Source organism: Symphalangus syndactylus, chromosome 1, assembly GCF_028878055.3.
Source record: "Symphalangus syndactylus isolate Jambi chromosome 1, NHGRI_mSymSyn1-v2.1_pri, whole genome shotgun sequence".
In the NCBI taxonomy this organism is placed as follows: domain Eukaryota; kingdom Metazoa; phylum Chordata; class Mammalia; order Primates; family Hylobatidae; genus Symphalangus; species Symphalangus syndactylus.
Genome location: NC_072423.2, coordinates 151,251,465 through 151,323,553, shown reverse-complemented (window position 1 = coordinate 151,323,553; position 72,089 = coordinate 151,251,465). Strand labels below are relative to the sequence as shown.

At 45.1% G+C, this 72,089-nt stretch overlaps 1 protein-coding gene and 1 non-coding gene across 2 annotated transcripts; both read right to left on the bottom strand.

The window, feature by feature from the left end:
- Positions 1-11,213: 11,213 nt before the first annotated feature.
- LOC129461686 (small nucleolar RNA U13) lies at positions 11,214-11,317 on the bottom strand. The gene has a single exon (XR_008650658.1). It is a non-coding gene; the product is annotated as a small nucleolar RNA U13 (small nucleolar RNA).
- Positions 11,318-42,311: 30,994 nt separating this feature from the next.
- On the bottom strand, positions 42,312-48,937 carry LOC129487593 (proton channel OtopLc-like). The gene is made up of 4 exons (XM_063639183.1): positions 48,545-48,937; positions 48,311-48,439; positions 47,441-48,184; positions 42,312-46,893 (listed from the first exon to the last, which is right to left on the bottom strand). The coding sequence occupies exons 1-4, from the start codon at positions 48,935-48,937 to the stop codon at positions 46,819-46,821; spliced, it is 1,341 nt and encodes a 446-aa protein (XP_063495253.1). The 3' UTR covers positions 42,312-46,818.
- Positions 48,938-72,089: the final 23,152 nt, after the last annotated feature.

Below are 72,089 nucleotides of genomic sequence, written 5' to 3'. Positions count from 1 at the left end.
CCACCACGCCTGGCTAATTTTTTTATATTTTTAGTAGAGATAGGGTTTCACCGTGTTAGTCAGGATGGTCTCTATCTCCTGCCTTGTGATCCGCCCGCCTCAGCCTCCCAAAGTGCTGGGATTAGGGGTGTGAGCCACCATGGTCACCCAGGCTGGAGTGCAGTGGCGCGATCTTGGCTCACTGCAAACTCTGCCTCCCAGGTTCAAGTGATTCTCCTGCCTCAGCCTCCAGAGTATTTGGGATTACAATTGTATGCCACCACACCCAGCTAATTTTTTTTGTATTGTTAGTAGAGATGGGGTTTCACCATGTTGGCTAGTCTTGAACTCTGGACCTCAGATGTTCCACCTATCTCGGCCTCCCAAGGTGCTGGGATCACAGGCGTGAGCCACAGTGCCCAGCCTGTTATTGCCTGACTTTTGGATAAAAGCCATTTTAACTGGAATGAGATGATATCCCATTATGGTTTTGATTTACATTTCTCTGATGCTCAATGATGTCGAGCATCTTTTTATATACCTCTTTGCTATGTCTTCTCTTGAGAAATGTCTATTCAGGTCTTTTGCTCATTTTAAAATCAGATTGTTAGATTTTTTTTTTCTATAGAGTTGTTTCAGCTCCTTATATGGGCTGTCATTAATCCTTTGTCAGATGGGTAGTTTGCAAATATTTTCTCCCATTCTGTGGGTTGTCCCTTCACTTTGTTGATTGTTTCACTCATTGCTCTATTTTAAAATCTTTCTATATTCCTTTCAGGGATACTAGCAGTGTCACTTTGTTAGGATCTATGGTTGCATTGCCTTGAGGCCTATCAGCTTTTAAGGAGCCTACAAAAAATTTCTGAGGTCTAGAAAAAAGAACGTATGACTCTAAGATGGAAAAAATTGAAATAAACATATGTTTGAACTATATGAACATGTGAACTAAATGAACAAATACATATAAAGTGTAAATTTCTATCAATTTTATGATTGATTAAATTTAGTGTTCATAAAATGTCATTACATGTATAGTTGAAAGCTATCTATAGGTTTGCATTTCTCACTTCACAAGAATTCTGCTATATGCCTATCTGATTGCAGAGAAGTCATAGCGGAATTAAATGTGTTCCTCAGAGCTAAATAATTTCAAAAGCCAAGTTATAAAAATTCTTTTAATTTTATACAGCAAAAACGATTGTACTTAACGTGAGCCACATGTGCATTTGACAATGCTTGATATTAGGTGGGATGAAATTTCTCAAAGTGAGAACATGGAGGGACTATGGAATCTTAAAATGGCAATGCACACATTTATCTGCCTGCAAGGATGTTCATCACAGTTTGGTTTATAATAGCAAGTAACTTCAAGTCAGTGACAACTTGAAAAAAATAGCAAATATTTTGAAACCACCTACATTGACACCAGTCAGAGACTATTTTAACAAATCATGGTACCACACAATAGATACAAGGTGATTGCTGAAAATGAGGTCGTCGTAGGAAATTATTTAATTTGATCTAGAAAGACCTTCGAGATGTATTAAAATGTAAAACAGTTTGTGCAGTATGACTGCCCTTGTTTATACAAGGCAAAACTATTCCTAGAGAAAAAGACTGGTAAGAGATACAACAGTGTGGTCCCGATGAGTGGTTATCTCTGGGTAGTAGAATAACAAGTGAGTTACATTTTATTTTCTTTTATAATTCTCTGTGTCTTCTACCAGGAGTACTTACTATTTCTGGAAAGCAGATGTGTTTTATACAGAAAGGAAACACTTTATAATGGATGGCTTTTTTCCTGATAATTAATATGTTCGCGTCAAAGAAGCCTATATGTAGGGTTGCACTGAGTGGAGTCAGCAGACATCTGCCTTTCTCAAGTTTGAGGTTGAACACATTGAAATGTTTTAAAAACAGAACTACCATTTGATCCAGCAATCCCTGGATCTACCCAGAGGAAAATAAGTCGTGATAGGAAAAAGATACTCAGACACACGCGCTTATAGCAGTACGATTAACAATTGCAAAAATATGGAACCAGCCCAAATGATAATCAATGAATGGACAGAGAAATTGTGGTGTATACCACATCATTCATATACACACACACACACACACACACATCACATCATATATATACCACATCATATATATATACACACACCACATCATATATATACACCACATCGTATATATATACCACATCATTCATATATATATATATATACACACACACACACATATCACATCATATATATATACCACATCATATATATATACACACACATCATATATATACACCACATCGTATATATATACCACATCATTCATATATATATATACACACACACACACACACACATCACATCATATATATATACCACATCATATATATATATACACACACCACATCATATATATACACCACATCATATATATATACCACATCATTCATATATATATACACACACACATCACATCATATATATATATACCACATCATATATATATACCACATCATATATATATACACACCACATCATATATATACACCACATCATATATATATACCACATCATTCATATATACACACACACACACACACACATAACATCATATATATATATGCCACATCATATATATATATACCCACCACATCATATATATACACCACATCGTATATATATACCACATCATTCATATATATATACACACACATATCACATCATATATATATACCACATCATATATATATACACACCATATCATATATATATACACACACCACATCATATATATATACCATATCATATATATATATACACACACCACATCATATATATACACCACATTGTATATATATACCACATCATTCATATATATATACACATACACACACATCACATCATATATATATACATCATATATATATACACACACCACATCATATATATACACCACATCATATATATACCACATCATTCATATATACACACACACACACACACACACATCACATCATATATATATACCACATCATATATATATATACACACCACATCATATATATACACCACATCATATAGATATACCACATCATTCATATATATATACACACACACACATATCACATCATATATATATACCACATCATATATATATACACACACCACATCATATATATACACCACATCGTATATATATACCTCATCATTCATATACACACACACACACACATCACATCATATATATACCACATCATATGTATATATACACACCACATCATATATATACACCACATCGTATATATATATACCACATCATTCATATATATATATACACACACACATCACATCATATATATATATATACCACATCATATATATATATATACACACCACATCATATATACACCACATCGTATATATATACCACATCATTCATATACACACACATACATCACATCATATATATACCACATCATATATATATACACACACCACATCATATATATACACCACATCGTATATATATACTGCATCATTCATACACACACACACACACACATATCATATATATACCACATCATATATATATACACACACCACATCATATATATACACCACATCGTATATATATACCACATCATTCATATATATATATACACACACATCACATCATATATATATATATACCACATCATATATATATACACACACCACATCATATATATACACCACATCGTATATATATATACCACATCATTCATATATATATGTGATGGAAACCTAGTCAGTTATAAAAAGGAATGAATTAATGGCATTTACAACAATCAGGATGGAACTGGAGACCATTATTCTAAGTGAAGTAACTCAGGAATGGAAAACCAAACACAGTATGTTCTCACTCACAGGTGGAAGCTAAGCTATGAGGATGCAAAGGCATAAGAATGGTACAGTGGACTTTGGGGACCCAGGGGAAAGGGTGGGAGGGGGTTGAGGGATAAAAGACTACAAACTGGATGTAGTATATATTGCTCAGGCAATGGGTGCACAAAAATCTCACAAATCACCCCTAAAGAACTCGCTCGCGTGATGAATACCACCTGTTCCCCCAAAACCTATAGAATTTTTTTTAAAAAAGAAATCATTTAGACAGAGGTTTTGACTACATAATAGCAACAAACACTCTTGTCACCACCAGTAGTCAAAATAAGCCTTTTCTCTTTTTAAAATTTTTTGTAGAGATGGGGCTTTGCTATGTTGCCCAGGCTGGTTTCGAACTGCTGAGCTCAAGCAATCCTCCCACCTCAGCCTTTCAAAGTGCTGGGATTACAGGTGTGAGCCACGGCGCCCAGCTTCTTTTCTATTTTCTTTTGAGACAGGGTCTTGCTCTGTCTCCTAGGCTGGAGTGCAATGGTGAGATCATGGCTCACTGCAGCCTCTGCCTCCTGGGCTCAAGCCATCCTCCTGCCTCAGTCTCCTAAGTAGCTGGTGTGCAACACCATGCCCAGCTAGTTTTTTATTTTTATTTTTGTAGAGATGGAGTCTCAATATATTATCCAGGCTGGTCTTTAGCTCCTGAGCTCAAGTGATCTTTTTGCCTCAGCCTCTCAAAGTGCTGGGATTACAGGCATGAGCCACTGTGCCCGGCACAGAATAAGCCTTTAAAAAACTAAATTGTATTTTGCAGTCCTTCAATGTTGTCTCTTATAAAGACTTATAAAGATAAGGTTCCAAGACTTCACCTTAGCCTGCCCCTTCTCCTCAACTCTATCCATACCTCCAGGGTGATCTTCAGCTACTCTGACGCCCCCGCGTGACTGTCTGAAGGTACAGAAATGTGCCCCTATCACATTGGGAAGGGAAAAAGCAGATCACATGCAAAGCATGTCTGCCATATCCTCATTTATGTAAAATTGAAGACACCTATTTTATTTAATATTAATTTTTTTTTTAGAGATGGGGTCTTACTATGCTGCCCAGGCTGGAACACAGTGACTATTCAGAGAACCCATAGTTTAATCTGTATACATACATGGAAGTTTCAGGAAGGAAATGCTCAAAATATTCACTGTGGTTACCCATGGGTGGTATCATTGTGAGCAATTTTAAAAATACATGGTTTGAAATTTTTACAGGGATAAAATGTCATTTTTATAAAATTGATCTGTGACTCTTGGATTGTTTGACACATTCTTTGTTTAAGAGCTCTGATAGGAAAGAGCAAATGAAATGTGATCTCAGGCCAGGCGCAGTGGTTCATACCTATAATCCCAGCACTTTGAGAGGCCAAAGTGGGTAACCACCTGAGGTCAGGAGTTCGAGACCAGCCTGACCAATATGGTGAAACCCCATCTCTACTAGAAATACAAAAAAAAAAAAAAAAATTAACAGGGCACGGTAGCATGCGACTGTAGTCCCAGCAGCTCGAGTGGCTGAGACAGGACACTTGCTTGAACCCAGGAGGTAGAGGTAGCAGTGTGCCGAGATGATGCCACTGCATTGCATCCAGCATAGGTGACAAAGCGAGACTCCGTCTCAAAAAATAATAAAAAAATAAACAAATAAATAAATAAGACATCAAAATGCCGAGTGTTGTGACTCATGCCAGAAATCCCAGCACTGTGGGAGGCTGAGGTGGGAGGATCTCTTGAGACCAGGAGTTTGAGACCAGCCTGGGCAATATAGTGGGACTCCATCTCTATAAAATATTTAAAAACTAGCTGGGTGTCATGGTACATGCCTGTAGTCCCAGTGGCTTGGGAGGCTGAGGCATGAGGATCGCTGGAGCTCAGGAGTTTGAGGCTACAGGGAGCTATGATCATGCCACTGCACTCCAGCCTGGGCGACAGAGTGAGATCCCAACTCAAAAAAAAAAATTCTCAAAAATTAATTTTTAGAGAAAAAGTGGATGGAGAGTGTACATGGTTAGCAGGATGAAGTGGGGCTTCTGGAATGCTTGGCTTTGTTCCGGGGCATGTGTGCTTGGTCTTGGGGTGGTCGTGACAACTGAGCATGTTATGAGGGACACATAGATTTGATTTTGCCCCAGGCCGAGGACTCAGAATGTTTGCACTGCTGAGGCCACGGTTCTTCCACGGAGGGGCACAGGCCATCTGCTTTAGGCAAGAATCAGGAATGTAGCCAAGAGTCTCAGCTACCTGGGAGGAGGGGACCTATGTGTAGGCCAAGCAAATAGAAGAAAAGCAACTTTTGACAGGCGAACATTCAGCATTCAAATTAGAGGGTTGTGGGAGGCAGTATGAAAAGGTGGGTAATTAGGAGGATCTGGGATCAGAGAGGCTTCTGTCCCCATTCCACCCTTCCACTCAAAGTGGGACCTTCTTACCATTCCAGACTCGTTCAATTCTCATGCCAATGAGGGACTTGTTACCCCAACTGCTGGGAGTGTGGTCACAGACCACCTCCAGCTGCTAGCACCCCCAGGGTTTGCCTCAGCTGCAGAGCCACCTTGCCCAGGGCCACACCCTTCAGGGCTGTCCCATGTCCAGTGACTGATCGAGAGGGCGTAAAGGCCTGGCCACCCTGGCCCACTTCGAGACAACCCTGAAGTGCCATTCGGGCTCCAGAGCTTCCCATGTGCTGGCTGAGGCTGGCAGTGGTTGCCCCAGAGCTCCACTTCTTTATCTGCCCCCTCCTGCTCCCTCCCTTCCGTTCCAAGGGTGTCATCTCAAGGGTACCCCCTGAGGAACACACTGCATACTAACCCTGGACTCTCCTTGCTGAGGAGCCGAACCGGGGGCAGTTAAGTTACTTAATCATTCCGAGCCTCCATTTCTTTTCTTGTTTTAGAGATGGGGTCTTGCTGCGTTGCGCAGGCTGGAGTGCAGTGGTTATTCACAGGTGCAGTCATGGCTCATTACAGCACGAACTCCTCGTGCCTCAGCCTCCCAAGTAGCTGGGATTACAGGCACCTGCTACTATGCCCACCTTCCATTTCTTCATCTATAAAAATCAGGATGATAATAATTTGGTGTCCACTGCACAGGATTGAGAATTATATGAGGTCATATATGTAAAACACTTACCAACTTTGTACATAATAACTGCTTAATAAATGGTAACTATTGTTATTGCTAATAGGAAAGAAACAACCTATCCTTGACTCTTCCCATCATAATTCATTAACAGTTTATCCAGTAGTTTAGCCCCTAAGAGAAGGCTCCAGAAAATGTGGACACGGGGTGAATAAAGGCTGGTGGAAGACAGAAGTGAAGAAGATTTGGAGGAAAGGATGTTACCAGACAAGGGCAGCCTGCAAAAACGTGCATTCTTCTAATAAAAGATAAGTCCGGGCCAGCTGCAGTGGCTCACACCTGATAGCCCAGGACTTTGGGAGGCCGAGGTGGGAAGGCTGCTTAAGCCCAGGACTCTGAGACCAGCCTGGGCAACTTAGCGAGACCCTGTCTCTACAAAAATAGAAAAAAAGAAAAATTAGCTGGGTATGATGGTGCATACCTGAAGTCCCAGCTACTCGGGAGGCTGAGCCAGTAGGATGGCTTGGACCCAGGAGGTCATGGCTGCAGTGAGCTATGATGGCACCACTGCACTCCAGCCTGGGTGACAGAGTGAGACTGTCTCAAATAAAAACAAAAAAAAAGACGAGTCAACAGGCATCTGGGCCATCAACAAGCCTCCTAAAAGTCTAGTTAGCACAAGGCAGTTCCCATCGGGCTGGCCACTTTGGAGCAACCTAACCATCTGTGATCTTGGTCTGCCACGCTGGGAGAAGCTGGAGCCGCGGTGGCTTCCAGGAGAGTGAGCATCCTCCGTGGTCCATCTTCTCGACGGGGTGGGCCTAGCACAGGTAAGGTGGCCCAGGCTGCAGGACTGTGCACGCAGTGGGGCCTCAGGGATGTGCAAGGCTGGGCTCTCACACTTTAACGAGGACTAGAGAGGGGTATGTCTGCCCTCCCCACTGTCGCTTCTGTCTTCCGCATGCGTGCCCCCTGCCCATTTCCTGGGCCTTGGTGTCGGACCCTAGGTCCTCCCAGACGCCTGGCGCCTGTGCTCCTCACCTCCTGCATGTGCCGCTCCATTCGGAGCAGCAGAGGGAACCATGGCTTTACAGTGGCGGGGACTTTTTGTTCCCTGAGTTGTTTTCGTATCCGGCTTGGCTGCATTTTCCTCTAGAAATCTGCGTCCTGGGTATAGATTTGGCTTTGGGGAAGCCGTCCATCTGGATGTGTTTGATTGTAAGGTACTGTCGTGTATTTAAAGTTATGGCCGTCCATGATGAAGAGCAGACATGAGCATGTGGTTTTCTAGTCCAGAGATTACACGAAACCTCTGGGGCTTCAACGAATGCAGGAGGCGTGCGGTCTGTAGAGTCATCTGGTATTCTGAGACATCCTATTTGTCCCCAAGCTCTGGCAAGTGAAGCTCAGAGCAGCCCTGGCCTGCAAATCCCTTTTCACAGTGCCTATAAATTTCAGAAATCTTACTTTGAGGATATCATTTAGCTAACACATAATTTTTTTTCTGGCAGTTTATTGATACTTAAAAATAATGTTTGCCGTACTCCAAGTTGGGACTAGTGTACATTGATAGTCTACCATATGGCATCACTAGGAAATAAGGGAATTCTTTCTCTCTCTCTCTCAATAAAGATAAGCCCCTTAAATAGAAAAATCACTTTCCAGGTAAATCTTTCATATGTATATATGAATATATACTTCACCTTTTTAAATAATTCATGTCATTACTAAATACTAATGATCTGCCAGCCTTTTACACACATTGTTGCATTTAGCCCTTAAGAACCCCAAAAAGCCAGTATTATTCTCACCATTTAGATAGTGAGAAAAATAGAAGCCCAGAGAACTTGTGTAACATGGCCAGAATTACACGCTGAGTGAGCGAGTGCCCGAGTGGCGATTTGAATTCAATTTTGTCCAACCCTGCAGCCCATGGGATTGCCACCACGCTGTGATGCCTCACTTGTTTCTTTCAACTTAGAGGTGATCAGGCATATTTTTAACCTTTTCTTCATGAGTTATCAACAAAATTATGAACATCAGTGATAATGCATTGCCAAAGGACTGACTTACGCAGGATCCTCAGGTGAAGTGATGGAAATCAAGTCATGCTTAAGCAAAGAGAGAAGGAGCAGGGTGCAGCCGGGTCTCAGGAATGAACTGAGACTTGGACCCATACCCATCGGGACCTTCTCCATCCTTCCTCTCTGCTCTACTCCATGCACTTATTTCTATTTTTTTCTCTCTTTTCCTGCAGACTAATCTGAAGGTGGGCAGTCCAGAGCTGGTATCCATGTCTCTAGGGTATCATCAAAGACTAGAGTCCTCACAGCTTCCCGCTCTGCCTTTCTTTTGCTTTTGCTCTTGTTATCAGAAGATGGCTGCCATTTTTGCAGGCACCTGCCTCTCCTCCCAGGCTAGAATACAGGATAAAGGTGAAGGGCAATGGAGAATCTGTCTTTTTGCCTCCAGTGCACAGGGGCAGATCCTGCCTTACCATCATGGACCTTCTAAATCCTCAGGGAAGATAAACATGGAGCAGTTAATTGCACAACTGAAGAATGTCGTTAAGAAGATGTAAGAGTACCCAAGAGAAATGAGTGCCTACAAAAGGCAGCTATAAGATTGTTCATATAGCTTCATGCATAATAGCCCCAAATGGCAAATAACCCAAACGCCCATCAACAGAAGAATGAATAAATAAATTTCATACAATGGAAGACTACTCAGCAAAAACAACAACAACCCGCTGCTGAATGCAACAGCATGAATCACTCTCACAGGCGTAGGGCTGCATGCGAGAAAGCAGACACAAAAGAGCACACTCTGCATTCTGTTTATATGAAGTCTAAGAAGAGGCCAGAGAAGAGAGAAGAGCATTTACTTCCGAAAGGGGGTTAATATTAGTATTTTTTGAGTCAGGGTCTCTCTCTGTCACCCAGGCTAGAGGGCACTGGTGCAATCCCAGGTAATGCAACCTCTGCCTCCCAGGTACAAGTGATTCTCCTTCCTCAGCCTCCGGAGTAGTTGGGATTACAGGCGTGCACCGCCATGCCCAGCTAATTTTTGTATTTTTAGTAGAAACAAGGTTTCACCATTTGCCCGGGCTGGAAATGGTTTATATCTTGATCTGAATGTTGATTTTGCAGTTGTACACATATGCAAATTTGTCAAGGTGTGCACTTGTACACTTTTCTCTATTTACATTATCCCTCAATTTTTCTTTTCTTTTTTTTTTTTTTTCCGAGTGTTGCTCTGTTGCCCAGGCTGGAGTGCAACAGCGCAACCTCAGCTCACTGCAGCCTCTGCCTCCCAGATTCAAGCAATTCTCTTGTCTCAGCCTCCCAAGTAGCTGGGATTACAGGTGTGCATCACCACATCCAGCTACTTTTTTTTAAGTAGAGATGGGGTTTCACCATGTGGCCAGGCTCGTCTCAAACTTCTGGCCTCAAGGGACCTGCCTGCTGTGGTCTCCCAAAGTGCTAGGATTACAGGTGTGAGACACCGTACCTGGCCCATTATCCCTCAATTTTTTAAAGGTAAGTGGATGTGGACCTAAAAGGGAATTTTCAACTTTGTTTTTTTTGTTTTGTTTTGTTTTGTTTTTTGTTTTGAGACAGGGTCTCACTCTGTTGCCCAGGCTGGAGTGCAGTGGTGCAATCACAGCTCACTGCAGCCTCAAACATCCAGGCTCGAATGATCCTCCCACCTGAGCCTCCTGAGTATCTGGGACCACAGGCACCTTGTTCCAAAATAAATAAAGAGAGAGATGGATATGCAGATAGTCCCTGAAGCTTGTAATTGGCCTTGTATTTTTCACTGTTGGCTCACGGCTGTGTTGCACAGTAGTTCTCAATTCTGGCTGTGCATTAGAATCACTTTTGTTTTAATTTTGTTATTTAATTTGATTCCTTTTCTTTTTTTTTGAGACACAGTCACACTCTGTTGCCCAGGCTGGAGTGCAGTAGCACGATACTGGCTCACTGCAAACTCTGCCTCCCGGGTTCAAGTGATTCTCCTACCTCAGCCTCCCAAGTAGCTGGGATTACAGGCGCACGCCACCATGCCCAGCTAATTTTTGTATTTTTAGTACAGATAGGCTTTCATCATGTTGGCCAGGTTGGTATCAAATTCCTTACCTCATGTGATCTCCCGCCTTGGCCTCCCAAAGTACTGGGATTACAGGTGAAAGCCACCACGCCTGTCCCCCTTTTCTTTTTTTTTTTTTTCACGTCAGACATGTAATGCGCTAACGTTGTAACAAGGTTTGAGGGAGGCACATCTCACGCTTGAGCACAACATCCCAATCATGGCACTTATGACCTACAAAAGGATCTAATCTGATTTTTGACACAGGGAATCTATTTACCCGCTTTAACATTCAGCTAATTTTAAAAGGTCCATAGGAAAAGTTGCTCTCTGCCCTCGTTCTCCCAGTCTCCTATAACTCCCTCAGAGGCAACCCTCATCCCAAGGGTCTTGTGAATCCTTCTAGAGATTTTATGCTTCTATAACCAAAGACAAATACACATTATTATCCCCTATACAAATGGAAGCATACTGATTTACACCAGCTCCATTCATATAACATTTGATCTTGAGACTTTTTCTTACCAGTGTTATAAACAGCTGCCCCAGTCTTTTTGATGGTTGTGTAGTATTCCAGTGTCTCTATTTACCAGCATTTATTTGAGTCCCTGGGTTTTTCTAAAGATACTCATGCCCTGGGGCTTCCTCAGCTCTAATGTGCCTGGGTGTGAGGTGCAGGCAGGTGTGGGAACCACTGGCATGGCTCACTGGTCTCTTTCTTCTTCAGCCTATGGGAGGAACAGTCCTGGTTTCCCAGCACTTAGAGAGCTGGTTCAGGGTTTTGGAAAGTGAAATGCACTCCTTCTTTCTGATGAACAGAGAGCAGTCATAGATAAGACTCTGATTTGCAATGGACACAGGACCAAGAAATTGAGAAAAGCTGGCCCAAAGCCCTGGTCCTTTATGTAAGAGTAGGGAAGGAGATTGCATGGCACAGTCCCTAAGTTTGCCAGTAGCACAGGACTTGACAGGTAGTGGAGATACAAACAAAAAGTCATAAGATACATGAAACTCTTGCCAGACTCTCTGAGCTAGAGAAATGGTAGGTGGGTTGCAGCCCAGGTCAATGAAAGATGGAATTTTTATTTTTATTTTTTTAGAGACACAGTCTCGCTATGTCACCCAGGCTGGAGTGCAATGGCGTGATCATAGCTCACTGAGCCTTAAATGAACTGTTGGGCTCAAGTGATCCTGCTTCAGCCTCTCGAGTAGCTGGGAAGTATAGGTGCCTGGCCAAGATGGAATGTTGACAAAAATAGTCCAGACTATACTTGTAGCTCCTAGGGCTAAACATACGTCTGTGCGGAATATTAAACTGTTTTCTGAGTTCATCAACTTTAGGCAGCCAAAAAAGTTGGCTATATGTTGGGCCCAATCAAGAGAAGTAGCAGAAACATAAGATAAAACATTATTATACTATCATATAAAAGTATTGCATTTTAAGAAAAAACAGGGTCTTGTTCTGTCACCCAGGCTGGAGTGCAGTGGTGTGATCATAGCTCAATACAGCCTAGAAGTCCTTAGCTCAAGCAATCCTCCCACTTCAGCCTCCTAAGTAACTGGGACTACAGGTGCACACCACCACGCCTGGCTACTTTTTAAATTTTTTGTAGAGACAGGGTCTTGCTATGTTGCCCAGTCTGCTCTTTAACCCGTATCCTACCGCCTCAGCCTCCCTAAGGGCTGGGATTATGGCTGGGATTACAGGAGTGAGCCACTGCATCTGGCAAAAGTATTGTATTTTTGAGTCTGAATTTTATGGAATTTTGGTCAATAACCCTCAGAAAAATATGCTTAGGACCTGAGCAGGGCACTTTAAAAGTTAAAGGAAAAGGCAAGGACAGAGATTTGGAAGGAAACTGAAAGCATTTGGACTTTTTAATACGGTAAAACTGACAGATGATATGCCTAATGATTTTATTTTATAAAACTAAATAGACCTGTCCAGGCGCAGCGGCTTACGCCTGTAATGAGCAGTTTGGGAGGCCGAGGAGGGCGGATCACTCGAGATCAGGAGTTTGAAACCAGCCTGGCCAACTTGGTGGAACCCCATCTCTACTAAAAATACAAAACAATTAGCTGGACATGGTGGCAGGTGCCTGTAATCCCAGCTACTTGGGAGGCTGAGGCAGGAGAACTGCTTGAACCCGGGAGGTGGAGGTTACAGTGAACCGAGATCACATCACTGCACTCCAGCCTGGGTGACACAGCAAGACTCCATCTCAAATAATAATAACAAATTAAATTAAATTAAATTAAATTAAATTAAGTAGACCTAACCTCAAACTAGAAACAACCAAAATGTCCTTCAGTAGGGGAATAGTTATACAAACTGTGCTACAGCCATGCTGTGGAGTACTACTCAGCAAGAAAAACAAATGGCTATAGATGCATGCAGGTACCTGGGATGAATCTCAAGGGAATTATGTGGGGTGAAAAATGCAAATTTCAAAAGCTTATATGCTATGTAATTCCACTTATATAACATTCTATAAACGAAACTGCTAGGTGAAGTGGCTCATGTCTGTAATCCCAGCACTTTGGGAGGTCGAGGCATGTGGATCGCTTGAGTCCAGGAGTTTGAGACCAGTCTAGCCAACATGGTGAAAGGAAGGAAAGGAAAGGAAAGGAAGAAAAGAAAAAAGGAAAGAAAGAAAAGAAAGAAAAGAAAAAGAAAAGAAAAGAAAAGAAAGGGGCCAGGCACGGCGGCTCATGCCTGTAATCCCAGCATTTTGTGAGGCCAAGACGGGCAGATCACGAGGTCAGGAGATCGAGACCACAGTGAAACCCCATTTCTACTAAAAATACAGAAAATTAGCTGGGCGCAGTGGCAGGCGCCTGTAGTCCCAGCTACTCGGGAGGCTGAGGCAGGAGAACGGCGTCAACCCAGGAGGCGGAGCTTGCAGTGAGCCGAGATGGCGCCACTGCACTCCACCCTGGGTGACAGACCGAATCTCAAAAAAAAAAAAAAAAAAAAAAAAAAAAAAGAAAAGAAAAGAAAGGAAAGAAAGAAAACATAAAAGACACAACCCTGTCCCTCCTGGTAAATGTCCCGTTGTTCAAGAATTCAGTGCTGGTGACATTATTTGTGGAATGGAAATCAATGTCACCCTGACATATTATTTTTAATGATATCCTGATTAATAGTCATACTTGAGGCTATTTTAAAAATGGAAGCAGTCACCACGAAGTGTGATAGGAATTACCCCAAAATAGACTATGTTATCCTCTGTGAATAATTTAGACACCAGTACTCCGAAGACAGCGAGAGCATGAGGACGGTGAACAAGCTGACTGGGAGCTTTGGGAAAGTGGGGCTGGCATCTTATTATCTCCGTAGCCCAGGACTTAACAGTATGTGCTTGGTATGCAGCAGGAGCTCAATAAGGAAATGCTGACTTGACAATCGCGATCGTTTTATTCTTATTTTATGTAAGTTTAGGTCAGAAGGAGCTTATGGGACTGTACCACTGTTAACTGGAAACTGATTTTGACTAGGGTCAGGAGGTACTGGGATAGGACACGAAATAAAAGAGAAAATGCAGAGGACAGATGTAAAGATCTGTTGGCACAGGACCGACTTGGAGCTGTCCTGGGAAGGCCTTTGGCGATCAGGGGCTCTCTGGCCTGCAGTAGTTCATTCCCAGACAGTGGCTGCTCTGCTCTGGACTTGAGCTTCTCCCCTGGGTAAAGGAATGAAATCCCACCCACTCACGCCTTTCCTTTCAGAAGTAGTGTGGGGATGCACCTTTACTGGACATTTAACATTCATAGAGATGCATTTAGCATCGTGAACATTATAAAAGCGACAGTGGCAAATCATTACAACTGCTTTTTGGTGGTAAGCATTCTAGAAGAAAATTATGGAACTGACGTGGTACAAAACATGAAGACAGCATTTAGCATACTCAGCCTCATTTCCTGCCATCAGTGTCAGGTTGTTCCTGTTGTTGTTTTCAGATGGAGTCTTGCTCTGTCACCCAGGTTGGAGTGTAGTAGCATGATCTCGGCTCACTGCAGCCTCTGCCTCCTGGGTTCAAATGATTCTCCTGCCTCAGCCTCCCAAGTAGCTGGGATTACAGGCTCCCACCACCATGCCCAGCTACTTTGTGTAGTTTTAGTAGAGATGGGTTTCACCATGTTGGCCAGGCTGGTCTTGAACTCGTGGGCTCAATGATCTACCCCACCTTGGCCTCTCAGAGTGATGGAATTACAGGCGTGAGCCATGGTGCCTGGCATGCAGGTAGTTCTATCTTTAACCTCTAGGAGCAAATAATGAATACCTACCAGTATGGTGGGAACTGCGGGGATAAGGAAGTTGATCTCTGTCATTTATTGGCAGAAGTGGATATTTAGATCAACACCTAAGAATTAAAAAGTGTTATAGGCTAATTCTTTTTGAATGTCACATTTTTATCTCTCTGATAACTGGAGTCAGAGAAGACTGGAAGCACTGCAGAGTGAGTGGCCTCATGAGACTCTGTCTTTCTCTGTCTCTGCCATGTGAGGACACGGTAAGGAGGTAGCCATCTGAAAGCCAGGACAAGGGCCCTCACCAGAAACAGAATTGGCTGACACCTTGATCTTAGACTTTGCAGCGTCCATAACTGTGAGAAAATAAATGTCTACTGTGGAAGCTGTCATCTATGGTATTTTATTACAGCAGCTGGAGTAGAGTAAGACAGCCTGTGACCGTGAAGCATGGATGGGAGCATCTAGATGGATGTTGAGGACGTTGATTCCACAGATGCTGGTGGACCCCCGGCCTTGCAGAAGTTGTCTGCCCTGCCAGCTCATCCGTTGTGCCTGGAAAGTGCTGTCAACACTTCTCCTTATTGAGGCACCAGGTGATCCCCTAAGGAACACCCTCATCTCCGCTGCCAGGCTGATAACTGGGTTAAATTCCAACACACCCTTGCTGGAGATGAACCGGGCCAGATGAGGGAGAAAAAGAGAATCCACACCTAAGGAATTGTAGGAAACAGATAGCCAGAGCCAGGGGACGGCTTCTGGGATTGGATTTTAGGGTGTTTGATCAGGTGGGTTGGAGTGGGAGGTTGGATAAACAAGAACGGATTAACTTGGAGACTGTTTCTTAGAACATGAGATGCTAACACCCAATTGAGGACCCTGAGGGATGGAAAAAAACTCAGCTGCTAGGCTAGGGTGGTACTTAGATGCCTGGAGAAAAGCAATGGAAGGGTTAACACAGAGCAGAATGGGAAATGCTCGAGCTGCTCTGGAGGATGGTGGCAGAAGGTGTATGAGGCTGAGGGAACAGGTGTGCTGGGGTGGAGAAGCAACACAGTGTTAGAGGGAGACCCACCAGAGGAGAACGTTCCATGGAGGGCCCAGAGGACAAATCCACAAGAGCACCAGGAATGAATGATGTTCAGCAGTGGCTCATCAGGCTGGAAGCAACTGCAGGAGAGACAGTCACAGAGAGGGCCTCACTAACCTCCATGGGTATGAAGGGGCCCTGAGGAACAGAGGCCAGGGCAGCATGCAAGCCCCAAAAACCACGAAGCCATAATAACTGTAAAACCTGGCAAAGCTGGAGTGACAGTCATGGGGCTTGACCCTCAGAGAGTTATGGAAGTGGTTTGTGAAACATGGCATCTCTAAAAGATAGACAAGCAGCCAGAAAGTGTGCTGCATAACATCTTTAATGAAAAATAAGGCAATTAGCTGGGCTTGGTTGTGCACACCTGTTATCCAAGCTACTGGGCTGAGGTGGGAGGATTGCCTGAGCCCAGAAGTTCAAAGCTTCAGTGAGTTATGATTGTGCCACAGCACTCCAGCCTGGGCAACCAAGCAAGACCCTCTCGCTTAAAAAAAAAGTGAGAAGAAAGGAAGGAAGGAAGGAATAAACAAAGAAAGAGACAGAAAGAGGGAGAGAGAAAGAGAGAAAGAGAAAGAAACAGAGAAAGAAAGAAAATAAAGAAACAAAGAAAGGAGAGAGAAAAGAGGGAGGGAGAGAGAGAGAAAGAGAGAGAGAAAAAAAGAAAGAAAAGAAAAGAAAAGAAAAGGACAAGACAAATAAGGCAAGAATGGAGGTCCAGTGGGCTTGAATAAAAATTCAAGATCCCTGTTCAATTCCTAAGCCTGAGCCAATTTTAAGATAAGAAACCCACAGACTGAAGAGACAGTCCCTGAAAAGAAGGAATCTATAATACTAGGCAAGTATGCATTTGTGAGGATTCCCCCAAATCCTTCCCCAAAGGGACTTAATTCATTTGGATGAGATTGTACACTGGGCAAAAGGGAATAGCCAGATATTTTGAGGACCACTGGACCCAGGATTTGCAATGACATTGATAGCCAGAGATGCAAGGTGTCATTATATCCCCTTCTAAGAGTGGAGGTCTATGAGGGCCAGGTGATAAATGGAGTTCCAGTAAAGTCCAGCTCACAGTGGACCCACTGGGTCTGCAGATCCACCAGTGGTCATTTCCCCAGGCCTGAAGTGCACAACTGAAATGGGTGTACTGTAACCTCCACATCACGCCCTAGTCTGTGGATTATGAAGGTACCATAGTTGAGAAGACCAACTGGAATCTCTGAACTGACCTCCTCACACCCCACACCCATCCAAAATAATAAAAATCAATATCATAGCAGGGGTTGGGGAGGGGAAGATTAATACTATCATTAAAAACTTAAGGATATAACAGTGGTTGCCCAGGTTATTTGCCAGTCTGGACTCTGCAAAAGCTGGTTGGATATTGGAGAATGACCATAGATGACTATGGACTTTTGCCAAGTAGTAGCCTCGATTTCGGTGACTGTATTGAACATGGTATCATTGTTAGGATGGATTAGCAAAGCTTCATAGGTGGTCATTGATTTGATGAATGCATTCCTTTCCATTCTAATCAGAAAAGAAGATCAGAAACACTGTATTCTACTGAGATGGACAATAATAAGCATTCATGGTTTTGTCTTACATCTACAGGAACTCTTCTGTTCTTGGTCATCATTAGTCTGAAGACATCTAGATTATATCATTACATGGGTGCCAACCTGCTGATTGGCCAGAATGAGGAAGAGGTGTCTGGTATGCTGGAGGCTTGGGTAAGACACATGTGCTCCAGTGGGGGGTGAGTAAGGCCTGTGAAGAGCCAGGGATTGGCCACTTCAGTGAAGATTTTAGGAATCCGGCAGTCAGAGGCCTCCAAAGTAAAAAAATAAAAATAAAAATAAAAAAACCATTGTGTATCTTGCATCCTCTATCCCACTGAAGGAAGCCCAGCACCTTGCAGGCCTTTTTGGATTCCAGAGACAACACATTCTGCAACTGGGAATACTGCTTCGGCCCATATACTGAGGGACACTAAAGGGGACCATCTTTGAGTGGAGGCTCAGAGTAGAAAGGGGTGCTTCAGCAAATCCAGACTGAGGTGCAATTGCCCTGCTGCTTGGGCCATGAATTCTGGCAGATCCTATGGTGGTGGAGGTGTCAGTAGTGAGAAAAAGCACAATATAAAGCTTACAGCAGGTACATTGGAAGAATTGCAATGGAAGCCGCTGGAACTTTGGAGTGAGGCCATGCCATCATCCTCCGAAACTTACACAGCCTTTGAGAATCAGCTTTCAGTATATTACCGGGCTATAGTGGAGGTGGAACACTTGACCAATTTGCCCATGGGGTACTTGGTGATCACGCACTAGGAACTGCCCATGGTGAGTTGGCTCCTGTCTGACCTGCAAAACCATAAGTCTGACAGCTGCAGTCCAATCATACCATGGACGTGGTCCCTCCCAGGCTGGGGCTCACCTGGCCCAGAGGGTATGAGTAAGCTATACTAGCAAGTAGTGCAGACTCCCTTGTCATTCATCACATCATCTCTGACTGTATGTGAGATCCTGTATGATCAGCTGAAAGAGGAGGAAAATCCCAAGCTTGCTTTGCAAGTGGGTTGGCTGAATATGAGGAGCAAACTAGAAACAGATGACAGTCTTCCATCCAAGTACTAACCAGGCCTGACCTGCTTAGCTTCTGAGATCAGAAGAGAAAGGGGGCTGAAGCCAGGGAGCCAAGTGGTCTGGCTCGACTGGTCCCAACCCCATGGAGCCCAGCAAGCTAAAATCCACGGGCTTGAAGTTCTCACTGCCACCACAAAAGTCTGAGGTCAACCTGGGATGCTCGAGCTTGGTGTGGGGAGGGGCGTCGCCACTGCTGAGGCTTCAGTAGGCGATTTTGGCCTCACAGTGTAAACAAAGCTGCCAGGAAGTTCAAACTGGGCAGAGCCTACTACAGTTCAGCAAGGCCACTGTTGTCAGACCGACTCTCTAGATTCCTCCTCTCTGGGCAGCACATCTCTGAAAAAAAGGCAGCAGTCCCAGTCAAGGGCTTATACAGAAAACTCCCATCTCCCTGGGACAGACCACCTAGGGGAAGGCGCAACTGTGGGCACAGCTTCAGCAGACTTAAATGTCCCTGCCTGACGGCTCTGAATAGAGCAGTGGACCTCCCAGCACAGCATTCGAGCTCTGCTGACGTTCAGACTGCCTTCTCAAGTGGATCCCTGACTCCTTAATATCCTGACTGGGAGACACCTCCCAGTAGGGGCTGACAGACACCTCATGCAGGAGAGCTCTGGCTGGCATCTGGTGGGTGCCCCTCTGGGACGAAGCTTCCAGAGGAAGGATCAGGCAGCAATCTTTGCATTCCACAGCCTCCGCTGGTGATACCCAGGCAAAGAGGGTCTACAGTGGACTCCCAGCAAAATCCAGCACACCTGCAGCAGAGGGGCCTGATTGTTAGATGGAAAACTAACAAACAGAAAGGAAGAGCATCAACATCAACAAAAAGGACGTCCACTCAGAGACCCCATCCGAAGGTCACCAATGTCAAAGACCAAAGGTAATAAATCCATGAAGATGGGGAGAAACCAGCACAAAAAGCCTGAAAATTCCAAAAACCACAACGCCTCTTCTACAAAAGATCACAACTCCTCGCCAGCAAGGGAACAAAACTGGATGGAGAAGGAGTTTGACGAATTGACAGAAGTAGGCTTCAGAAGGTGGGTAATAACAAATTCCTCTGAGCTAAAGGAGCATGTTCTAACCCAATGCAAGGAAGCTAATAACCCTGAAAAAAGATTAGACGAATGTCTAACTAGAATAACCAGTTTAGAGAGAACATAAATGAGTGGATGGGGCTGAAAAACACAGCACGAGAACTTCGTGAAGCATACACAAGTATCAATAGCTGAACCGATCAGGTGGTAGAAAGGATATCAGACACTGAAGATCAACTTAATGAAATAAAGTGAGAAGATAAGATTAGAGAAAAAAGAATGAAAAGGAATGAACAAAGCTTCCAAGAAATGTCAGACTATGTGGAAAGGCCTAACCTACGTTTGATTGGTGTACCTGAAAGTGACAAGGAGAATAGAACCAAGTTGGAAAACACTCTTCAGGATATTATCCGGGAGAACTTCCCCAACATAGCAAGGCAGGTCAACATTCAAATTCAGGAAATACAGAGAACACCACAAAGATACTCCTCGAGAAGAACAACCCCAAGATGCACAATTGTTAGATTCACCAAGATTGAAATGAAGCAAAAAAGGTTAAGGCAACCAGAGAGAAAGGTTGGGTTACCCACAAAGGCCGAAGCCCATCAGACAAACTCTGGACCTCTCTGCAGAAACCCTACAGAGGGTTTCTCTTAGTACAATTGCTACTAAGAGAAAGCCAGAAGAGAGTGAAGGCCAATATTCAACATTCTTAAAGAAAAGAATTTTCAAACCAGAATTTCATATCCAGCCAAACTCAGCTTCATAAATGAAGGAGAAATAAAATCCTTTATAGACAAGCAAATTCTGAGAGATTTTGTCACCACCAGGCCTGCCTTACAAGAGCTCCTGAAGGAAGCACTAAACACGGAAAGGGACAACTGGTACCAGCCACTGTAAAAACACACCAAATTCTAAAGACCATCAACACTATGAAGAAACTGCATCAACTAATTGGCAAAATAACCAGCTAGTATCATAATGACAGGATCGAATTCACACATAAAAATATTAACCTTAAATATAAATGGGGTAAATGCCCCAATTAAAAGACACAGACTGGCAAATTGGATAAAGAGTCACAACCCATTGGTGTGCTGTATTCAGGAGACCCACCTCATGTGCAAAGACACACATAGGCTCAAAATAAAGGAATGGGAGAATATTTATCAAGAAAATGGAAAGCAAAAAAAAGCAGGGGCTGCAATCCTAATCTCTGATAAAACAGACTTTAAACCAACAAAGATCAAAACGGACAAAAAAGGGCATTACATAAAGGTAAAGAAATCAATGCAACAAGAAGAGCTAACTATCCTAAATATATACATACCCAATACAGGAGCGCCCAGATTCATAAAGCAAGTTCTTAAAGACCTATAAAGAGACTTAGACTCCCACATAATAATAATGGGAGACTTTAGCACCTCACTGTCAATATTAGACAGATCAATGAGACAGAAAATTTACAAGGATATTCAGGACATCAACTCACCTCTGGACCAAGTGGACCTAATAGGCCTCTACAGAACTCTCCACCCCAAATCAACAAAATATACATTCTTCTCAGCACCATATCACATTTATTCTAAAATTGACCACATAGTTGATAGTAAAACACTCTTCACCAAATGCAAAAGAATGAAAATCATAACAGTCTCTCAGACCACAGTGCAACCAAATTAAAACTCAGGATGAAGAAACTCACTCAAAACCATACAACTACATGGAAACTGAACAACCTGCTCCTCAATAACTACTGAGTAAATAACGAAATGAAGGCAGAAATAAAGACGCCTTTGAAACCAGTGAGAACAAAGACAACATACCAGAATCCCTGGGACACATTTAAATAAATTTCCCTCTACCCAGTGTGTAGAGGGAAATTTATAGCACTAAATTGACCACAAGAAAAAGCAGGAAAGATCTAAAATCGACACCCTAGCATCACAATTAAAAGAACTAGAGAAACAAGAGCAAATAAATTCAAAGGCTAGCAAAAGACAAGAAATAACTAAGATCAGAGCAGAACTGAAGGAGATAGAGACACAAAAAACCCTTCAAAAGATCAGTGAACCCAGGAGCTGGTTTTTTGAAAAGATCAACAAAATAGATAGACTGCTAGCCAGACTAATATATAAGAAAAGAGAAAAGAATCAAATAGATGCAATAAAAAACAATGAAGGAGATATCACCAGTGATCCCACATAAAAACAAACTATAATCAGATAATACTATCAACACCTCTACGCAAATATACTAGAAAATACAGAAATGTATAAACTCCTGGACACATACACCCTCCCAAGTCTAAACCAGGAAGAGGTTGAATCCCTGAATAGATCAGTAACAAGTTCTGAAACTGAGGCAGTAATTAATAACCTACTAACCAAAAAAAGTCCAGGACCAGATGGATTCACAGCCGAATTCTACCAGAGATACAAAGAGGAGCTGGTACCATTCCTTCTGAAACTATTCCAAACAATAGAAAAAGAGGGAATCCTCCCTAACTCATTTTATGAGGCCAGCATCATTACGACATTAAAACCTGGCAGAAACACAACAAAAAAAGAAAGTTTCAGGCCAATATACCTGATGAACATCAATGTGAAAATCCTCAGTAAAATACTGGCAAACGGTAACCAGCAGCACATCCAAAAGCTTATCCACCACGATCATGTGGGCTTCATCCCTGGGATGCAAGGCTAGTTCAACATACGCAAATCAATAAACATAATACATCACATAAACAGAACCAGTGATAAAAAAACACATGATTATCTCAATAGATGCAGAAAAGGCCTTCAACAAAATTCAACACCTCTTCATGCTAAAAACTCTCAATAAACTAGGTATCGGTGCAACGTATCTCAAAATAATAAGACCGATTTATGACAAACCCACAGCCAATAACATACTGAATGGGCAAAAATTGGAAGCATTACCTTTGAAAACTGACGCAAGACAAGGATGCCCTCTCTCCACTCCTATTCAACATAGTATTGGAAATTCTGGCCAGGGCAATAAGGCAAGAGAAAGAAATAAAAGGTGTTCAAATAGGAAGAGAAGAACTCAAATTGTCTCTGTTTGCAGATGACATGATTGTAAATTTAGAAAACCCCATTGTCTCAGCCCTGAATCTCCTTAAGGTGATAAGCAACTTCAGCAAAGTCTCAGGATACAAAATCAACGTCTAAAAATCACAAGCATTCCTATACACCAATAACAGACAAATAGCCAAATCATGAATGAACTCCCACTCACAATTGCTACTAAGAGAATAAAATACCTACGAATACAACTTACAAGGGATGTGAAGGACCTCTTCAAGGAAAACTACAAACCACTGCTCAAGGAAATAAGAGAGGATACAAGTAAATGGAACAACATTCCATTCTCATGGATAGGAAGAATCAGTATCGTGAAAACGGCCATACTGCCCAAAGTAATTTATAGATTCAATGCTATCCCCATCAAGCTACCAATGACTTTCTTCACAGAATTAGAAAAAAACTACTTTAAATTTCATATGGAACCAAAAAAGAGCCCGCATAGCCAAGACAATCCTAAGCAAAAAGAACAATGCTGGAGGCATCATGCTATTTGACTTCAAACTATACTACAAGGCTACAGTAACCAAAAGAACATGGTACTGTTTACAAAACAGACATACAGACCAAACAGAACAGAAGCCTCAGAAATAACACCACACATCTACAACCATCTGATCTTTGGCAAACCTGACGAAAACAAGCAATGGGGAAAGGATTCCCTATTTAATAAATGGTGTTGAGAAAACTGGCTAGCCACAGGCAGGAAACTGAAACTGGACACCTTCCTTAAACCTTATAAAAAATTAACTCAAAGTGGATTAAAGACTTAAACATAAGACCTAAAACCATAAAAACCCTAGAAGAAAACCTAGGCAATACCATTTAGGACCTAGGCCTGGGCAAAGACTTCATGACTAAAACATCAAAAGCAAGGGCAACAAAAGCCAAAATTGACAAATGGGATCTAATTAAACTAAAGAGCTTCTGCACAGCAAAATAAACTATTATCAGAGTGAACAGGCAACCTACAGAATGGGAGAAAATTTTTGCAACCTGTACGTCTGACAAAGGGCTAATATCCGGAATTTACAAAGAACTTAAACAAATTTACAAGAAAATAAACAACCCCATCAAAAAGTGGGTGAAAGATATGAACAGACACTTCTCAAAAGAAGACACCGATGCAGCCAAAAAACATATGAAAAAAAGCTATCATCACTCGTTGTTAGAGAAATGCAAATCAAAACCACAATGAGATACCATCTCATACCAGTTAGAATGGCAATAATTAAAAAGTCAGGAAACAACAGATGCTGCAGAGGATGTGGAGAAATAGGAACGCTTTTACACTGTTAATAGGAGTGTAAATTAGTTCAACCATTGTGGAAGACAGTGTGGCAATTCCTCAAGGATTTAGAACCAGAAATACCATTTGACCCAGCAATCCCATTACTGGGTATATACCCAAAATTTATAAATCATTCTGCTGTAAAAGACACATGCACACGTATGTTTATTGTGGCACTATTCACAATAAAAAAGACTTGCAACCAACCCAAATGCCCATCAATGATAGAATGGTTGAAGAAAATGTGGCACATATACACCATGGAATGGTATGCAGCCGTAAAAAATGAGTTTATGTCCTTTGCAGGGACATGGATGAAGCTGGAAACCATCATTCTCAGCAAACTAACACAAGAACAGAAAACCAAACACCGCATGTTCTCAGTCATAAGTGGGAATTGAACAATGAGAACACATGGACACAGGGAGGAGAACATCACACACTGGGGCCTATCGGCAGGTGGCGGGCTAGGGGAGGTATAGTATTAAGAGAAATACCTAATGTAGATGACAGGTTGATGGGTGCAGCAAACCACCATGGCACATATATACCTATGTAACAAACTTGCATTTTCTGCACATGTACCCCAGAACTTAAAGCATAACAATAAAAATAAATAAAAATGAAAAATAACAGATGACAGTCACATTTAGGGGTGGGCCTGAAACTCAGTGGAGAGATAAGCTCTTCCCAGCATACAGGGTTGTGAACAGTGCACCTGGTCATCGACCCTTTGCATAGGGAAGAAAAAGTGGCCCAAGATGAGAATTTCTGCAAATCCTGGATAGTGACTAAGGAGGTCTGGGGTTGAGGTGTATGAATGTACACTTGACAGTGGGCACACAGTATGAACGATTCTGTTGCACATTTTCATGTCCACTAGGACACATCCATCACGGAAGAGCCTCTGAACAATCAATTAGACAAGATGACTTGGCCCAGTGATGCTGGCTGTCAGTGTCCACCCCAGAACTGGCATGATAGGAACACGAACAGATAGGTGGCTGAGGTGTGGAGATGGAGGCTACGTATGAGGTCAACGGCATGGCTCTGGCTTACCAGTCTAATCACTGTGCCTCTGAATGTCAGCAGCAGAGCTGCTCCTGCTATGGCACTATTCCCCTAGGACACCGACCTAAAAAGGCCAGTTGTTTGTTTTCACAGGTGTAGATACTTTGGGAATGGATCTGCCTTTCCTGCCCATAGCATCTCAGCCAGCACTACCATCTGGGACCTTATAGAATGCCTGACCCATAGGCCTGAGTCCCACACAGCACAGCAGCCAACTAAGAGACACACCTCATAGCCCATGACCACGGGGTTCGCTCACTGCCTCACACACTGCAACCCCCTAGGGCAGCTGGCCTCAAAGAATGCTGGCATGGCCTTTTCAAGGAGCAACTGAAGTGCTAGCTCAGAGGAAACCCCTACAAGGAGGAGGTGGCATCCTTCAGTGTGCAAAGACTTGTGTATGTCATTGTGTCCCCAAAAGGAAAGACCCGTGAGTCTGGAAACCAAGGAGTAGAAGCAGAAGTGACTTACCACCAGTCTCTAAGACCCACTGGGGGATTTGGGGCTTCCTGCTCTGCGACTCTGGGCTCTGCAGGGTTGGAGGTCCGGATCCAAAAGAGGACGCACTGTGGCCAGGAAACACAGTAAGGGTCCCGTTGAACCGCAAGTTTAACCTGCTGCCAGGACACTTAAGATGCCTCATTCGCGAGGATCACCAGGTTGAAAGAGAAATCATCGTATTGGCAGGCGTTATTGACCTAATCAGCAGCAGGAGGCAGGCGCGCTTTTACCTAGTGGGGGCGAGGAGGAACACGGGCAGAACCCAGGGGCTGGGCTCAGGTGCCTCCTGCGGTTCCTCACCCGCATGTAACTGTGAATACGCAGGTGCAGTCACTCCAGACTGAGCAGGGTATGATTCTAATTTAGACCCTTCAGGAATGAGGGTCATCCCATCAGGTAATCTACCGACACCTGCTGACCTGACAGCTGAGGGTGAGGGGAATTTAAATACAGGGCGGAGGAGGGGTTAGGATGCTCCAAGACCCTCGGCCAGTCAGGGAGACTGTGGTTTATAGATCAGGAAGAAAGGCCCCTGGGAACCTTGGAGGAGCTGCTTTCTGAACTTTCCTGCTTGGAGAAATAGATCTGTGTGGGGCAAGGGGTGGGCAGTGGTAGTAAGGAGCATGCGTCTCACGGACCATCATCAACGAGAAGCATAAACAAACCAAGGACCCAGGCGGCTGCGCGCAGACATCCATTGCTATGTGTGCCCTGGGGTGCACTCCCCGCAGGCAGCTCCCTGTGAGTGGCTGATCGCTGCGGGGATCTAACGCCCGTTCCTGGAAGACATCCATGGATAGCTGACTTTGGCTGGAAGACTCGCTGACCCTTCCTTAGAGGGCATGCAGTCTGGGACACGTACACACCACCACCTTTCCGTCTCTCCTCTCTCTTCCCTTCCCTGGTTTGCTGTCGGACACGCCATCCCAGCCTGTCTTACCTCCCTTCCCATATTTTTTTCCTCACACAAGTACTTTCTCTAATACCACCTTTACACATTTAATCCCAACTTGGCACCTGGCCAGTGGTGTGCTAGTAAATGGACCCCTCTCCCCCAAATAAACGTTCTCATTTGTACCATTGGCTGATTTCTATGGTATAGGTGGCCTCACCATGGCAGGCATCTATTAATGGTTCTTGGAAAACTCCCAAGTAGCGGCTTCCATGAGCTGGCACCAGTCACTCCAACGCACCACTTCATGTGCCTCTGGGGGCTGAGAGACACGGAGGGGCGTGAACCCATGGTGGATCCTATATGCTTCAGGGTAGCGTGAGTCAAAATCTGAGGAAGGCGGAGGAGTCTGCTGATTGCCAGCATTTGATCTCATTAACAGCATGTCTTCTCGGTGCTTGAAATGTCTCTTCGGTGTTTGGGACGCTAGAAATCTGACATGCGCCCGTCCTTAATGACATATCCACAGTACTAGTCGTTTGTCTCTATCCCCCTCAATCCATGGAGCAATCCGCCATCTGATTAGCCTTCCTAAAGCAGCACTCTGACCATGTAAATGCCTCTGCTAAAAAGCTCCAGTAGCTCCCTTTCCTAGGGAGACATTTCTCTAAACACGTGGAATGCCTTTGGAGGATGTTAATAGGTGTCACGAGAATCCCAGGGCAGCATAATCCAACACGTTTGGGCAACACTGACTGTAGCAAAATGAGGCAGTTTTCTTTATGTCAGGATTTACCAGTGTAACCTAGTGTGCATGGCAAATTTGCCATGGGGCTATGCAGCCTTTCTCAAACCTGTTCGTCGATGGCTCCCTTCCCCTGCTTTTTTCAGAGCATCTCATAGAATTAGTATGCTGTGGAACACTATGGAAACGGTGGATGTGCTGACTTAGAGAATAAAATCCAAACTCCTTAGTCTAGCCTTCAAGGCTCGCCATTGTCTGGGTTTCAATGACTGGCTGACCTTGTTTTCCTTCTGGAACCCTTTGTTCCAGGAAACTTAAACCACTCACTGTGCGTACCCATGGATACTTCACTGCCTTTGATCCTTTCGTGTCCTTCCTCTGGTCTCTAATGTCCTTCTTCCTCTTCTTTATATACTGAAATTCATCTATTCTTTCAGGCAGCTCAATGCCACCATTTCTATAAAGTCTCATCTGAATCTACCTGACTTTGAAAAAAATGTGGTAAAATACACTTACATAAAATTTACCATCTTAATCATTTTTTAAGTATGTGGTTCAGGGGCATTAAGTACCTTCACAGTGTTGTGCAGTCATCACCCCATTCATTCCCAGAACGCTTTTGCAAAACTGAAACTCTGCTGCCATTGACAGTAACTTCCCACTCTTCCGTCCTCCCCAACCCTGTCAACCCCCATTTTTCTTTCTGTCTCTGAATTTCACTGGGTGCCTCATATAAGTGGAATCTTACAGGTTTTTTTTTGTGTGTGTGTGATTGGCTTAGTTCACTTCATATAGTTCATCCTACAAAGAAATTCATGAAGGGCATAAAACTGGAAGGTCTCCAGAAGGCTCCTGATCTGGGTCCCCAAGGTCAAGCTTCGCGGCTCCTCCATCCTTCCATTCTCATCCTGCAGCTCAGTGGCCCTGTTAAACGGAGATGTTGAAGGATGAATGGGGAATTGTTTCTCAGCATTCCTGATCCCAACTACTTTGGGAAGAAGACATCCACCCAGCGGACTGGTCTTTCTGTTTTCTTCTTCCGCTCAAGGTTCATCTATGTTGTAATACGTACCAGAATTTGTTTCATTTTAAGGTTGAATAATATTCTATTGTTGATACATGGCACATTTTACTCATTCATTCACTAGCCAATGGACACTTGAGTTGCTTCCACCTTTTGGCGACTGTGAATAATGCTGCTATGAACATGGGTATGCAATTATCTGTCTGAGTCTCTGCTTTCAATTGTTTTAAGAACACACCCGGAAGTGGAGTTGCCGAGTCATGTGGTAATTCTACATTTAATTTTTTGAGGGCCCGCCATATTGGCTTTCACAGCAGCTGCAACTTTTGACATTCCTGAACCCACACAACCTTTTACCAGCACACTCTGCATTAGTTATTAGTTATACTCCTCAATTTATTTTTAGCCATTTATACAAGTCTTCTCTTTCCTGTATTATAAGTCCCTAAAAGGTAAGAGGCATGTCACTTTTTTCTTTGCTTCTTCCCAGATGTCGAGAATAGTGCCTTAATGTGGTGCTTACTGATGTTCTGTCCCTTAATATTGGGCCTCACCACTTGTGGGAGGACTGAATTTCTCTCCACAATGACATACTACTAGCAGTTTTCACTAATAGTCACACGCATACACACACACATACCAAAACACACTCACATCATAATCTTTCTACTCTTCATTGTGTTAAATAGAGCCTCTACCAAAGGATAGCAAGGCATGTTCAGATGATTATTTGCACCAAAAATGTCCTCCCAATGCACCAACGTACCTAAAATGTTGGGTGGAGATGGTGCCTTTTCCAGTGGAAGGTACTCATGGCATCAGAATAAATGCACCCCACAGACAAATTCACAAAGGGTGTAGCACTGGAAGGCCTCCATCGGGCTCCTGACCAGGACCTCCAAAGTCAGGTTTGGCAGCTCCTCCATCTTTCCTTGCTCACCTGGAGCTCAGTGGCCTTGTTCAATGGAGATGATGAAGGATAAATGGAAAACTGTTCCTCAGTATCCCTGGTCTCAACTACTTTGAGAAGAAGACATCCACCCAGCAGGCTGGTCCTTCTGTTCTTCACATTCCTCTTCCCATAGTTACTGTTCCTCTTTTCACAGGTTAACATTTAACTTGGAAAAAAAAATCATCTCCTTAGAATTTCGAGCAAATGTTAATCACTACCAGCAGTCTCCGCTGTCCACCTTTCACCTTCTCCTGAGGTGGGCAAGGCTAATTTAGCTTGTCAGTGGAGGTTTTGTCTGCTGTTAACCTCCTCACCTCTTTGTGTTTCCCAAGTTTGTTTGCTTTAGCAGGGTTTAATTGGATTAAGGTTCTGGTCTCAGAGACTTTCAGATCTGGAATCTTTATCAGATGAGACGAGATCATAGAAAACAGAAGGTAGGGTGGGAGGGCCACTAATTCAACACCTGGCCCACAGGGGAGAATTAAATCCAGAATTAGTGAGACTTGGGAGCAGGGCCTCCCCATTGGGATTTTCTTCATGTTCCAAACTGCTCTTTGGAACCCATTGTCTCAAGGACCCCCTAGGAGATGAGAGTATAGGCATTACCTGCGTCTCTCTCTCTCTCTCTTTTTTTCATGTTTTAGGGAGGTGAGGGGAAATGTTGGTAGCTTGCTAGGGACGGAAACAGTACAGTAAGACAAGTAGTGTGATGTTGTGAAAAGCACCAAATGTTATATATACAATTGGTTAAAAAACAAATAGGTAACAACTTGTGGTTTTCACAACCAGCTTTTGTGGTAATCTGAACTTGGACACAGAGCATGCTGGGACCTTGGCTCCAGGGTTGGGACAAATGGTCAGTATTTCAAACCACAGGACTCCAGAGGATGGGGTGAATTTGGGTGTCAAAATCTTCTGAGGAGGGCAAATGGGGAGGTAGAGGCCAATCTGATGGTTTGGAGTTTAGAAATAGGATATTCTACCAGGACCAGCATCACACAGCTTGCTTATTGCACAACTTCAGAGGCACTGTTCACAGCAGATTGGTAGTAGTTGTGGATACCTGTGGTCTTACCTGGCCAGCAGTACCTTTTTCTAGGTGGCTGCCCTCCCTGCCATCCACAGTTACCATAGGTGCTGCCTGCATGCACTTAACTCCAGCTTGATCACTTGAGGTTTTCCATCCATTTGGTGAAGTTGACTGGCAAAGGTGTGGCCACCTGACCTAAGCTGGGCTATAAAATGCAAAGCTCGGGACATCCCAATAGCCATGTTTCTTGCTGGGTGAACCTAGGAAGCAGAGGCCAGTTAGCAGAAAAAAAGAAGATTTCAGCATCTGCAGAGAGGCCCTGAGATGACAAACTCAGAAAGAGATGTTCGTGTCAGTGTTTCCACCTGTCCCTGGGGCACTGGGTTCCATGAGGTACTAAATGCCTCTGAGTGTTTCAGCTGGTTCAGATTGGGTTTCTGTCGCTTGAAATCATAAAAGTTCTGAATAATATGCTACAGATCACGGTCAAGGATGTGAAAGTACTTTGTTTTCCATGCTTCATCAGATTTGGAATAGGAGCCTTGTGGAGGTTAAATTTAACTCTCAGGAATTGGAGGCAGGCAAGGTGTAGGAAGGGTTTCAGCAACCCAATCAAGGAGGGAGGTTTGAGGATTTAAGCAAATAAACCAGGTGGTGGGGAGGCACAGGACAATCACTGGGCATGCAGGTGAGCATGGCACCACCCAATGTAGGACTTAGGAAAGCTAGGCTTTATTCAGTGGGTAATGGGCTGCTGACTCCACCCCATTTGTCAAAACTGCCCTGGAATCTGGGCATGGTGTCTCTTAACCTGTAATCCCAGCACTTTGGAAGGCCAAGTAAGGAGGATTGCTTGAGCCCAGGAATTCCAGAGCAGCCTGGGGAACACAGCAAGACTCTGTCTCTACTAAAAATAAAAAATAAAATTAGTCAGTCATGGTGGCATGCCGCTATAGTCCCAGCTGCTTCAGAGGCTGAGGTGAGAGGATCACTTGACCCCAGGAGGTCAAGGCTGCAGTGAGCCATTATTTTGCCACTGCACTCCAGCCTGGGTGACAGAGAGAGACCTTGTCTCAAAGCAAAACAAAACAAAACAAACAAAGAAAAAAACTGCCTTAGAATTTGCCAAAGTAATGATTGTCATGACAATAGCACCACCAACAACAAAAAACCCAAGCCAACAACCCAATTAAGACTTGGGCAAAGAAAGGACTTGGACATTTTTTCAAAGAAGATAAACGGTCAAGAAGCACGTGAAGAGACGCTCAACCTCACTAATCACTAGGGAAATGCAAATCAAAACCACAATGAGATACCACCTCACACCCTTCAAGGATGGCTACTATAAACACACACACACACACTCACACCACACACACACATACACACCATAACAAAGATTGGCAAGGATGTGGAGAAATTGGAACCCTTGTGCAGTGTTGGTGGGTATATGGAATGATGTAGTATGGTGGGTCTTCTAAAAATTAAAAACAGAATGATCAGGCATGGTGGCTCACACCTGTAATCCCAGCACTTTGGGAGGTGGAGGCTAGTGGATCACTTGAGGTCAGAAGTTCGAGACCAGCCTGGCTGACATGGTGAAAACCCATTTCTACTAAAAATACAAAAATTAGCTGGGCGTTGTGGGCGTCTGTAATCTCAGCCACTCAGGAGGCTGAGGCAGGAGAATCACTTGAACTCGGGAGGCAGAGGTTGCAGTCAAGATTGTGCCACTGCACTCCAGCCTGGGTGACAGAGTGAGACTCTGTCTCAAAAACAAAACAAAACAAAATAAAACAAAACAAAACAGAATTAACATATGACCCAGCAATTTCCACCTGCAATCTAGCCCCAAACTTTCCTTCTCCTATATCATCATTCTACCTATGCTTAATTCTGCAAAACTTCCTCACATCTGGGATGGAGTGGATGCTAATCTTACCACTTAGGGTGTTCCCTCCACCCCAGATCCCACCTACCTCTTGAGGTTTCCCCAGCCCTCTCATTGGAAAACACGTCTCTTTCATTTGAACTCTCCCGGCATTTTGACTATCTGTCTTGTATGAGACTGCTCATATTTGCTTTGTTGTAATTGCTAATGTATTTGTCTTATCTACTGGACTGTGTGCTTGCTGAGGGCAGGAAGGGCATGAGTCTTATTCATCCACAAATTCCACCTAGCTGACATTGATGACTGACAGGCAGCACAATTTCAATAAAGAGTAGTTGAAAAACATGAATATAGGGGAGGATGAGAAGCCTGGTTATAAACGGAATGAGAAATTAGCATAGAATTAAATTTAGGAACATGTGCCACACCCATGTCTATTTTCTCCTCATTTGGCTTGTGAATAGGAACAGCTATCAGTCAGTGGTGTGACCGTGCTAGTCTTGTTATTTCTGCTGCACAGATGTACTGCGTTATTGTTTCAAAGAATAATCCTTCATGAAGGCTTGTTATCCCTACTTCTTACACACACATCACGGCAAGACAATCCTGGAGAGCCCGAAAGCCTTCCTGGAATCCTAGTGGGGAAGATCAGGAAGATGTTCCTGGAAAATGGCCCCTTCAGTGACTGTGAAATTTTACCCTGGATGGGTGCAGTGGCTCATGTCTGTAATCCCAGCACTCTGAGGGGCCAAGGTAGGAGGATCATGTGAGCGCAGGGGTTTGCGACAAGCCTGGGCGAGATAGTAATATCCCCTCTCTACAAAAAAATTTAAAAAATTAGCCAGGGGTGATGGTGCATGTCTGTAGTCCCAGCTACTCAGGAGGCTGAGGCGGGAGGATCCCTTGAGCCTGGGAGTATGAGGCTGCCGTGAACTGTGATTGTGCCACTGTACTCCACCCTGAGCAACAGAATGAGACCCTATCTCGAAACATAAATAAAATTGTTCCCTGCTATGGTCTGAATATTAGTGTCCCCCCCGCCATTCATATGTTGAAATCCTGACCCCTTGAGGTGATGGGGTTAGGAGGTGGAGCCTTCTGAGGGGCGATGAAGTTGTGAAGGTGGAGCCCTCATGAATAGAACTGTGCCCTTATAATAGGCCCGAGAGAGCTCTTTTGCCCCTTCTGCCATGTGAGGTCAGTGAGAAGGCGCCATCTATAAATAAGGGAGTGGACCCTATCAGACCCCAGATCTGCCAGTGCCTTCATCTTGGACTTCCCAGCTTCCAGAATTGTGAGAAATTTATTTCTGTTATTTTATTTTATTTTTGGGACAGGGTCTCACTCTGTTGCCCAGGCTAAAGTGCAGCGGCATTATCACAGCTCACTGCAGCCTCGACCTCCTGGGCTTAAGCAATCCTCCTGCCTCAGCCTCCTGAGTAACCGCGATCACAGGCTTGCATCATCACACCCTGCTAATTTTTTAATTTTTATTTTTTGTAGAGATGGGGTCTCTCGTGTTGCCCAGGCTGGTCTCAGACTCCTGGGATAAAGTGATCCTCCCACATCAGCCTCCCAAAGTCCTGGGATTACAAGTATGAGGCACCATACCTAGCCCTCTGTTATTTATAAGCCACCCAGTTTGTGGTCTTTTGTTATAGCACCCAGAAAGGACTAAGACCTATTCCAAAGAGGCCCTGAACATGCTGAGCCTGGACTCATGAATTTCACAGGCCACGCATAGAACAAATGACAGGCCTGGCTTCAGATTTGGCATCTGAAGAAAGACAAGGAGCTGCTCCTTGGGCCTAAGGGTAATGGCAGTGAGTATTTACTGAGCACTTACCATGTGCCAAATAGTATGCTCCACCTGCACTGTGTGGTAGATACTAACCGTGTGGCTATTGAGTACTTGAAATATGCTGAGGGCTGGGTGTGGTGGCTCACGCCTGTAATCCCAGAACTTTGGGAGGCCGTGATGGGTGAATCACCTGAGGTCAGGAGTTCGAGGCCAGCCTGACCAATATGGCGAAAGCCCATCTCTACTAAAAATACAAAAATTAGCTGACCGTGGTGGCACATACCTGTAATTCCAGCTACTTGGGAGGCTGAGGCAGGAGAATTACGTGAACCTGGGAGATGGAGGTTGCAGTGAGCCAAGATCACGCCACTGCATTTTAGCCTGGGTGACAGAGTGAGGCTCCGTCCCAAAAAAAAAAAAAAAAAAAAAAAAAATATATATGCTCGGTGCAACTGAAGAGCTGAATTTTTAATTTAAATTGAAAAACAGTCTATTCAGTTATTAGAAAATATTTAACAGTGGTTGGAACTAACATGGGTATGTGAATGTACTTTTTCAACTATTATACAAATCTTATGAAATCTAAATAAGAAACAAGTATTTCTGAAGAAAATTTAGCATCTGAATTGAGATGCCTTGGGAGTATAAAATACACATCAGATTTTGAAGATTTAGTATGAATAAAAGAATGTTAAACTTCTCATTAGCATGTATATATTTTTTGAGATGGAGTCTTGCTCTGTCACCCAGGCTGGAGTGCAATGGTGTGATCATGGCTCACTGCAGCCTCAAACTCCTGGGCTCAGGTGATCCTTCCCCCTCAGCCTCCTGAGTTGCTGGGACCACAGGTGTGCACCATCATGCCATTTTTGATTGTATATATTGGGTTAAATAAAATATATGATTAAAATTAATGTCACATGATTCTTTTTTACTTTTAAATGTGTGGCTACTAGAAAATTTTAAACACCGCATATGGCGTGTGTTATATTTCTATTGAACAGCGCTATGTGATGTGCTGAATATTTTAACACGCATTATCTCATTTCCTCCTGACAATAACCCTTTGAAGTAGATACCATCATTATATCACCTTTTTACAGAGGATGCTCAGAGAGGTTTAACAACCTACGCACAGTTACACAGCCTGGTGGTGGCACCGTGGACCAAGCAGAGGTAATGTGATACCAGAGCCGGCGGTCACAGCGGGCTTCGCTTTCTCTGGGGGCTGAGGCCTTAACATACAATGCCTTTTCATGGAATCACACAGGGTGTTACAGTCTCAAAGGCTCTCACAGGCATTCCTTTTGGTAATATTTTTGGAAGATGCTATACACACAGCAATTTTTACAGCTCTGATTTGGCATTTCTGAATGCACTGGAAGCCTCAAAAAGAAGAAGAGGAAGGCACCAAGTCTATCTAGGCTTCTGAGAGGTCCTGGGATCACACTAAATAATTTTCCTAGCCGCCCCCACATACTATCTTGGATAGGTTTATGGTCAATAATGTGATGAGTGATTCGGGAATCAGATAAGACGGGTTTAGTACAATAGAAACGCAGTCCGGTCCAGGCACAGTGGCTCATGCCTAATCCCAGCACTTTGGAAGGCTGAGTGGGGCAGATCACCTGAGGTCAGGGGTTCAAGACCAGCCTGACCAACATGGTGAAACCGCATCTCTACTAAAAATAAAAAATTAGCCAAGCATGGTGGCGCATGCCTGTAATCCCAGCTACTCAGGAGGCTGAGGCAGGAGAATCGCTTGAACCTTGGAGGCAGAGGTTGCAGTGAGCCAAGATCATGCTGCTGCACTCCAGCCTGGGTGACAGAGCAAGACTCCATCTAAAAAAAAAAAAAAAAAAAAAAGGCGAGGCTACCAACCCTCACGCTATGCTGTTGCTGTTGATTAATTGTGCACATGAAGGCGGCAAGATGCTGAGGTAGGAGTAGAAGGCTGGAAAGAAGGGAGAGACAGTTGACATTTCCAAAGGCGAAGTTTTCTAAGAGGCTGGCAGGAGGCTGGGAAGGCTCTCACTCTCCCTGAAAGTCCTAACACATCTGCTTCTTGCCCCATGAGAACTTGCTCCTGGGTGCCGGCTTTGCCATTTGCGGGAAGCTTAGATGCACTGAGAATGGGACATGGGACAGGGTGCTTGGAGAGCCGGGGCTGCGAGGACATGAGACAGTTCCGGTAAAGCGAGGGAAGGAGCTGGCTGAGGATGGGAGAGTGACCAAAACCAACCCAGGGAAGGGTCCAGTCCCAAGTTCCAGCTTTGCCTGGAGCCACTTTGCCTCTACCTTGGGTTAGCAGGTTGAAGTGGGCTTACTGTGTCGCATAGTCTGGTGTTTAATCAAATAATTAGTTAAATATAATTCGTGGAAGCTGAGCATGGTGGCTTATGCCTGTAATCACAGCACTTTGGGAGGCCAAGACAGGTGGATCACTTGAGGTCAGGAGTTCGAGACCAGCCTGGCCAACATGGTAAAACCCCATCTGTACTAAAAAATACAAAAATTAGCCGGGCATGGTGGCGTGCACCTGTTATCACAACTACTCAGGAGGCTGAGGCAGGAGAATTACTTGAACCTGTGAGGCGGAGCTTGCAGTGAGCCAAGACTGCACCACTGCATCATTCCAGCCTGGGTGGAAAAAAAAAAAATTCATGGAAATAGCAAAATCAGAATTCACGATTATGCAAAGGGCTGGCTTCAAATTTGCAAAGATGCGGTAGCCTTGACCTAGACTGATATCTACCCGTCATCACAGGTATCAACATCACAGATGTTCCTGCCAAAAGCTTGGGGTGCTCCTACCAATTGGTACTAACAGAGGAGGCGGAGGACAGAGCAAGCCATGAGGATTCATTAGGGTTCTTTACATGTGTTTTCCTGTTATGTTATGTTTGGAAGGTTGAGCACGGGTGTGTCTGGAATGAAGGAACGTTGATGTTATCCTGAAACAGAAAGTGGATGCTCTGATGTGATTCTGCCTTACTGCTTTTGGGTGCCTTTACAAGAAACTCCTACAATTAGACTTGGTAGGTAAGTGCCTCTTTTCTTTTCTTTTCTTTCTCTTTCTTTCTTTCCTTTCTCTTTCTTTCTTTCATTTCTTTCTTTCTTCTTTCTTTCTTTCTTTCTTCTTTCTTTCTTTCTTCTTTCTTTCTCTTTTTTTTCTTCTTTTTTTTTTTTTTTTGAGACAGGGTCTCACTCTTGTCTCCCAGGCCAGAGTGCAGTGGCACGAACACAGCTCACTGCAGCTTCTTCCTCCGGGGCTCCAGCGATCCTCCCACACTTAGCCTCCTGAGTAGCTGGGACTGTAGCTGGGATTATACCCCATCACGCCTGGTTAATTTTTTTGATTTTTTTTGTAGAGATGGAGTCTTGCCATGTTGCCCAGGCTGGCTTCAAACTCCTGGGCTCAAGTGATCTTCCCTTCTTGGCCTCCCAAAATGCTGGGATTACAGTCATGAACCACCATGCCCACCTCTTCTAAAATGTTAAATATCTCTGGGGAAGTTAAAAGACTTGTTCACGTGGCTCACGTGTTAATATGAAATGGTTTAACCTCACTGTCTTTCTCCTAATACCTCTTGCGCATTGAGAATATAGATATTTTCAAGGAGCTGGGGAAGGAGAGTAGAAGGAAATAGAAGTTGATTATTGTAGCTGTTGTTGTTGTTGTTGTTACTGGTCTTGTTTAGAGGGCGTACCCCAGTGGGAAAGGCCTCGACTGAGATGTGAATTGGAGTGGTGACAAGAGAGATTTGAATATGAGGATCTTTGAAAGTTAAAGTGCTCTCAAAGGATGATAGAAGGGTTCTAAAAAAGAGGTTTTTTTTTTTTTTTTCTCTTATTTTCCCAGAAATTCTGTCTGGGACTGGGCACGGTATGTGGGCTCTTTACTATGCTTGGACTATTTTGAAAATAAAACTCAGCTGGGTGCGGTGGCTCATGCCCGAAATTCCAGCACTGTGGGAGGCCAAGGCAGGTGGGTCACCTGAGGTCGGGAGTTCGAGACCGTAGGCAGTCCTTTGGTAATATTTTTGGAATATTACCAATTCACCTGGCCAACATGGTGAAACCCTGTCTCTATTGAAAATACAAAAAACGAGCCAGGCATGGTGATGCACGCCTGTAATCCCAGCTCCTCGGGAGGCTGAGGCAGAAGAATCTCTTGAACCCGGGAGACCGAGATTGCAGTGAGCCGAGATCACGCCGCTGCATTCCAGCCTGGGCGACAGAGCCAGACTCCATCTCAAAAACAAACAAACGAGCAAACAGAAAAAGAAAAGAAAAGAAAACTCCATGCATCTGGACAAGCTAGGCAGGGGCTGAGGATAGAAGATGAACCAGAAACACTGTTAGCCCCCTCCTTTCCTAGTACGCCACTCTAGCTAGCCTTTGCCCAAGAGGCCTTCATGCCCAATTGTAGCTTTTCCACAGGAAAAGCAGGACAGCTGCTGCTAATTTAATTACATCCAATTTGGGTGGTGTTTATTGAGCCTTCTGCGTAAGGCACCTTCTTAACAATGTCCCAGCCCTCCACCACCATCACCACCCACCTCCCCCCTACGACAAATCGGACCATAGGATTTCCAGGCGGAGAAGAAAACCTCCCGCCTCGGGCTTCATCTGCAGGGGCCGCAGTCCAAGCCAGCGGCTCTGACGTTTTGTTTTCTCTGCACTCGGTTCTGATGCCGACACTGCGCAGGTTGTTACAGAACTGCTAGAGATAAGCGTGAGGGCACATTAAGGCATGGGAGGCATTCTTTCCAAATGGGGGAAGGAGAGGAAGCAGACAAAGAAGGGCCTCTGCTGTCGTTAGGATTCTCACTTGCATGTTTCTGTTTCCAGAGCACCAGTGATGGGAAGTGTTTGCTTCTCTCTATCAGTGAACTCAAGGCACAAAAAACCAAGGCAAAAGAACACTTTTTAAAGGCTCTTGCCACCAATTGCATCAGCTCCATCAAGCAGGGTTGCGCAGTGCAAAGGCTGGAATGGTTTCCAGGGCCTCTGTGGGGGAGGAGGGGAGAGTTGCCCTCCTCATCTCTGAAAATAGTGCTTTTCCCAAATTGGTTTTTCAAGTTTCCCTCCTTGAAATGTGAAATGACATCCTCCAAGCACCCTGTTTGAATCTGTGGTGTTATGTATTTGTGATGGCTTTAAGACAGTCTCGGAGGGGCTCCTAGGGAGGTGGGGAGGGGAGCCCTGAGGCCGGGACACCTTGCTTGCTTTTGATGGAAAACTGCTCTCCAAAAATGGCTCCAGAGAAAGCAAGCCTTGGGATAGTGAAGAGAGAGTGGAGAAGCTTAGATTCTTTTTTAAATGGAAATTATTTATTTCCACTGCAAAGAAGACATTTCCCTCAAAAGGGGGAAAACGTCTTAAAGACAACTCCCCCAGCTCATCTAGCGCTGGGACACAAGCAAAATGCCTGACGGGCCGGTAAATCATCTTGGGAGGAGAGAGTTTGAATAGAGGGGAAGGCAGAAAAGCAGAGGCCCGGCATAGTGTGGGCTGATTCCAGCAGAGGCTGAGAGCAGCAAGGGGCCTGGGCTATGGGATACATAATTGGCTAACGAATAATAAAGCCAAAATTGGATATTAACAGCAATTAATTTCTGTAGAGGCACTGGGGAAAAGAGTTGCAGAAAACCCCATTGGGCCTTAAGCCGAAGCAATCTGAAATTAAACCAGTGTCTCAATTAAATGGGAGTAAATATTGCCACATCAATCTGTGTAGAGTGGGAGGGGGCTGACAGAAGCCCCCCGTGCAGCTCAGGGCACCTTCCTGCACGTCCGAAGCTCTCGGTGGCACAGCCTCAGTCAGGCACATCCTGGTCCTGACCTGTGTGGCCTGTAGAGGCCACCCGGCCCATGACCTTGAGGCCAGGGCTCTGAAAGTTATTTCAGGGCACGGCCTGTTGACCCAAAGGGACCTTGCATCACTCAATGCACGCTGATGGACCCAACAGATGAAGAAACGGAAGGAATTGAGTTTTTTTTGCAAACAGAGACCAAGTCCTAACGGCAGCAGCGGTTGCATTTGCAAGGAGATTCACGAAGACAGAAAGAGCCTTCTGCGCCTTCCTTCCCAGCAACTTCGAGCGGCTCGGTGCCCTCCGGCGTCGGATCTGGAACTAACGCTGACTAAGGCCCAAGGAGGAATGTGTCTTTTTCTTTGCGGGTTGAAGATTTTTGTTGTGGTTTTGGCTTCCGTGGGGATGGTTGCGGGGGTGGGGAAGGAGGGTGTTTGGGGATGGCGAGGACACGTCGCTGGGTCCTGGGGGAAGATGCCCGCTCCCTGGTATCCCTGGCTGGGTCATTGGGGGTATCCGGGAATGGAGGCTGGAGGTATGGGCGGGGCTTCCTAATGGGGAATCCAGGAGAATGCACTGAGACGGACCCCCCACTCCAGCAAATAAAACCCAACCCCCAAGCGCTTTCGCGGCGGGGTCCTCTTCCCAGGCTGCACCTGCCAGCCCCTCTTTCTTGCAAGCTCTGAGGCTTTCCGGGATGCAGAGTGGGGTCCTTGAGGCCGCAGGTACTGAAGTGGATCAGAGAGAGACCCGGAGGGGGACTGCGGGCGCCGGGCGCACAGGCTGACAGGCTGCACGACTGGGAAGGCGCGGCGTCTAGGCCGAGGCCTGCGGCTGGGGAGCGCTGTGGGTGGCCAGGGGAGGACGTGACCTCCGGCCCAGGCCTTCGGTCTGGCTCGGCCACCCTTGGAAGCTGAGGATGTACCCTCGCCTCGATTCCTCCCGCTTCCTGTCCCCGACTCCGTAATAATCTCTAACGTTGACCGTCGGGTGTCCATCTGGTGCTAGAGTGAAATCGATGTGCATGGAAAATGGAAAAATGACCTCTCCGGGGACAGTCCCTGCCGTTTGTTGCCCTGAGCTGGGGGCTCCCTGACCTCTTCGCCTCCCCCTCGCCTTAGAACTTGGGCTTGGGGCTCATCCTAGAAAGAATCTGAGACTAACCCGCGTCTACCCACACCTCGGATGGGTCCAAAGCTTTGGGAACTGCAGGAGGACCCGAATCTCAGGAGTTCCAGGTCTGCATGATTCGGGAGAGAAAGAGAAAGGAAAAAAAAAAAAATCAAGACTGGAGCAAAAAAGAAAAGGGAAACCAGCGCCTGCTCATCTTCTCCTTGCTCCATGGAGAAGTCTCGGGTGCATTCGAAGAGAAAGAGAAGAGAATGCCTCGTGCGTGCTGGGAAGCGAGTCACTGAGAAGCCCTGGGCGCGGTCCCGGCTGGCGTGGCCCGAAATGGGGCCCGCGCCCACAGTCGCGGAGCCGCAACTCGCCGCAGAACCGCCCTGGGAACGTCACACGAAGTTGCAACATGCGCTTGCAGCCAAAGTATTGCCTCTTGGACCCCAGGTCTCAGTATTTTGTGTGTGCTTAAGCAACAAATAGGTTGGATTTGAATTTCAAAAGAAACTTCCCACTGTAATTTTGAGACAGAAAGCCCTTAGTGATTCTGGAAGTTTGTTTTTTGGGTTTCCCGGCCCCTGACCCAGGCCCTCAGGACTTGGTAGCATTTCTATTTTAAGACAAAAGGGAGAAGGACAGGAAATGAAAAGATGAACCTATTGAGAGTTGCTGACACTTTTATTTCTGACCTGGAACATTCCTTGCCCTCAATAAGGCCCGATTTTTTTTTTTTTTTTTTTTTGAGGCCATCTAAATTTGGTGCTGGACTTTCATTCCAGGCCTTCTACACAGCTCTATAAGGCAAAAAGCCACACACATTGCCTCCCATAAATTCCGTTTGAAGTCCTTTCTTCTTATGTGTCTACATTTGTGATGCAATTAAGTATTGAATATATTTTCTTTAAAAAAAAAAAGCTGAAATGAGATTGAGAAAGACTTGGCAAAACACCCAGTGAAAGAATAGTAGATGGGACTTGGGAAAAAAAGTCTTTATTAGGTACCATCATTCTCATTATTATTATTGACATCCTCGTCACTGTGAATCAGCCAGCCCAGCCTCCAACACACATACCACCAGCACAACTCCTCATGTTGACTCATGGGCCCTGAAACCACCCACAGAGTAGATGAGGAAAGGGAGGCTCCATCTGTCCTAGGGAGAACGCTTTGCAGCTGCCCCCAGAAGACTCCATTCTAAGGTTGGAACAGGAGGAGGATATTATGTAAGTTCAAGAGGAGGAAAGAGAAAATGTTTTCTCCGTGGAAGCAGCATAGATGGATGGACTTTTGGTGGCTAAATGCCTTCCTCTAAATGCTAGCATTGGATATGGTTATGTGGGAAAATGTATGTGTGCATATGGGCACACCCCTCCTCCGAATATCTCTCTGGCAAAAGCTCCTCATACATTCACAAAAGCCGCCCCCCTCCGTTTGGTAACTGAAGTAACTTACAGGAGTTTACCTTTGCCTCTGCTAGAAGGTCAATCTCTTTTCCGCTTAAGCGGAGATCTGGGCTGGCAGATCTGTTTTTGGCAGATCCCCTGTTTCTGGCAGGGGAAAGAAGAGTATCACCAATTATTCCTTTGATACATTTCTAAATCTGGAAGTATCTGCTAGAGTTACCTCAAGAATCACATAAGCTTGCATCGCGATGAGGACCGTGATGCCGGTGGTGCACAGGAGCCCATCAGGCCCTTCTTCACGTATTCAGTCAGCAAACTGCCTCAACCGTGTCCTACTTTTTCTTAATCATATAATTCCCCTTTCATTTAAGCCATAGACTGTAGCTAGAGGGGCTCAAATAGGTAAGAGAGAAGATGTTAAAGAGTTAAATGCACTGAAAGGGGAGAAATATTCAGGTTTCTTGTAAAATTACTGGTGGCATAAATAGGCCCCAAATACAGAAGGGAAGGGCTGACCTTCACTCGGACACCTCATCTGAGCACAGAAGGGGCCTGGCAATTACACATGGGGCCAAGTGGTCAATTCATCTCTTCGCCATTTTCGGCCATTAAAGCCCTACATAAACATACATTTCGTAATGGGACCCACTCGGTGGACACTGGCAAATGCCCACACCCATGCTCACAGACCTAGTAGACCCAGAACACTCCCACACACATTAAAGCTTTCTGAAACAGGAGTTTACATAAGTAATGAAGTAAAAAATATGCCCCTCCCATCATAGATTATGCGCAGCAGAAACCTGGCAGGCGTCAGCCATGGTACCTGCGGTTTAAGCTCTCAGCTTAAAGCATCTGAAACGGGCATTACGTGGGAAGGCATCTGGAGATTTTACCGGAGGGCACATCAGCGAAGGGTACAGCAACCTCTGAAGGAATTACGGGGAAGCAATTACTAAAAAGAGGCTCGTCAATATGGACGTTTGTGGGGCAAGGGGTTTAGTAATCAGAGGCTTAAACCACGCCTAAGAGAAGCATCCAGCAGCCTTCACAGTGAGCAGAGGGGGCAGAGCAAGGGGCTTTACACGCCAATAAGGCCCAGCACTGACTGCTTTCTTCTTCCCAAACCTGTCCAGAAAGGGTGGAGGGGACACCGGGACTCAGAAAGCTACTAGTTTCAGCGGAGGTATATTTTGAAGGCAATGGCAAATAGACAAGGGCTTGTTAAGGCTCAGGGTTGAGAGAATCTGTTCTCCCTTTCTGTCCTGCAGCCAAGCTTGCCTTCTGGGACTCCAGAGGCGGCCCAGCACCTGCAGTCTGCAGCATGTGCACTGCAGCTTTCTCTCTGCGGGGGCAAGCAGGTTGTGCCACATTCTGCAGACCCAGAGAAGGTTCTGGAAGTATCTAGGTGGGGTGCAACACACTTAACCTCTGCCTGACTCTAAACACTGCCTTAGGAGGTCAAATAAAGAGCCTAAGAGGTAATAATTACACAAAGATTGCACATAGTAGGTAATCAATAAATATTTGGGGGAACTGAGGCCAGGGAGGGGCCCTGATCCAAGGCATCACTGAATACTAATTTATTTAGCAGGCTAGACTGAAGCTTTGGAGAGGAAAGAAGTCCTCAGTCAGCTTCAGTGGAGACTCTTAGGCATTGATTACTGTGTCAGGAATCAAATTAATCTCCTAAGCATCCCTTATGGCCTTGGCCTTGCAAAGCCAGGCCTCTGCCATGCTCGGGGGAAGGGATGCAGCAGGCTTCCTGGGCAGAAGGATCCAGCTCTTGGCCTCCTTTCTCTGCTCCTCCCTCTACTGCAGGGACCTGCCCCTCCTCCATTTCCTCCACCTGGAAATTAATGAGCTTAGGTCTTGCCCCATCCGCTGCAGCTTGGTGGTTAATACAGAGCTGGAAATGGGATAAGATTGTGGCAGCGCAGTACAAGGGGAGTCTCTAGGACCAGCTGCTGCTCAGGGTCTAGTGATGAGAGGAAGGCCTGATTTGGGAAGCAGGTTCTTCAGGATGAAAAGCTTAACTCTTTCCATTCCCTGACAGCCTCTTTCAAAACAGTCTTTCCTCAGACCCCCACTTGCACACATTCTGTTTTCCCTTCTGTTCACATTTTTAAAGGAACACATGTCTCCCTTGGGTCCATGTAGGTTATTGTGCCTCTCCCTTCCTCTGCAGCTCCTGGATCTCTGCCTGAAACTGCAATAACAGCTACAGGGAGGGCGTGAGGTGCCCCTTAGAGCCATGGCCACGCTTTCAGCTCCGATGGAGCTTGTGAACCCGCTGGGAGCCGGCTCCTTCTTGTCCACAGAGCCCAACGACTTCCTGAAGCTTGTCAGGTGCTCTCAGCTCTACAGCAAAGGGTGAAAAACAGCTCCCCCTCTCCCTTCCAACCGCCTGCCCTCCTCCCCAAACCTCAAGCAGAACACAATATATCCGCAGTCCAGGCCCTGAGGCAGTCTGCCAGTCTCTGGATGCCAAATTATTATTTTTTAAAGGGCAAACCGAAAAACTCAGCTCAGAACAAAAACACAGTCACGGAGGAAGGTGTTGACCCACATACAATGAGTCCTGAGCCCAGAGAAAAATCTGCACACACAAGCACTCCGCAATGCGTTCCCAGGCGACCCCCTCCCCACGCACACCGCATCTGTGCTGCACAGATCTGCTTCTGTCACAGAATCAGCTTCTGTTTCTCTCCCTGAGTCTGTTTGCATCTCTAAGCCCCTGTCTGTCACAGGCTGCACACCTCCCCATCCCACGGGCTCCGGTGCGGACAGGCAGCCGGAGGGAGCTCGAGACCCCTCCCCTCGCGCCCGCGGCCGCTGCGCGGAGGTCTGCGGAGGGCGCCTGGCTCGGTCGGTCGCTCCTTCCTTGGCGGGCCCTCGCCGACCCACGGTGCTCAGCCAGCCCCATTCTTGGCATTCACCGCGTGCCTTAATTGTATGGACATTTAAATCAAGGTCCGCTGTGAACACGGAGAGAGAGGCCTTTCTCCTGAGGAAGGAAAGGAGGAAGGAAGGAAGGAAGGAAAGGTGAAAGAAAGGAAGGGGGGTGGGTAGAAGATGGAATAAGAAAACCAGGAAAAAGAAATGAAAAGCGGCGCGTGTGCGTGCGCACTGACAGCGGGGAGACGGATGGGGGTGGGGAGCGCCGGAGGAAGGGACCACAGCATCCTCCCCGCCGCAGCTCCCCCAATCACACAGACAATGAGATAACAGCGACGTCTTCCAAAGGCTCTTTGTTCTCCCCCATCCTTTCGCATCCAGGCTTTTTCCTGCAAAGCGGAGGGGGTGGAGGGATGGGGGTGTGGGTGGAAGTGGGAGACGGAGGGGTGCCTCCCCCGTGTTAATTACCCCGGCTCCCCTCGCCCCTTTCCCCGCGCCTCGCCTCCCCTGCAGCTCCAGACAATGAAAAAACAACATCGACCCCACCTCGCCCCAGCGCAGCAAACCCACCCACCCAGGTCGCCCTCTGCTTTGCCCAGGAAACTGAAGGGGGCTAGGAGGAGGAAGAAGAGGGCAAGGGACAAGGAGAGCAGCGGGGGATATGCAGCGGTAGCCGGGGCAGGGCGCGCGGCCGCCGCCTCTTTACCTCCATCGCGGAGCGGCGGCGCAGACCGGCCGGGCGTGCCGCAGGGGCGAGTTGCCGCGGTCCGGGGCCGGGATTTGGGGATTCAGCCTTCTGGAACTCGCCTGCTGTAGTCCTCTCGCTCAGGTCCCAAGTGGTGGAGGGGGGAAAGGAAGAGAGACGAGAGAGAGAGACAGAAAGAGAGAGAGAGAGGAAGAAGAAGAAGAAAAAAAAAACATAAGAGCGAGGCCCATCTGGCCCCTCATCAGCTTTGTCAAGTCTTGCATACGCTAAAATGCTAATGACCTAGATAGCTCATGCAAAATGCAGCAGGGAGGGCGGGAGCGAGGGAGGTGGGAGGGAGGAAGAGAGAGGAGTGCAGGGGGGAGGGAGGGAGGAGAGGCGGAGGGAGGGAGAGAGGGAGAGAGCACCCCTACACTCTCCCCACCCCACCCCCAACTGTCAACGGGCTTTACCAGGTAAAGGGTGGACGTAGATTTAAAAGGTCACTCGTGTATAATGCGGCTGGATCCCCGGGTCAAAAAAAGGGGGCGAGACAGAGGATGAGAGTCCCTAAAGCCAAAAGGACAATAAGACATCATTTTAAGCCCCCACCCCCCATGCCCTCCTCCACCTCTCCACACTGTTTACACACAAATCCTGTCGCCGCCTCAGGCATGTGCACGGACATGTCAATTTCTCATCAATTTCTCAGCGCTCCTATCGACAGACACCCGAATTCTCATTCCCAGCAAAACTCATCCTGTGGACCCGAGGGAGGAGAAGACCCCTTCTCCTCCTCAGTGATCTTCGGGCTGGCCCATCCCTACTCACCTCCACCTCCACCCTCTACTCCCTTAGCCCTCCAGGCAGCAGCAGGCTCCTTCTCTTTTCTAACCCTTGAGTCCCCTGTCCCCTTCTCAACCCCCGCATCTTGAGAAGGCGAGGCAGAGTAGCAGGAAAGCCAAGTCAAGTCCATCTAGGTCTCCCACAATTCAGCTACCCCTCCCAGAAAAAACAAACAAACAAACAAAAAACAGATCCCAACAACCCCGACCCCTCTCCTACGTAGACACTGTGAAAGCAAGCCACAGGGACAAATAAAATTCAATCCGAATACCCTCAGCGTTCCGCACGCCGGGCGGACGCCCTTCCGCAGCGGCCACGCGTGTTCCGGGTTCAGCGCTCCTGCGCGTCCCTTCTCGCCGATCCCAAGGTGCTTTGTCCCGGCGGCCACATAAGGTCTTCGGCTTTTTGTTCTCCTTTTTAAGAGACTGGCCGCAGTCCCCAGCGATTCAGCCAGCCCAACCAAAGGCAGTGGATCTACTGAAATGAAAGGGATCGAGATAATACACAGGCAGATGAATGAGGGCGGGGGAGATGCTGGAGGTGCAGGAAGAAGCGTCCTGGGAGCGGCCGCCCGGGCCAAGCCCGAACTGCTTGCTGCCTTCGCTGGGGAAGGCGCAGGCGGCGAGCCGGCGCTGGTGGTCGCTCCGCCTGGCAGGAGGAAATGATAACCATGATAAGGAACGTGATGATGATGATGAGCATGATTTAAAAAAAAAATCAGTCTCCCTCTTGGTGAACCAGAGCATGCGTGCCGGAGGGACTGCACTGCTGGCGGCGGCGGCCGGGGGAAGGAGAGCGGCGCAGGAGGCAAAGGTTGAGGAGGCAGCACCCTCGGATGAATAATAACACCGCGCCGCGCAAGTTGCGGAGCCGCCTGGAAATCCAGCCCTTCGCGTGAACTCGCGTCGAGCGCGGATTGCAGGGGATGAGGAAGAAGGGGGAGGGGAGCGGAGGGTGGAGGAGGGAGGGGGAGGGGTAGAGGGGAAGGCAGAGAGGGACAGAGAGAATTGGGAGCCTTTTAATTTATCCTTACCAAGCCCTAATCTCATGCGCCGTCCTCTTTGGGTGAGGTCGAGCTCCTTTTTAAAAATTATTATTCCTTTAACGGATTATTCAGGTAAAGGAAGCCACATCTGCTGACGGTTCCGAAAACAAGAGGATTAGGAGCCCGTCCACAGATCCAGGCCCGCAGACCCCCACCCCCTCTGCACCAGCACACGTCATTGTCACTGCCCCCGGGTACCTCCCTCTCCTTCGTGCTCGGGGAGAGCTGTGCCAAGGAAAATGCGGATTTGGGGAAAGTGAGAAGTGGGAGAGCTCGGAAGAGCGGGAAAGCCAAGGCCGGAGGTGGCGATTCGCACCCCCACACTCATACGCGCTTCCGTTTATCCGTTTCTATCCCGGGAGAAGGGGGCGCCTGCCCGAGCCCACGCGCGCCGCCGCATCTGCAGCGGTCGGCGCCCCACGCTCCCTGAACGCCCCCCAGGCGGCACCAGTCCCGGGCAGAGTCCCCTCGGCGGCCGCGGGCGTCAAATCGACACCTGACTCCACAGCCCCCTTCCCTCTCCCCTTCTTCCTCCTCCCCGGGGGTCCAGGCACCGCCGTGCGTCCACTCCCGGTCTCCACGGCTTAGGCAGACGGAGTGGGAGACTCCGGGAACCCGCGAGCCCTCTCCTCCTCGGCCCTGGCGGGAGGCGCCGGGCTGGGGTTTCCGCGGGCCGCGGCGCGTTTTAGGGCTGCCAGGGACTGCGGCGGATGCGGTTGACATCACTGCGGAGAGCGCGCGGCTGCCGGGCCGCTGCGGAGACCTGAGCGCCGGTGCAGCCTCCCCTACCCCGCCCGGGCGGGCGTCTGGGCAGGACAGCGGCGGGGGGTTGGGAGAGGAGTGGGGGGGAGGGGGACGGTCGTCCCATCCCCCGCCCCCCCGCAGTCAAGGTGAACGTGAAGGAGAGCGGGCGCGCGTGCCCGCGCCTGGGAGGCGCGCCCGCCCCGCCCCTCCCGGAGCCCTCCCGCGCGCCCGGGCCAGATGGACGCCCGAGATTAGAGGCGCAGAAGTGCGCTCCACGACGGGCCCACCCGTCCCGCGGACATCAGACCTACTTCGGGGAGGCGCCTTTTGTTGTGGTGGCCGTGGCGGTGTTTGTGTCTTTCCGGGAGCACACGGTGAGCTTGGCCTTGAGGAATGACTCAGAATGAATCCGCCAATAAGAGCCAAACCAAAGACGACCCCCCGCCCCAGCCCCCCAACCATAACCCAACGCCTGCCATGAGAAACCTTCGGACTTTCCAAGGGGTCAGTGCCGCAGCCGCGAGGGGCAGCCCTGACCCGCGCGGTTCACGCATACGCAGGGCCCATCTGCTTCCCCTACTCCGGCTTTTCTTCTTTGATGACTTAAAAGAGAGAGAGTGAAGGAGAGAGAGAGAGAGAGAGGTCTAAGTGTTTCTTGGGCACTGCTGGATTCAGGGCAACTAGAGATGGGGAGAACAAGCCCCGCCAGCTAAAAGCAGCCCTCCTGAAACCACACAGCCCGCGAGGGTCGAAGCGGAGGCGCCCACCCAGCAGGAGTGGCTGCACGAAGGGTGACCCGGGCGCGGCCCTTCTCGCTTCGAGGCCATTTCGGCTCTTGTCAATTATTGGGTGTTTGTCCCAATATAAGTAGAATGGCGATCACAAACCCTTTCAGCACCAGCCTTTGCTTCCAACAATGCACCACTAGAAGCTTAGAAAAGAAGCAGTTTTAGTAAATTTCAAGAAGCAGAAAGCTTTGGTTTAAACAGAGAGAGAAGGAAAAAAGAGGAAGACGAGGAGGAGAAGAAAAAAGAAGAAGAAAAATAAGAAATAAACCATTGCCTGCAACTGATGTCTAATTTCTGAAGACCATACCTGATTGGAAAAAGCCATCATTTCGGCTGTCTTTCAGGGAAAAACTTACCATTCTGATAACGTTTCCCTCAAACTAAAATACTTTTGTGGTGGAAAAACTACAACTGGCAGTGGCTTGGTTCAAGACTCCCACCATTTTGATAAGGGTTTTTAGCTTCAGGACAATTTGTTTCCTATTCACTAAGAATTCCTTTCGCAGATAGTTTCGGAACTCCTTGTATATGGAGGGATGGGGCCGTGACCCGAGTTGGCCTGGACTGAAGGACAGTAGGACACGCTGCTGCTCCCTTTTCCGTAGATTTTCTTAAAGGCCTGGTTTTGTTTAGATTGAGGACGGTTTCTGGCAGTCCCTCCTCGCCGTTGCTGCAATGCAGGGTATTTGCCGCTCATCTTGCGGCATGGGGGGAGGGGAGGAGAGAATGGTTTTGTAACAGGCTCTGCAGGCCTGAGTGGGAACGCCTTAAATGATGAGCCCCGGGTTAAAAAAGAAAAGAAAAGGAAAAAAAAAAAAAAGCAGCTGATGCTGAATTAATAGTTAGAGCATACCCCTGGGGCTTGCTCCAACCAGGGGGTCAGAAGTCCTTTCCCCTCCCCCAGTCACGGATTTCATATCTGTTTTTAACCAGTCTGATCGGATGCTGGGACATTTGTGATGGCTTCTGAAAACCTAAACCCTTGGGCTTAAGAGTTGCCTATGCTCCTGATCAAACTCACCCCAAATACTAACACGTTAAGAAATTATATTGTAAAACCTCCCCAAATCCGATTGACTGGGCTGTTTGGGGCCCATATGGCCGGACAGCTGTGCTGCTCCACGTGAAAAGACACCATTGCCCTTCCGATGGTATAAAGCGAGGGTTCCCCAGAGAGCTCAGACATGACCTAAGTATTAGCTTAGCCTGGGGTGAAGACTGAGTTAAATCTCTCACTTCTTGGAGGTTAAAATAAAGACAACAACAAAAATCAAAAGAGATGCACTTTTGAATTCATTGCATATTGCGTGCCTCCTGCTGGTCCCACCAAAGGAAGGAAGGACAACCCGAGAAATAAACTCTCTTTAGCTTACCACAAGCATGACGTTAGACAAACTGAAGACACAGGAAAGAAATATATTATTTGCCAAGCGTACCATGTGTCAGTGACATTTGTGGTTCCCTGTTCAGAGAAGCGGGGTTCTGACCTCAGCCGATGCCTGTGTTAACCATAAAGAACAGCCATCAGAGTGTAATTTCCATGGTGAGAAGATGAAACCGTGCTTTAAAAAGGAAAGCCCATTATGAAATGCAGCCGGATTTAATTTTTAATATGATGGCGGATCCTCTAACACATTCTTTGCTGGTGTTTGCATTCAGGGGGAGTGATTCATTCTGTGGCAGAAATCAAAATAACATTCTGCAGTACTTTTAAATGCGCTTCTCGTTTCTAAAGGTGTCCTGAAATAGAATATTCTATAACCTTTCAGTGGTGGTGGCTGGAGAAGCGGAATACAAAACTCTATTCCTAGTGAAATGCTCAGTCTAGATAAGACCCGGCTTGTTCTTACTTACCTGTTTGTGCATAGACCCTTGCAGTCTCTTCAGGCCTTAAGAAATGTTTTAAAAATAAGGGAGAGAGAGAAAAAGAGAGAGAGAAAAAAACCCTCACAAATGAATCTGGAAGGTGAAATGAGGGGAAAATAGTGGTTAGATGGTTAGATACATAAGCTTTTAGTCCAAGTCAGTCAACATTGTTTTGGAAAATTATTTCAATAGTGAAACTCCCTCATTTGAAACCTTTATGTACAGTAGCAGGTACTGAAGTGTTTTTGTGTTCCTTGAATGTCAGTTCACATTTTTGGAAATAGCTACAGAGAGTTCTGCAGTTACTGTGTCTTTAAAAAACAATTTTGGAGGTATTATTTGCATGGCATAACTAATGATGGAACCCTGGAGATTATTTGGTGCCCCCCTTACTACTATAAAAGAGTAGAGCAGGGCCCAGAGAGATGGAAAAAGAGCTTCTAGAGATCATGTGGGTGGTTTGTAGCAATTTCAGTGGTGAAGTTAAGAACAAAACCTGAGTCTCTTCATTTCTTCCCAGTATGTATTTTTTCCCCATGTATTTGAACATGAAAAGCTTCCTAAAGATTTTGGCAAATAAAACAAATAGTGGACCCTAGTGTGTTCATTTAGTGTTTAGCTTGGGTTGAATTTTGAAATTTGAGTTTTTTTCTATTTAAATGTCTCTAGTTTTAGCAATATTTCAGGAGGTATTTAGGAAAACACACCCAGCCAACCTCTTGTGACCCTGGAGGGATAGGGCAAGAGACACACAGAAGTGTCAGAGCCTTTGACCCAGTGAATTAAGTGCCACAACGTGTCTAGAAAATAATCACGTTAAAGCTAGAACTGGGATTCTGAGGAAGGACTCCCCCAGCCCAAGACAGAGCTATGTAAAACAGTGTTTTTTCACAGTCATTTTGGGGGCAAGAGTCTGTGACACAAATTCAGTCTATCAGGTGACAGTCACCACGTCAATTTGTTTTGTTTCTGGATTATTTAATAACTTATTCATATTGCACAAAAAAAATATATTTTGTAAAAGACCCAAAGGAAAAATAAGCTGTGGTCTCTGACACGTGTGCGATCTTGGGCAAATAAGTCACTTTCCTTGTTTTCTATCCTCTTCTTCAACATGAGTAAATGATTTCTAAAGTCCCTTTCAACACCAACAGTGTGCGATTCTATTGTTTTTCAACAGAATCCACATGTTTCTGAGTCTGGAAGATATTGTCTCCCTTTTAAAATCTATCTGGCAGACACTGTGTTCAGGGCCTGAAAAGTTGAACATGAAAAGCTTCGAGAAAAGTAGAGAGAGAGAGAGAGAGAGAGAGTGTGTGTGTGTGTGTGTGCATGCATTTAAGTGGCATTCATCTGAAAGTATAGCCATCTTTATTTTTGATTACCCTCTGGGTCAGGAAAAGGTCTTTCTATCAGGTGAAAGCATTCTTCTATTCCCCTCAGTGCGCCCAGCACAGTATAACTGAATGCTTTCTGTGTTTTCACCTAAGCAGATTCAACCTGAGTCCTGTAGCAGATTTAAAAGCCCTCCTCTTTAGCACCCATCGTGACCTAGATTGCAGGATGAAGGCTAATGATTCATTTGCAATGCTTATGATGGGCATCTACTGCAGGGGTTCCCTCTCCCCTCCTTGTTCCAAAAGGAACCCTGTTACCCTTATCATCTGATATTACCACAAGTAAATATTTTTGTTCAATTGCTACATAGGGCATGAGGCTATTTCCTAATGAATTATCTGCCCCACGGAGGCGAACTATAACTCACCAGTGCTTCAGGCAATTTTTAGCATGTGTCAGATTGTGTTTGCGTTAGAGAACTTGGACTGTGTTTTGGTGCAGACAAACTGTTTTTCTTTTCCTCTTTGTGCAGAGATATACAATTCCACATACCTTTACAAGGAGAAATGCCTTCCTTGTGTTTGAGTCTGATGGGAGCATGAAAACGATGCTCTATATGCATAAAGCATGAGACCATGGAGGGGATGGAGTGCTCGCATTCGGATGCCACATATTGTTATAATGCAAACTGGACAAGGTTTTCTTTGAATTTCATTTAGAAGCAGCAACCATGTACTATACATTATAAAATCAGAGCATTACACTTGACAAAATGGCCTTGACTAATAATGAAGTGCCGATTGGTGTGTTCATTAAATATACAGATTTGAAGCAGAATTAGTAGCAATGACTGAAATGGAAATCTTGTCAATCACAAATGAGGCAGCTGACAAGTTAGAAGGGGGAAAAAACCCTCAACTGTGATTCAGGTCTTGTAGGTTTGTGTCTGAGGATGATTTAAATAAATTTGGACATTAGGTGGTGACAAGACAAAAATGAAAAATAGCATCTAATTGGGCAAAAAGACTGTGGTAGGCCTGGGGGATTGAAACAGAAAAAAAAAGGAGATGGAAAAAGGAAGAATGAGGGGGTCGTTTGCAGGATAGCTTGTTTGTAATGAATGAATGAAGAGATGAAATCTAGAATATTTATTTCCCAGTAGCCGACACTCAGGAGACATTTAACTATTGTTCATAAAATAAAATCAGTGTTCCTCCTGTGTTCAGCAGCATCAAACAGATTATCTGCATATATAACTCTGCTGGGAGGCGAGAGTGTCATCAGCTGGAAGTACAGTGTGGGGAACGTTGGCTTACTTTCAATCTTTAATTTCAAAATGCGGTAACTAGGCATTTCAAAACATTGTACGTAAGACAAAGGGCCACTGTATGGCAGCTCCATGCCAGCCGCAGGGCTAGTTAGATGTTTTTCTTATATTATCTACAATCTTACAGCCACACTAACCCCATGTTACAAAGAGGTGACTATGTCAAGTGCAGAAGCTGGCATTGGGATCCAGATATAACTGGCCCCAAAGACTCTCCTTTTTCCATTACAACTGCATGCTGAAGCCTTCCCAGAAGGAACAAGAATAACATTATATAATGTAAAGCTGATATAAAAAATGCTAAGCGTTTGTCCTGCCTCATGTACCAAGTTGAAATAAGCAGGGTGAGGCTGACAGAGCAGATGAAAAACATCACTTAAGATCACTTTTTTCCTGCTAAACTCTGTTGTACACTATGCAAATATGATTGCAAAAGTGGAACATTATCAACACTTTAATGCTAGTTATCTTTCAAAGATGATACTCAGAGTAATCAACATAAACTTAGTATACTGTATCCTAAATAATAAAAATGTTGGCTTGCATCATTCTGACATCCTCAGTACGACCTAGAAAGCCGATCGGAATGATATATAGTGATAATAGCATTCTGCATTTAAACAGCACCCTAACAGTCACAGCGTTTGGCCACCTGGGTTGGGGCGGAAAAGGGAGGTCGGGAAATTGAGGACTTAGCAGTCTATTTGGGGGCACATTGCCCGGGGTAATTCTTGGGGTGGCAGGCTGTAAATCAGGATGAATGTATTTCTGGATGATAATCCCGTTTCCAGTCTCCCCTAAAGCCGGGCTGGTAAGGCAAGACCCCCTGCTTGGCAAAGATGCTCCCTGGTTTTTGGTGCCTGGGCAGATACCCTGAGTTGATAGTGAACAACAGAACACAAGGGATAGAAAAAGCAGGAAGAATTTTTTTTTTTTTTAAATGATGGGAACTTCATTTTTGTGGGATTTGCTTCTCTGTTTAATATATATATTTTTTTCTTTGAAATGATGGAGCTGCAGGGGGACAGGAAAAGATGGCGTTCATTATAAATTCCTTACTAGTCATTTGTCTACAACTAGAAGATTAGCAAGAGAGTTCCCTGTCCAAAACGCTATGCGGTGTGGGACTGCTGGCCTGGGAGGCAGGAGGCCTGGATTCTCGTTCTAGGTTTGCCACAGACAGAAACCTTGGGCTAAATTATTCCCTCCCAGGTAAAGGAAGGGTGGAGGGGCTCTTTCTGCCTACCCTGTGCTCCACCTTCCTCTTTGTTCTGTTGCCTGCTCCCCCTTCCTGAGGCTCCCTCTGGACTCCTCAGCCAATCTGCTTCTAGGGCAAGATCTCGACTCAGCAACTGGCACCTCACTATGTTTATTCTCTTAAAAGAATTTTTAAAAGGCCAGACCATCAGTTAACACTTTGAGAACCCCTAAGCAGGTGAGACATGGATGTTTGGGGGAGACAGAGGATGCCTTCTGGGCACTGCTGAAACGGTGCTGGTTTTGTGTGGCTCCTTGGCCCCTTCTGCTGTAGATGGGACACCCTGTGAGAGAACAAGCATGGGTCTCAGAGCCAAGACAGATTAGAATCCACATCCCAGCTCCAGGCCCTACCTCCTCGGTGACTTTGGGCCAGTTTTCCATGTGCAGTATGGGGACAATGATAGTCTTGACACCATAGGGCTGTTGTTTACTGAAAGAACACCCAGTGAATCCCAATTTTCTGCTTCTCCGTCTTTCTGCCTCTTCTCTAAAGAACGGACCAAAGTGAGCTACTCGAGAGGCTGAGGTAGGGAAAATTGCTTGAATCCGGGAGGCGGAGGTTGCAGTGAGCTGATATCACGCAACTGCACTCCAGCCTGGGAGACAGAGCAAGACTCCATCTCAAAAAAAAAAAAAAAAAAAAAAAAAAAAAAAAAAAAAAAAGATGGACCAAGGTGAGCCTGAGGACTGCAGCTCCTGTCAGTGGTTCCCAGCCCCAGAAGAAGAGCCGGCAGGGGCCAGCAGTGAACCGCCATGCTCCACGCCGTTCTCCAGCCTGTGTGGTCCATGGCTGGCCCCAGCCTGAGCGAGACGGAAGCCCGGGAAAAGATTATTTCATATCGATCCCATCGTTGACCCACCATATGACTGAACAAGCATTGTCAGAACAGCACATAAGGAAATGGGGAGGCACTGCTACCGCTCCTTCCAGAATTCCAGGAGGAGCTTTTAAACTCCTGAGGCAGGGTTTTAGAAACTCCTACAGAAATGGAGCTTGAACAGGAGCAGGGGATGTTGCCTTTCTCAGCTGATCGGCAGTCTTGACCCCATTGTGTGTGGGGTGGTGGCAGACCAGAGAGAATCTTAGAGCTGGCAGGCGAGGAAATTGAGGCCCAGAGAAGTGAAGTCTCTTCCTAGCCCAAGGCCTCAGAGTTATTGATTAGGTAGCTAGAAATCAAAAACAAAAGCGCTGCACGACCTCGCCGGAAGCCAGAGGAAGGGACAGGTGAGAGGAGGTAGAGTCTTATGTTGAGGTAACTTGGAGAGTCTGTTGCCTTTCTTTTTCACCTAGCCTTAGCCCGGCCCTGCTAGAACCCCAAACGTTTAGAGCTTCCCTTGTAGAGAGGTAATAGTGACACCTATGTTAGAGTCATTGTCAGAATACAATGACACAGTGCATAAAGAAATACTTAACACAGTGCCATGTCATAGTACGTGCTCAACAAATATTAGCTGAAGATATTTCTTACCTAAAAAAAAAAAAAAAGAAAGAAAAGAAAAAGGCAGCCATTGGCAAAGAAAGGCTGTTAGTATAATTGGCTTTATTCTTGATAAAAGCCAGAGAAGTTCCCCGATGTTTTGTGGGTGAGTTTAGCAGAAGAGGCTGATGGTCATTATGTTTTCCAAAGGTCTAAGAAACTCTCTTTCTTTTGGGGGACCTGACCCTTAAAGTTAATGTCTGTTTTCAAGGAAGCACACCCCACAGTAGCCACTTTATCATCATTCCTTTGCTGGTACAATGTATTAGCATGAACAATTACAAGAAGAAAAAGAGAAGAATTTAGATATAAATGTGAAATTCTTTGGAGATGTCTAGGAGAGACAAGATGAAATTAAGAACTTGTTTGATGTGATGGAACAACACAGGCTGAATGAGAGAAAGTTCCAGTTTTTAACATCCTAAGGGAGAGAATGTAAAAAAAAATCCTTATAAAGCTTCTGAAAAATAGGGTCCAAAACCCTTCATTTCTGGCAACAGGGACCCTGACAACCTCCCGGAAATTAGTAGCTAAAAATTTTAGACAAGATATTAGAGTATCCTTTTAATTGCCTCATAGAGCTTAAAGGAAATAAATATAGCTAGATCAGAAAGAATATCTAGCTATAAGCTGTTTACAAGAGATTCATCAAAAACATGAAACAGAAATGATGGAAAAGTAATGATAAGTAAACACTAATCAAAAGAAAGCTGATATAGTTTGCTAATGTTAGATAAAATAGACTGGAAGACAATAAACATTATGGGTGACAAAGGTGGGCTGTATATAATAAACAATGAAAAAGAAAAACTACTTAGGACAACAACTCTAAACTTGTATGCCCCTAGAAACATAGCTTCAAAATAGAAAAGCAAAAAAAAAAAAAAAAAGCAACTTTGGGGAGAAAATGACAAATTGGAAAGGATATAAAAGATTGGAACAACACAACTATCAAACGTACTCTAACAGACACATTTGGGAATTTTCTTCTCAACAACTAGAACAATCACATTTTTTTGAGCATACGTGGGACATTTATAAAACTTGATTGTGTTCTAGCCCACAAAAGAAGTCTCAACAAATCCGTGATGTCATATCATACAAACCGTGTTATTTGACTACAATATAATTTAGTTAGAAATAATTAACCCCCCCAAATCACATACTTCTCCCTGTAAATCTGGGAGTGGAGGGAAAGGTGTTTCTAAATAACTCATAATTCCAGAAAAAAATCATATTGTAAATTCTTGATTAATTAATTTAATGACTACATTTTAAAACTTTGTGTCATGGAGTTATAGTAACACTCAGAGGAGAACTGACAGTCTTAAAATACTTATATTAGTAAAGAAGAAAGACCAAAGATTGAAGATTTAAGTGTTCAACAAAAGAAGTTAAAAAAAAAAAAAAAAAAACCAGGCTAAGCCTAAAAAAAACAAAAAAATGAGAAGGAGAAATAGAAAGGAAGGAAGAAAAAAAGGGGAAGAGATGGTGAGATTTCGATCCTAATACCACCTGAAAAAGACCATAGCTGGTTTATTGATGAGGAGAAACATCCTCCACTGCAAGTATCTTTCCCTCTCAGCTGATTGTCGTCTTTCCTCTTGAGGGCCCTTCTCACTGACTCTGTGTTCTCTTTGTAGGGGGCTAGCTTAGTGTGTGCTTCCTCTCTGCAGCCTTCACATCCAGCCTAGGTGCTCTGCAGTTTTCCTGAATGACTTTTCTCCTTCTGTAGCTATTTGTGTATTTTGCCCTTTATGCTAGATTGTAAAGTCTTTGAGGTAGAAAGGGTATCTTTCTCATCTCTGCTGCCCCCACAACATGTAAGCCAGGACCTCATGCAAAATAGCGACCTGGCATCTAGACATGTTTGAAGTGGAATTGAGTTTGTAGACAGAGCTTCGGCTTATAGGCAGGGGAGGACATGGGAGAAGGAGAGTGGAAGTGATTTCGGACTCTCCCAGACTTGGGAATCTGGTGATCGTTCACAATAAGCTATCTTCGGTGGCAAGGAGGGCTTTCCTGATGTGTGGGCCATGATTCTGTGGCTAAGAAACTAAAGAAAAAAGAAAGAATGATTGAAGGAAAAATTTCCTAAGCCCTTCTTTGGAGAGAAAACACATCCCTTCAGGTGTTGCTTTTGTAGAGGCACCTACTCTATTTCTGAGTTCTGAGTCCCGTCTGGTAGCACTGGCTGAGGAGTGGTTACGGGTAGGGTAGGTGATTTTGGAGTTGGGTGCTAATCTGGGCTGAAGTTCCCCCACTACATTTTTCTTTTTTTGTGGTAAAATATACATGACATTTGCCATCCTAACCTTTTTAAGTTGTATAATTCAGTGGCCTTAAATATACTCACATGTGGTACAACCATCACCACGATCCATTTCCAGAACTTTTTAAATCATCCCGAACAGAAACTCTATCCCCACTGCTTTTTTTTTCTTTTTCCTTTTCTTTTTTGACTATGCAACTTTGGTCAAGTTGCCAGTTTTCTCATCTGTAAATCAGGGCTAATCGTATTAGGTACTGAATAGGATTATTGTCAGGATTAAATGACGTAACGCATGAAAACTGCTTAACATAGTGCCTGGCACTGTGTTTTATTGACTACACACTGAATAAATGTTAATATAGGAAATGGCAAGAGGAAAGAGAATTTAAATCGTTTAGAGCCGGCAGAGGAACACAGTAAATTTTCTCTCAACTCTGAATGATTCGAACTAATGATTACTTCCTGGAACGCATGCTGGGCAGTTTTGATGGGGCTTGACTGGAACTGTAACTGTTGGCACATAACCTCTCCAAAGCTGAAAGGTGTGGGGCTGGAAGAGGTTATTTCTAAAATCCTTCCACCACTGGTGTCACATCTAGCATGTCATGGAAATGCAAGACAATGCTCGAGTGAGTGAATGAGTGAATGTCTACATATACATTTCAGTGCTTGAAGGGAGGATGGAGATCATTTTCTTGTAGTCGTCGGTTTATCAATGAGAAGGCTGAGACCCAAATAAGCAGAGTGACTTATTCAATATCACACAATTAGTGGTAGAGCTGGTTTAAAAAGCCACGATTCCTGAACACATTGTGCAATCTTAAGTTGAAATAGAACCCAGAGAAATGGGAGAAAAACTGGAGAAAACCTCAAAAGCTCATGCAGTTGCTAACTGAGAGTCAAGGTCTCCAATGTTCAATGTCATTTTCCCTTCTCTGACTGCACATCTGATCCAAAGTGTTGCAGATAATTGCTTTTTGTTAAGGAAAGAACATCCCCTTCCGGTTTAGGAGCAATGGTGATTCTAGTAAGGAAGATCATGGAAAATAACTGTTTTAAAACCATAATTCTTAGGGAAACTGGAAATTTTTAAGAGACCTCACATAGCTTGCACTGTTTAACCTTACCTAGGTTCAGTCTGCTTCCTGGTCAGGTATGCATAGTAATATCTCGCAAAGCATGGCAAGCTTTAAATAACATAAATAACGTGACAGTGGCTTGCACACAACCTGGCATATGGATGGCGTTCAGCAAATACTTGTTGCAAGAAAACGAGGATATCATTGATGAAACACACTCTCCAGCCCTATCAACAGCCCACTTGACTCTGCTGGGAAGGACTTGCTGGTGCCGTATACACTTTGTTTGCAATGTGACCCGCAGAATAACCTCGGGGGAGGAGGTAGCCATTAGGATGTAGCAATTTAGAGCAAACATGTGCTGCTGTTTTGCTGCGGCACCCCAGGTTGCAGTTATTCAGAAATGGCTTCCCATGCTTACTGGAAACATTGAGACATGTTTCAGTGACACTAATGCTGCAAATGCAGGTTTCAGTCTCATACCCGGGGACACAGGTCACTTGGCACAGAGGCAGTCACTGCTCACCCATGTAGAGCAAAAGGAAGAATCCTGTACCAGGAATCAGAGCACTGGGTTCTAGAGGTGGCCACTTACAAGCTTTGTAATCTCACGGCTTTACCTCTCTGAACCTCAGAATCCTCTTCTGTGAAACAAGGGGCTTGAATACACGATTTTTGACCCCTTCCCGCTTGAAAACACTATGATCTGTTTAGTAATTGCACACACAGCTTTGCAAGTATTGCTGCTCAGTGAAAATGTAAGTACCATACATATGTACCATCACACACACACACACACACACACACACACACACACACCCTTCTAGACCCAGATTCTCCACTCAGGGAAATAGCATGAAAGAAAACCTGATGCCCCAGTGAATAGCCATTTTACTCACCACCTTTAGAATGACATAGCCCAGCTGCTTCTGGGCTAGAACCTCATCCTCCTTGTGACTCGATGCTTCTGCTGCCAAATGAGGTAGGAATGGTGCAATCTGATTTCCACCCCCTAGAGCAACTGCTGCTGCGGCGCTGCGGCCGCCCCTGCCTTTTCTACCATGGATGCTGCATCAGCACAGAAATGCTGAGCACAGCACATTTCTGAGCTTTGGGAGGCAGACCGGATTGCTGCGGAGGGAAATGGGTTTCCATTCTTCTCATGACTAGTTCCACACAGTGGGTACTAGTGATGGGGGGAAATTTACTTTTAAACATTGCAAGCCCCAAAGGGATGAATGTGAGAAACCTTGCCTTTGCCCAGATCAGAGCCCTGTTTGCAGTCAGATTGAATCGCTTGGGATTGTGATCTCTCTTCCTGCTCCAGACCTGCATAGTAAGACATTTCTAAGTGTTTGTTGATGGTGATGATGACAGGGTCTTTAAAGCATCCTAGGGCAAATGCCTGCTTTTTTCTTAAAGGGTGACATTTCTGCAGGCTTCTAGGGTTCAGAGCGACGTCATTCAGGGGTGATAGAATGAGCTATTCTTTGTGGCGCTGGTTTTCCTGGCATAATCTATTTGGAGTAGAACAGGACAGAGCCTAGGACTCATTAGCTTTGGGGGAGGAGTTTGCGTTTTAATTTCCACAGATGTCTCCCTGAACTGCTCACTCAGCTTTTGGGGTACCAGTTCTATTGGCTAGTCTTTGCTTCCACATAAATCCTATAGCCGATGGTCTCTGGGCATTTTTGCCACCCTGAGGTTCAGTTTTCTCATCTGCAAAATAATATGACTCATGGTGTGGTTATAACCTGGACATCCTGCTTATGTACCCCAGAACTTAAAATAAAAATATAAATTAGAAAAGGAATTGTTTAGATGACTTATGACAATGCTCTCTAAATCTTTTTATGACCCCCATTAGTAAAAATTTTACTCTGCACCCCAGTGTATGTATATTTATATATTTGTAAATTATATAATGCAGTTATACCATTAGCCAACTATCTCAAGTCTTAATATACACTTACAGTAAGGTTCATTATTAATAATAGTAGATATTAAATCACATTTTTAACCATGTGATAATTTAAAAAATTTTTGACCAACTTCCTATTGGATCTGAATAAGTCATCACTGTAATCTTGTAATGTGGTTGCAAAGAGCTCTAACCAGGAGTAGACCTGTCAGCTCTACCTTGTCTGGTGGCTTGTGTTATTAGTATTCACTTTCGTTAGGGATTTCTTTGCAGGAATCTTTCTAAGCCAAGCGTCCACTTTGTGGGGGGTGAGTTATTTAAAACCGGTTTGTACAATCTGGAACTTCATTTACCCCTCTCACATTGTGGAACTCTTGCTCTTCCCTCAGGATAATGTGTTTCCTGGAAGTGACACTTGGGCTACTGACACACAGACAAAAAAAGTCATCAGGGTCAACCCATATATCGAATATTAATAAAGTTCCCTTTCTGATATTTTAGATTATAGGGAGGCTCTGGATGGTTCTGCATATCTCCTGGGATAGCTGCACCTTTTTCTTTTTTTCAAAACCACTGAGTTAATGGATATAAACATGCTTTGTAAGTTGCCAAAATGGACTAAACCAAAGTGAGGATGCTGATATTTGGAAGAATTTCTTCACGTGTAGAGCTGTACTCACCTAAAGCTCTGAGGACACTTTCAGGAGGGATAGATCTCATTGGTGCTCACAGTAAGAATTGGCCCAATAGCCGGGCACGGTGGCTCAAGCCTGTAATCCCAGCACTTTGGGAGGCCGAGGTGGGCGGATCACGAGGTCAGGAGATCGAGACCATCCTGGCTAACACGGTGAAACCCCGTCTCTACTAAAAGTACAAAAAATTAGCCGGGCGCGGTGGCGGGCGCCTGTAGTCCCAGCTACTCGGGAGGCTGAGGCAGGAGAATGGCGTGAACCCGGGAGGCGGAGCTTGCAGTGAGCCGAGATCGCGCCACTGCACTCCAGCCTGGGGGACAGAGAAAGATTCCGTCTCAGAAAAAAAAAAAAAAAAAAAGAATTGGCCCAATAGGCCAGGCACGGTGGCTCATGCCTGTAATCCCAGCAACTTTGGGAGGTCAAGGCGGCTAATCACCTGAGGTCAGGAGTTTGAGACAGGCCCAGCCGATATGGTGAAGCCCTGTCTCTACTAAAAATACAAAATTAACCAGGCGTTGTGGCATGCGCCTCTAATCCCAGCTACTCTGGAGGCTGAGGCAGGAGAATCACTTGAACCCACGAGGCAGAGGAAGGAGAATCGCTTGAACCCAGGAGACGGAGGTTGCAGTGAGCTGAGACTGTGCCTTTGCACTCCAGCCTGGGCAAAAAGAGTGAAACTCCATCTCAAAAACAAACAAAAAAACAAACACACACACACACACACACACACAAGAATTGGCCCGATTATTCCTAGTTTGTGATTGGAGTCCTGGGCATGGTAGGCTGGTCACATGGTCATATATAGACATTTCTGACTCCAGCGGTGTCCCCTGCATGACTGCTAGAAACATCTGAAATGCAGATCCCCATTCCTCATTCTCCAGATTGGAGACCCAGGAGAAGGATGCCTTCTGGGGTTTAGTATGATCATAGGATTATAAACAGGAAGAATGAAAAATGCTTCCACATTGTATTCTCAGAGAGCTTTTTTGAGTCGCAGAGAACCAGAACTATCAAAACAGTTCTAGATTTTAGACGGAAGACTCAGAAGTCCCTCCCTGGAACTGATGAAAACATCAGTTCTTTCTTCAACAGTACTTAGGTTACAGGGTTCTGATATGAAATAAGTGGGATCAAGTCATATTAGATATTGAGGCAGAAGAGATGCTGCTTATGATCAGACAGACATAGGAAGAGAGAGAGATGGAATATTCATAAAATATGACTTAGGCTAGGCTTCCTATGGCAAGTCTTCATAGCTCACCCTGGGATGACATTCACGGGGGTGGTGGGGGCACAGACTTGAAGTCATGTGCCTGCAGATTTTCCTGGAGAAATCTAGAACACCATCTTTCTCTGGAATAGAGTGATAGTCTCTAAAGGACTCTTTGATAGTTTTCTGGGTCAGTCTAAGGGCAATCGAGAAAGACCCCTTTCCAGAGAACAGTCTGGCTTGACCACTGGAGGTAGTGATTATCTCTGGAGTAAATTTGGCTTCGGGAAGAATAATACGGTAGAAGAAGCTCAAGGAGTATGTGTTCTCCACCTCCAAAAAGAGGAATTAAAACACGAAGAGATCACTTTAACCATATATTCACTGAAAAATAAATGGCACTTTAGGGCCTTCTTTCTTAGTGTGTTCTCTGATAATAGCAGAACTGTTGCTGGGTGCATGCTGCCTAGCAAGACTACAGTTCCCAGCTTACCTTGCTATTAAGTGTAGTCATGTGACTGAGTTCTTGTCAATGGAATCCGAACCATTTCCAGGTCTGTTTACTAATAGAGTAGTGTGTTTTTATCATGCTGTATTTCTCCTTCCCATGGCATAAACCTAGACATGATGATGACCAGCTTTGGACATGTGGATAATGATGATTCTTAAGGGATGGCTGAAGAGTGATTAGATCCTTGAGTCACTATGTGGAGCAAAGCTGCTGTCCTATCTCAACCCAAACCTGGACTACTGTAGTCGATACTGTGGTAGGGATTCCCAGGTCTTCTCCTTTCGTCCTGAAGCACTCATTCTCCCAGATTCTGGGAGCATTAGCGGCTGATGGATCACATTTGAATTCTTCTTCAGGAATTGCTCTAGACCAAAGAGAGCTGTGTCACCAGAATTTCCACTCCCTTCCCCAGGAGCATCCCACATCCAATGATTGGACAGTGCTAAGTTAAATTGGACATGCCTCAGTTTTAGGCAACTCTAAAGGGACATCAGAGCCCCATGGGGCATTGGCTGAAGCTTCTGTTGCAACTGCAACAATCTCTCTGCCCAGTTGCTGCTCCAGGGAATACTCCCCAGTAAACCTCTAGCATGCGAGTCTCCTAATTAGTCTATTTCATGGAGAATCCAAACCAATATGCTACTCATATTGTGACTGTTACATTAATGTGGGGGAAACCCCTTATTTATTTATTAGGTCTCTACAATGTTGTGTTTATTTGTTACAGCAGCTCAAACTTTACCTTCTTTCAATTATTGAGTAGTGAGAAACAAACTGACCTGTGGATCAGATTTGACTCCTTGTTCTGTTTCATCAGGAACTCATTTTTTTTTCGCTTTGAACTTCACCTCTCTTGGCCCTAATCTTATTTGTGAAATGAAGATGTTGGATTAGATAATTTTAAAGGTCTCATCCAACTTTAATAATCTGTGGTTATCTTCTTTTTAAAAAGTATCTCTTCATGAGGATGGAGAGATACACAGTGACAGTTGTATTCCTTAAAAATTTCCACCCAAGCAAAAGATTTGGAATGTGACTCTCCATCGTGACCTCCCTTTTGCTTCTACTCATCCCTTCTCCTTACCTTCTGCCTGCACCACCTGTCCTCTGTTTCTCTCTGATGCATCTCATCCACTAGTCAGAGAGGAGGTCCAGAAAACCTCAGTCGTTTCTTTGAGCTCAGCTGCTTCTGTATGCTTCCAGCTGAAATTCCATCTGGAGCTAATGTTGTCGGCCAACTCCTCCTGTGAAAGATGCCCTTTTTCCATTGCACCTCTCCGCCCCACACCCCAGGGGTGGCTTGGGCAGAACTGGCCGCTGAGGACAAACATTGTACTTTTTCTTCCCCAAGTCAGAGCTCTTTTGCAATCAAAAGGTTCTTGATACATGTCTCTGGGAACATGATGCTATGCCAGGTGCTGTAACTAGCTAGGGGAACCTGGCCCTGCCTTCACTGCACTTACATACAAGCTTGGGCATTGTCACTTGAACAGTCAGAAATGGTTAACTTTTTATTTAATAGTGCTTTGCAGTTTATAAAGTATGTTTTTTTACCACCTCAATTCATCTCTATGGCAACTTGGTATTACTATTCTTCTCATTTTACAGATAAAGAAAAATAAGTTAAAATGACTATCCTGAGATCACATCCTAGTTGCCAGAATTAGGATTGGAACCTAGGTCTTCTAACCTCAAAACTTGTACTTTTTTTCTTTCCCCTTTTGCTAACCTAGTAAATTCCTTCTCAAGATTTGTGCCGAGGTCCTCTAGGCAGGGCACTGGCCTCCTATGAAACTTGGCTTATGTCTTGGTGTGTAAGTTTTCAGTTTGCAATCCACCACTCATTCCCCCAACTAAGTTGGGAATGCCTTGAGAACAGAGCTTGTGTCTTGTTCAAATGTTCCACTTAAATAACTTTCACTTGTTTCACTTAAATAACTAAATATTCTTGGTTGACAGTAAATTAAATGTGTTTTCTCCCTATAATACCAAAACCCTTTGCATTGTGCAATGATGACAGTAATGAACACTGGTCATATGTATGGACAATAGGAAGCTGCCCATGGGTGTGGCATTATAAGTCTTGGGAAATATCTTTTTATTGCCTTCAGAATACATTTCCCAAGTGGCAGCATAACTTTTCATTCTATGGCACACAAGAGTTTTCATTTTTTCCTTTTCTTTTTTCTAGAGACAGGGTCTTGCTCTTTCACCTAGGCTAGAGTGGTGTGGCATAATGATAGCTCACTGCAGCCTCAAACTCCGGGGCTCAAGCGATTCTCCCATCTGATCCTCCCAAGTAGCTAGGACCACAGGCATGTACCACCAAGCCTGGCTAATTTTTGTATTTTTATGTTTTTTTTTGTAGAGATTGGGTTTTGCCACGTTGCCTGGGCTGGTCTTGAACTCCTGAGTTCAAGTGATCCTTCCGCCTCGATCCCCAAAAGTACTGGAATTACAGGCATGACCCATTGCACCTGGCTGAATGTAAGGTTTTAAACGGAGGCCCACACTGACTTAAATTCTCTCTGATTTATAAAAGATGTCTCCCAGATCCTCTTCCAAGAGGAGGTTGGAAGTGGGTTGTGGAAGAGGCGCAGTATAAGAGAGGAGCATTTGAGATGGGGAAAGGAAGATCCCCTGAGAGGGAAAATAGGACTACAAAAGTGGATTTTTGAAATGTTATTGGCAAATTATCTGACCTGGCAGTTTGGCTGGTACAATTCTTGAAGCTTCAAAAATAATTTTTCTACGCCTCAAGAAGCTGGTGTCAGTGGTGGGAGTAAAGCTAGAGGTGGAGCTTTAGGCACTTTGTCCCAATTCTGCCTTTTAAGCAGCTGAATTCCAGGCTTAGGGATTGCTATGACCTTGAAGTTAAATCAGAGGCGGAGAATGGAGCAGCCTGGAAAGGTCCTTGCTGCCTCTGCGTGTTCCAGGCATCAGGCTGTGCTGCTTCAGCACCGAAGACAGCGCCCGGAGGGTCCCCTTGGAGACGGAGCTGGGACCTCTGCCTGCCGCTGTTTAGACTGGGAAGTTCTGAATGTTTGTTTCAATGTCCTTGGCAAGCTGTGCTGATGACTGAAACTCGGGGTCTTAAGGAAGGCTCAGCACCCACGGGTGTAATTCAGATTCCTGTGGGTTTTCCTCCAGGCTTGGAATCATTTCCCTTTTGTCCATCCTTTGGGTTTTAAGGCTCCCTTTTCCTTTCTCAGCAGCCTGAGGCACTCCTATAAGAAGGAGGATAAAATCCTGTAGCATCTCTCCCTTCTCCTCATAACTGATCTCATTCCCTTACGTCTAAGTAACTCTTTATTTCCATGGCCACCTGGCCCTCTGATTTCCATGTGAGAGCTGGCTACATAGCTCTGGATTGAAGGGAAGACATGGCAGCCCACTGAAGTATAATTGGCAGAGAATAGGATTCCAGTTTCATTTCCATTTTCCAGGCAGTAAGTGGACCTTTCGGTAGGACTCACTTGGAGACATGGTGCCTTAGCTCAATGGGATGTTCCTACTAATAGGAAAGTCAAGCTCAATTTCAGATAAAGGTGAAAGATAGCCTCAACAACCCTTCAGGGCCTCAGAGATGCCACACATTGTGCAATAAAGACAAGTTGATGTTCTACCTCTATGAAAGGCCATTCTGGGTATAGGTCAAGTTATTCACCAACTACGTAATCTTGAGTGGGTTATTTAACTTCCTTCAGTGTCAGTTTCCTCAACTATGAAGGAGCATAACAACAAATACCTAAGTTACATGAAATTAATGGGATCATGTATGGGAAGTTGTTTTGTTAACTGTAAAGTAGGCCATAATAATAGTTCCCACAAAGTCTTTGATGGGAAGGAATAGGCATTTCTGTCTTTTAATCACTGTGGGCTAGAAAAATGTCAAATCATGCCCATCACGGAGTCTGCAGATAGTGATGTCAGGCCACTTTCAAGGGAAACTTGTCATCCTGCTTTGAGTTGGCTATTGCCTGTGATTGGCTTTGGTCCATTCCATATTCAGAAAAAAGTTTACTTCCTCCATTAACTTAATAAGCCAGAGACACTCACACTGACACCATTGGTTTATCAGGCAGTCACAGTGTTGCTGGAAACAGCCAGTGACACATCCCCTCCTGGCCATTCCCTACAGGCAGGGAGACAGCTCAGGACCTTGCAGAAAGCCTGTGGGTCTGTATGAGTAATTGTCATGTGCTTCCACCCATCCTCCAGCTCCCTTCATGTCACTTCCACTCATTGCTGTCACATCTTTGGGATGATTTGACTTTCGTTTAGCATTCTTAAGACAGACTGCCTTGTGTTGCCTCGAAAGGAGGGTAAGCCATATCATTACTCAGTCTGAGGACAATGCAATTCTTACCTATATGCTCCTACAGGCTTTTAATCCCTCAGTAGTCATTCCATTGTTTCCTAGCATGGTTTGGGCAATGATCACTCTATTTCCCCCCTCTTTTTTTTTTAACACTTCCCCAATCTTGTTCATGTATCCTCCATTCCCCCATGTAACCATGTGCCTGTGGAGAGCTGACCTCACCCTCATCTCCAGAGTGGTTTTGACTGGGTAAATGGTATCTTTCCCCTTGGCTGGTGGTTAGCACTGCAAGTCTCAGGGAAAGGCCTCCTTGCCTCTAGAAGATGATGAAGGGTCTGGATGAGATGCTAAGAATTATTCCTGCCATTCTATTATTAAAGCCAACTCTGAGGATGACAGGGAAGAGAGATGAAAAGAACCCGAGTCCTTGGTGACACTGCCAAGCCACCAAATCAATCAATTCTGAAACCTGCATTTCTACTGGCCTTCCTGTTATGTGAGATGATAAAGTTCTCTATTGATTGAACAGGGGTTTCTGTTACTTGCAGCTAAAACATTCTGATAGACTCAGTTGCTCATCAGGAGATGGGTCTAGGTCATTTGTCAGAGATACAGAGCAAATTTGACCTGCTATTGAACCCCACGAGTAGTACCCCAAAATAATCTATGGAGCTTCTTCAACCAACAGCATTTTGAAAACTCCCTCCTGCCATTCTTAGCCACATGTGTCAGATGACATTTGGTGGCAGTAGGTTGAGGACATAGTCTGCCAGTTTGTGGATTCTATTAGGTGTTCGGATTCCTTCTTAATCATTCTTCTATTTCCTCTACGTGCCAAGCCTAATTTTATAACTTAATTGCTTGATTTGTGTTGTTTTCTTTGCTTTGATAGGAAGGATGTCCCGTAGTTAACACTGAACAAAGATCCTACCAGGGAAGTAGATCTTTGGCAAGTATCAGGTTGGTGCAAAAAGTAATTGTGGTTTTTGCCATTAAAAGCAATTATTTTTTGCACCAACCTGATAGAAGGACTCAGAACTCCTTGAAAGCCAGTTTTGAAGCCCAAGATCCTGTGTATAAAGGGTTCCTTGGGGCGACATTTATTAGTCTTCCTGCAAGGAGCATTTTGAGAGGATATCGAGTTTACCCTTCTATGCAAGTCTCTTTAACTGATGACCTCTCAGCTGGAACAATAATTTCCTCCTCTTGACTCTGGGGTATTGGCTGCTTCACAGGGGTGACAGACAATGGAGGAAGCCATGTTTAGAGACTGCTTGATTCTTCACACCTGTAGATAGATGATTGATACACAACTAGATAGAAACTAGAAAATAAATGACAGATAGGGAAACTGAGGAACAAAAGAGGCTATAAGGAGATTAATTCCATATTTCAAATTGACCCAATAATAACATACAGCCCAGGAATAATGTGGAGCACTTCCCAAGTGCCAGTTTTTGTGGGATAGATACTTTCCTTGTCCTTCAGGTTTGGGGAAGTCCCTGATATAAACAAGAACAAAGTTACTTTTAACGATGAAACTATCACGCCCGGCCTGCTCAGGAGTTTTAACTCAGGCCTGTTGGGCACCAAAGGATTTAAGTGTGAAAACTTACAGCTCCTGAATTATTAGAATGTTACTTAGCTCTCCAAGCCCTACGAGTTTGAGAGTGATTCTGACAACTGGTAAGTAGAGAGTTTAGTCTAAACATATGAATAAAGTATTGGACGAATTCTTATTAGATAGTGTCTAGGCTGGGCGCAGTGGCTTATGCCTGTAATCCCAGCACTTTGGGAGGTCGACGTGGATGGATCACCTGAGGTCAGGAGTTTGAAACCAGCCTGGCCAACATGGTGAAAGCCCATCTCTACTTAAAATACAAAAATTAGCTGGGCATGGTGGCACATGCCTGTAATCCCAGCTACTCAGGAGGCTGAGGCAGGAGAATCACTTGAACACGGGAGGCAGAGATTGCAGTGAGCAGAGATCATGCCCCTCACTCCAGCCTGGGAGACTGAGCAAGACTCTGTCTCAAAAAATAATAAATAAATAAATGAGTAAATAGTGTCTAATGTGCTCAATTTTTGAGTGTACTGATTGTGCTAGGATGTTCTAGAATTGCACCCCCAGGCCATTTCTTTCTTTTTAATTTATATGCTGCCAAAGGCTGGGACTATTGGAAATTTCAAATGAATTTTCCTCTGCAGTTTGGGCTAAGAGCTGGGAGTGCTAATTCACAGATGCCTAAACAAACAACGTTTGACATCCTTGGCCTTACCTACAAAATGGGAAGCTGGTTACTGAAAAGCGTGCTCCATAAGCAAGAGCTCTGTCTCTTCTCCTTTCATCTTTGAGTGGTCTGGCGAAGTTGGAAATTGGTATGTGTCTCTGTTTCAGAACTCCCAACAGATCCCTCTGTATTGAGAACTGGTCAATGTGATGCAAACCATAGTTTCTAAGTATAAAAACGTGGTAAATTTGAGACATGGAATTCAAAGCTGAATGTTAAAAACATTTGAAATACAAGTACTAGAATATCAACACATAAAGCAAAGAGTTGGAGTCCTCTAGTACCTTAAGTAATCTAAGACAGAGAACCAGAGAGTGTTGGATTTAAAATGGGCCTGTCCAGACTGTTCTCAGCCCTGAGTTTGAGGAAATAATAAGTGACTTGCTAAAATCACCCAGCTATTCAATGCAAGGAGAGCTGAAATTTAAACCCAAGTCTGTCTGAATCCAAAGGGCATTTTCTATTCACTGTAACATTGCACTAAGAGCAAGCAGGGTTATACAGTGTCTTGGTCCATTTAGGCTGCTGTAACAAATGGATATGTAACAGATGGGGAAACTGACGAACAGACCAAAAACCAGGTTAGCTGATAAACAGCAGAAATTTATTTCTCACAGTTCTAGAGGCTGTGAAGTCCAAGCTCAAGATAGATTTGGTGTCTGGTGAGGGCCCACTTTCTGGCTCATGGATGGCACCTTCTTCTTGCTGTATCCTTACTGGCAAAAGGGGTGAACAAGCTCTCTGTAGTTTCCTGTATAAAGTCATTAATCCCAT

Excerpts from the sequence above, each read along its gene's own strand:
- LOC129487593 (XM_063639183.1), bottom strand. The coding sequence starts at position 48,937 with ATGTCAACCGCATCCGCCGCAGTCCCTGGCAGCCCTAAAACGCGCCGC. Across the intron at positions 48,440-48,544 it reads AAACGGATAAACGGAAGCGC|CTCTCCCCGAGCACGAAGGA; the intron begins GTATGAGTGTGG and ends TCCTTGGCACAG. Across the intron at positions 46,894-47,440 it reads CGGCGTGCGGAACGCTGAGG|GGACTCTCATCCTCTGTCTC; the intron begins GTATTCGGATTG and ends TTTTGGCTTTAG.